Raw genomic sequence first — 71,172 nt, 5'->3', positions numbered from 1 at the left:
GCAACAGCCACCATCAGACCGCCTACAAACAGCATGTTGGTGTCCTTCAGGTACTGCATACACACCTGATACAGATGTAGGATCTTACTTTGAGCTAGTTTGCTACAGCAGGAAAATAATCTCTCAACAGGAAATGTCTATTATTATGTGGATTATAATTAATGGACATTTTTGTAGGGGTTGATACAATATATACACAAGTATGTGGACACCCCTTCAAATTAGTGGATTTGGCTATTTCAGCCACACCCTTTGCTAACAGGTGTATAAAATTGAGCACACAGCCATGCAATCTCCATAGACAAATATTGGCAGTAGAATGGATTTACGGCAGAGCTCAGTGACTTTCAACATGGTGCCGTGATAGGATAACACCTTTCAAACAAGTCAGTTCGTCAAATTTCTGCCCTGCTAGAGCTGCCCCGGTCAACTGTAAGTGCTGTTATTGTGAAGTGGAAATGCCTAGGAGCAACAACGGCTCAGCTGGGTCCGCCGAGTGCTGAAGCGTGTAAAAATCGTCTCTCCTCAGTTGCAACACTCACTACCGAGTTCCAAACTGCCTCTGGAAGCAACATCAGCACAAGAACTGTTCATTGGGAGCTTCATGAAATGGGTTTCCATGGCCAAGCAGCCGCATAGAAGCGTAAGATCACCACGTGCAATGCCAAGCGTCGGCTGGAGTGGTGTAAAGCTCACTGCCATTGGACACTGGAGCAGTGGACACGCGTTCTCTGGAGTGATGAATCCGCCTCACCATCTGGCAGTCTGACGGACAAATCTGGGTTTGGCGGATGCCAGGAAAATGCTACCTGCCCCAATGCATAGAGCCAACTGTAAAATTTGGTGGAGGAATAATAGTCTGGGGCTGTTTTTCATGGTTCGGGCTAGGCCCCTTTGTTCCAGTGAAGAGAAGTCTTAATGCTACAGCATACATTGACATTCTAGAGGATACTGTGCTTCCAAATTCGTGGCAACAGTTTGGGGAAGGCCCTTTCCTGTTTCCACATGACAATGCCCCCGTCCATAATTTTTTTAATCGATTATTTATTTAACTAGGCAAGTCAGTTAAGAACAAATTCTTATTTACAATGACGGCCTACCACGGCCAAACCCTAACCCGGACGACGCTGGGCAAATTGTGCACCACCTTATGGGACTCCCAATCACAGCCGGTTGTGGTACAGCCTTGAATCAAACCAGGGTCTGTAGTGACGCCTCTAGCACTGAGATGCAGTGCCTTAGACCGCTGCGCCACTCGGCGAGATAGGTGTGGAAGAACTTGACTGGCCTGCACAGAGCCCTGACTTCAACCCCATCGAACACCTTGGGATGGATTGGAATGCCGACTGCGAGCCAGGCCAAATCGCTCAACATCAGTGCCCAACCTTACTAATGCTCTTGTGGCTTAATGGAAGTAAGTTCCCGCAGTAATGTTCCAACATCTAGTGGAAAGCCTTCCCAGAAGAGTGGAAGCTGTTATAGCAGCAAATGTAGTGTACATTTTCGGTAAGGGAAAATCAAGTCAAAGTGGAAATTACAAACTTCAAAAGCCTTTTTAAACCTCAAATACGCTACAAGTTTTACATTTCCTTTCCATTGCAGGAAAGTTCTCCTGCAGCAGGGTGCTCAAATTAAGATCCTACATCTTTACGCACGTACGTGAGAGATTGTCTTTGTATGTGTGCACGCTTGTGTGTGTGAGGGAAGTGTACCTGCTTGGACTCCATGATGCCAAACAGAGGGAAAAGGACAGTGGGCAGGAGAGCAGTCACCGCTAGTGGCAATACCTCAGTACACCAGTACACTGCCATCAGAGCTATTACATAGGCACATTTTGCCTCCTGCAACACACACAGTTACAATACTTTTATTTAGAGCCATATAGAGTACAGAGAACCCAAATATTCTTTAGGTCAAAAGGACACAAACACACACAAAATAACTGAAGCACATGAACACATAATGTTCTCTGTGTCTGGTGGTGCCATTGTATAAACATTGATCTGCGATGTGAATTCGTCGAGCTCAAGTAATGTAAACTTGAACTTCAACACCCTATGGTGTGACGAGGAAATGTTTCCTCCCTCTTCTATGCCAGGAGTGGGAGGCCCCGGTGCACAACTGAGCAAGAGGACAAGTACATTAGAGTGTCTAGTTTGAGAAACAGACGCCTCACAAGTCCTCAACTGGCAGCTTCATTAAATAGTACCTGCAAAACGCCAGTCTCAAAGTCAACAGTGAAGAGGCGACTCCGGAATGCTGGCCTTCTAGGCAGAGTTGCAAAGAAAAAGCCATATCTCAGACTGGCCAATAAAAAGAAAAGATTAAGAAGGGAAAAAGAACAGACACTGGACAGAGGAACTCTTACAAGAAGGCCAACATCCCAGAGTTGCCTCTTCATTGTTGACGTTGAGACTGGTGTTTTGTGGGTACTATTTAATGAAGCTGCCAGTTGAGGACTTGTGAGGTGTCTGTTTCTCAAACTAGACACTCTAATGTACTTGTTGTCTTGCTCAGATGTGCACCAGGGTCTCCCACTCCTCTTTCTATTCTGGTTAGAGACAGTTTGCGCTGTTCTGTGAAGGGAGTGGTACACAGCGTTGTTTCTGGCCATTTGGAGCCTGTAATCGAACCCACAAATGCTGATGCTCCAGATACTCAACTAGTCTAAAGAAGGCCAGTTTTATTGCTTCTTTAATCAGCACAACAGTTTTCAGCTGTGCTAACATCATCGCAAAATGGTTTTCTAATGATCAATTAGCCTTTTAAAATGATAAACTTGGATTAGCTAACACAACGTGCCATTGGAACACAGGAGTGATGGTTGCTGATAATGGGCCTCTGCACGCCTATGTAGATATTCCATAAAAAATCTGCCGTTTCCAGCGACAATAGTCATTTACAACATTAACAATGTCTACACTGTATTTCTGATCAATTTGATGTTATTTTAATGGACCAAAAAAATGCTTTTCTTTCAAAGACAAGGAACAATTTTAATGACCCCAAACTTTTTTGGTAGTGTATGTGCTGCGCAAATTCAATCAGTGTTCAGACAAGAGTAATTATACAGTTTTAGAATCCTTATTACTTCAGCACCCCTACTTCCCATGGCTATAACCTTCTGTCTTATGTAACCATACCAAATTTAACATATCACACTAATTTGAGTTGTCACGGATTTCCTTTTACTATATTACGTGTAGTCTTTGAGACCAGGCTGCTTAGCGGGGCAGTTCTATCTTAAGAGGACAACAAAGGGTTAAAGACAACACGAGAGCTCTGCGCCAAGTTCACCCCTGGCGCAAGCTGAAGGAATGTGTCACCCCCTTGTCACACCAGGTCCTGACCCTGTTACCCTCTGAACATTTGTAGGAATTTCCATTTTCTGAATTGGCAGAATAAGTGCTCTCTTCTGAAAAATAAATGAACATAATACATCTGTGTGTGTGTGCATGCGTGTGTGTTTGTGTGTCTGTGCATGCGTGCGTGTGTGGGGGAGGTCTAAAGGAATAAATGTTTAAGTCAAAATCACCATGCGTCAGGTGTACAAATGAATAATTCATGAAATATCTAACAAGACGATAGAATACTAGTAGGTTCTTATTGAAATATTTTAAATCATTATACAGATAGCATACTCTTGGTGCAGAAAGCAGAAAGACTAGGCCTAGATGGTGTGAAGAGGAGATAGGGACCCCTGGAATAAGTCCGTTCCAGAAATTTGGTGCATACCGTGGTTCCGATCAGTAGAGGCAGCGGGAGGAGCAGGAACGGTGTACAGAACAGAATGACCCCATCCTTGAACATCCACATAATCTGGAACGAAGACACCATCTTCGCTCGATCAGAGAATACTGACATAAATTAGAGTTGCACGTGTCCCGTCCCAGGGAAGAAAGCAAAAATTATGAGGGAGAGCGTGAGAGAACTCAGATACCTCCGGCTTTACAGTTGGGACACGACTGCACATGACATCTCTCTGTCTCTCTCTTTACTCTCTCTCTGTGTTTTTTTTACTCTCTCTCTCTGTGTGTATGTGTGTGTGTGTACAAAGGGGTGGCAACACTTTTGAGTGGCATTCTTGTGTGTGTGTGAGTGAGTGTGTGTGAGAGCTAGAGAGAGAACAAATGTTGAGTAGCATTTATACTTAAATATTAACTTAGAAAGAAATCTTAGATAGGAAAATAAAACTAGAATGTACTGTATTCTGAGAGAGACATAAGGGGGAGGAGACAGATAGATAGGGTTTCCTTGGAACAGCAGTGGGTGCTGGGAAACTACAAACTTTCTATGTAAAGTTACACCACACACACACACACACACACACACACACACACACACACACACACACACACACACACACACACACACACACAATTTCCTATAAAAATAACTTATTTCAAATACTATTTCAAATACCTAGATTCAATGCATGGGAGTGTATTTGAGTCAATGCATTTGTGTATTTTCAAATACATGCCAATAGTTTCCAAGTGTATTTCCAAATGCATTCCAATATTCAACTACTTGTCTTTTCAAATAAAGCATATTTGAATACTTACTTTGAAATGTACAGAACCAGTCAAAAAGTTTGGACACACCTACTCATTCAAGGGTTTTTATTTATTTTTTACTATTTTCTACGCTGTAGAATAATAGTGAAGACATCAAAACTATGAAATAACACATATGGAATCATGTAGTAACCAAAAAAGTGTTAAACAAATCAAAATATATTTTATATTTGAGATTCTTCAAAGTAGCCACCCTTGCATTGATGACAGCTTTGCACACCATTGGCATCCTCTCAACCAGCTTCATGAGGTAGTCACCTGGAATGCATTTCAATTAACAGGTGTGCCTTGTTAAAAGTTAATTTGTGGAATTTCTTTCCTTCTTAATGCGTTTGAGCCAATCAGTTGTGTTGTGACAAGGTAGGGGTGGTATACAGAATATAGCCCTATTTGGTAAAAGGCCAAGTCCATATTATGGCAAGAACAGCTCAAATAAGCAAAGAGAAATGACAGTCCATCATTTATTAAAGACATGAAGGTCAGTCAATGTGGAAAATGTCAAGAACTTTGAACGTTTCTTCAAGTGCAGTCGCAAAAACCATCAAGCACTATGATGAAACTGGCTCTCGTGAGGAACACCACAGGAAAGGAAGACCCAGAGTTACCTCTGCAGCAGAGGATAAGTGCATTAGAGTTACCAGCCTCAGAAATTGCAGCCCAAATAAATGCTTCACAGAGTTCAAGTAACAGACACATCAACTGTTCAGAGGAGACTGTGTGAATCAGGCCTTCATGGTCAAATTGCTGCAAAGAAACCACTACTAAAGGACACCAAGAGACATGCTTGGGCCAAGAAACACGAGCAATGGACATTAGACTGGTGGAAATATGAGATTTGTGGTTCCAACCGCTGTGTCTTTGTGAGACGCAGAGCAGGTGAACAGATGATCGACGCATGTGAAGCATGAAGGAGGAGGTGTGATGGTGTGGGGGTGACACTGTCTGTGATTTATTTAGAATTCAAGACACACTTAACCAGCATGTCTACCATAGCATTTTGCAGCGATACGTCATCCCATCTGGTTTGCGCTCAGTGGGACTATCATTTGCTTTTCAACAGGACAATGACCCAACACACCTCCAGGCAGTGTAAGGGCTAATTGACCAAGAAGGAGAGTGATGAAGTGCTGCATCAGATGACCTGGCCTCCACGATGACCCGACCTCAACCCAGTTGAGATGGTTTGGGATGAGTTGGTGTAATGGTATGCGTGAAGGGCTGTAGGAAGTCAGGCGCAGGAGAGCAGATAGTTGGTAGAAAAACAGAGCCTTTTATTTGGCGACCCTAAAGCACACGGCACAAACTAACATGAAATACAAATAAGGGTTTTACATAACCCAGCGTAACCAGCCTAATGTGCGCATTCATGAACAGATAAACAATCACTCACAAACAACAAACATGGGGGAACAGAAGGTTAAATAATGAACAAGTAATTTGGAAATTGAAACCAGGTGTGTAAGACAAGGACAAAACAAATGGAAAATGAAAAGTGGATCGGTGATGGCTAGAAGGCCGGTGACCTCGACTGCCGAAAGCCACCCGAACAAGGAGAGGGACCGACTTCGGCGGAAGTCGAGACAGTACCCCCCCCCCCGACGTGCGGCTCCAGCTGCGTGCCGACACCGACCTCGAGGACAACCCGGAGGACGAGGCGCAGGGCGATCCGGATGGAGATGGTGGAACTCCCGCAGCAACAAGACGTTCTCCACCGGCACCCAGCATCTCTCCTCCGGACCGTACCCCTCCCACTCCACGAGGTACGGAGGGCCCCTCGCCCGACGCCTCGAGTCCAGGATGGCTCGAACCGCATACGCCGGGGCCCCCTTGATATCCAGAGGGGGTGGAGAAACCTCCCGCACCTCAGAATCCTGGAGTGGACCAGCCACCACCAGCCTGAGGAGAGACACATAGAACGAGGGATTAATACGGTAATCTGGGGGAAGCTGTAACCTGTAGCATACCTCGTTCAGTCTCCTCAGGACTTTGAATGTCCCCACAAACCGCGGACACAGCTTCCAGCAGGGCAGGCGGAGGGGCAGGTTTCGGGTCGAGAGCCAGACCCGGTCCCCCGGTGCAAACACCGGGGCCTCACTGCGGTGGCGGTCGGCGCTCGCCTTCAACCGCCTCATGGCCCGTTGCAGGTGCACATGAGCGGTGTCCCAGGTCTCCTCCGAGCGCTTAAACCATTCGTCCACCGCAGGAGCCTCGATCCGGCTCTGATGCCAAGGTGCCAGAACCGGCTGATACCCCAGTACGCACTGGAAGGCGGAGAGGTTAGTGGAGAGTGGCGGAGTGAGTTTTGGGCCATCTATGCCCAGGGGATGAACACCGCCTACTCCCCCGGCCGGTCCTGGCAATATGACTGCAGAAACCTACCCACATCCTGGTTTACTCTCTCCACCTGCCCGTTACTCTCAGGGTGAAAACCTGAGGTGAGGCTGACCGAAACCCCCAGACGTTCCATGAACGCCCTCCATACCCTGGACGTGGTGTTGCCCGTACCGGGACCGGGCAAAGGGCGGAGGCAGCAGGACTTAGAAAACCGATCCACAATGACCAGAATCGTGGTGTTGCCCTGTGAGGGAGGAAGATCCGTCAGGAAGTCCACCGACAGGTGCGACCACAGCCATTGTGGAACGGGTAGGGGTTGTAACTTCCCTCTGGGCAGGTGCCTGGGAGCCTTGCACTGGGTGCACATCCGAGTAGGAGGAAACATAAGCCCTCACGTCCTTGGCCAAGGTGGACCACCAGTACTTCCCACTAAGACAGCGCACCGTCCGACCGATGCCAGGATGACCAGAGGAGGGTGACGTGTGGGCCCAATAGATCAACAGGTCGCGGACAGCAGACGGAATGTACAGACGCCCAGCTGGACACTGGAGACGTACAGGTCATGCTTCAACAGTTGACCAAGCACCCTGCGCACCAGGGACACATGCTCGGTGTGTGTAGTGGAGTATATCAGAATGTCGTTGATATACACCACTACACCCTGCCCGTGCAGGTCCTGGAAAATCTTGTCCACAAAGGCCTGGAAGACTGATGGAGCATTCATCAACCCGTACGGCATCACGAGGTACTCATAGTGCCCTGAGGTGGTACTAAATGCCGTCTTCCACTCGTCCCCCTCCCGGATACGCACCAGGTTGTAAGAGCTCCTGAGATCCAATTTTGTGAAGAAGTGTGCCCCATGCATTGACTCGATCGCACTGGCGATGAGAGGCAGCGGGTAGCTGTACCTCACCGTGATCTGATTGATTCCCCGATAGCCAATACACGGGCGCAGACCTCCATCCTTCTTCTTCACAAAAAATAAACTCGAGGAGGCAGGTGAAGTGCAGGGCCGAATGTATCCCTGCCCCAGGGATTGAGAGACCTACGTTTCCATAGCCGCCGTCTCCTCCTGTGACAGAGGATACATGTGACTCCTGGGAAGTGCTACGTTTACCAGGAGATTTATCGCACAATCCCCCCGTCGATGGGGTGGTAATTGAGTCGCCTTCTTCTTACAGAAGGCGAGAGCCAAATCAGCATATTCTGAGGGGATGCGCACAGTGGAGACCTAGTCTGGACTTTCCACTGTAGTCGCACCGATGGAAACCCCTACACACCTCCCTGAGCACTTTCGTGACCACCCCTTGAGAGCCCTCTATTGCCACGAAATAGTGGGGTCATGACAGGCCAATCAGGGTAGGCCCAGCACCACGGGAAACGCAGGAGAATCAATAAGGAAGAGACTGATTCTCTCCTTGTGACCCTCCTGCGTAACCATGTCTAGTGGAGCGGTGGCCTCCCTAATCAGCCCTGACCCTAATGGTCGACTATCTAGGGCGTGCACATGGAAGGGCATATCCACAGGAACAAGGGGGATCCCTAATCTATGGGCAAATGAACGGTCAATAAATTCCCAGCTGCGCCTGAATCCACGAGCGCCTTATGCTGGGAATGCGGGGAAAACTCAGGAAATTTTATAAACACCTACATGTGAGCAACAGGGAGCTCTGGGTGAGCCTGGTGCCGACTCAACTGGGGTGACACGATAGTGCCCTGCCTGCTGCCTCGACTCCCTGAAGAACCCCCCCAGCACCGACCAGCAGTGTGCCCTCTGCGGCCACAGATGGTGCAGGGAATGGCCCCTCCTCCGGTCGCCCTAAGCGCAGCACCTCCCAGCTCCATGGGCGTCGGAGCGGAGGTGCTGGGGGATGGAACTGACACGCCCCAATCCGGACGTCTGTGGGTAGCCAGCAGGTTGTCCAGCCGGATGGACAGGTCCACCAGCTGGTTCAATGTGAGGGTGGTGTCTCGGCAGGCCAACTTCTGATGGACGACCTCACGCAGACTGCACCGGTAGTGATCGATCAGGGCCCTGTCGTTCCATCCCGTGCTGGCGGTCAGGGTCCAGAAGTAAGTCCAAAGCGAAATCCCGCGTGTTCCTCGTCCCCTGCCTCAGGTGGAACAGACATTCACCCACCGCTCGACCCTCAGGCAGGTGGTCGAAAACTGCCCGAAAGCGGCGGGGGAACACTGCGTAATGGTCCAACGCCACGTCTCCTTCACTCCATACGGCGTTGGCCCACTCCAGGGCTTTGCCTGAGAGGCAGGAGACGAGGGTGGACACGCTCTCACGTCCCGAAGGAGCCGAGTGGACGGTTGCCAGATAGAGCTCCAGCTGGAGTAGGAACCCCTGGCATCCGGCAGCCGTCCCATCATACTCCCTCGGGAGCGAGAGCCAAATCCTGCTGGAACCGGGTGAAGGAGGGATGGACAGTGGGGCCTGCTGTAGTGGGGCTGGTGGAGGCATTGGAAGACCTCATTCTCTCTCCCATCTATCCATCGTCTGCAGCACGCGATCCATGGCGGTGCCCAGACGTTGCAACATGGTCGCGTGCTGCTGGACGCGGTCCTCGACCGCCAAAGGGGGGCCATCTACTCCTGCTGACTCCATTTACGGGTGAGTGATTCTGTAATGGTATGCGTGAAGGGCTGTAGGAAGTCAGGCGCAGGAGAGCAGATAGTTGGTAGCAAAACGGAGCCTTTTATTTGGTGACCCAAAAGCACACGGCACAAACTAACACGAAATACAAATAAGGGTTTAACATAACCCAGCGTAACCAGCCTAACGTGCGCATTCATGAACAGATAAACAATCACTCACAAACAAACATGGGGGAACAGAAGGTTAAATAATGAAGAAGTGATTGGGGAATTGAAACCAGGTGTGTAAGAAGAGGACAAAACAAATGGAAAATGAAAAGTGGATCGGCGATGGCTAGAAGGCCGGTGACGTCGACGGCCGAACGCCACCCGAACAAGGAGAGGGACCGACTTCGGCGGAAGTCGTAACAGTTGGAATGCAGATTGAAGTGTAATGGTATGCGTGAAGGGCTGTAGGAAGTCAGGCGCAGGAGAGCAGATAGTTGGTAGAAAAACAGAGCCTTTTATTTGGCGACCCTAAAGCACACGGCACAAACTAACATGAAATACAAATAAGGGTTTTACATAACCCAGCGTAACCAGCCTAATGTGCGCATTCATGAACAGATAAACAATCCCTCACAAACAAACATGGGGGAACAGAAGGTTAAATAATGAACAAGTAATTTGGAAATTGAAACCAGGTGTGTAAGACAAGGACAAAACAAATGGAAAATGAAAAGTGGATCGGTGATGGCTAGAAGGCCGGTGACCTCGACTGCCGAAAGCCACCCGAACAAGGAGAGGGACCGACTTCGGCGGAAGTCGAGACAGTACCCCCCCCCCCGACGTGCAGCTCCAGCTGCGTGCCGACACCGACCTCGAGGACAACCCGGAGGACGAGGCGCAGGGCGATCCGGATGGAGATGGTGGAACTCCCGCAGCAACAAGACGTTCTCCACCGGCACCCAGCATCTCTCCTCCGGACCGTACCCCTCCCACTCCACGAGGTACGGAGGGCCCCTCGCCCGACGCCTCGAGTCCAGGATGGCTCGAACCGCATACGCCGGGGCCCCCTTGATATCCAGAGGGGGTGGAGAAACCTCCCGCACCTCAGAATCCTGGAGTGGACCAGCCACCACCAGCCTGAGGAGAGACACATAGAACGAGGGATTAATACGGTAATCTGGGGGAAGCTGTAACCTGTAGCATACCTCGTTCAGTCTCCTCAGGACTTTGAATGGCCCCACAAACCGCGGACACAGCTTCCAGCAGGGCAGGCGGAGGGGCAGGTTTCGGGTCGAGAGCCAGACCCGGTCCCCCGGTGCAAACACCGGGGCCTCACTGCGGTGGCGGTCGGCGCTCGCCTTCAACCGCCTCATGGCCCGTTGCAGGTGCACATGAGCGGTGTCCCAGGTCTCCTCCGAGCGCTTAAACCATTCGTCCACCGCAGGAGCCTATATCCGGCTCTGATGCCAAGGTGCCAGAACCGGCTGATACCCCAGTACGCACTGGAAGGCGGAGAGGTTAGTGGAGAGTGGCGGAGTGAGTTTTGGGCCATCTATGCCCAGGGGATGAACACCGCCTACTCCCCCGGCCGGTCCTGGCAATATGACTGCAGAAACCTACCCACATCCTGGTTTACTCTCTCCACCTGCCCGTTACTCTCAGGGTGAAAACCTGAGGTGAGGCTGACCGAAACCCCCAGACGTTCCATGAACGCCCTCCATACCCTGGACGTGGTGTTGCCCGTACCGGGACCGGGCAAAGGCAGCAGGACTTAGAAAACCGATCCACAATGACCAGAATCGTGGTGTTGCCCTGTGAGGGAGGAAGATCCGTCAGGAAGTCCACCGACAGGTGCGACCACGGCCATTGTGGAACGGGTAGGGGTTGTAACTTCCCTCTGGGCAGGTGCCTGGGAGCCTTGCACTGGGTGCACATCCGAGTAGGAGGAAACATAAGCCCTCACGTCCTTGGCCAAGGTGGACCACCAGTACTTCCCACTAAGACAGCGCACCGTCCGACCGATGCCAGGATGACCAGAGGAGGGTGACGTGTGGGCCCAATAGATCAACAGGTCGCGGACAGCAGACGGAATGTACAGACGCCCAGCTGGACACTGGAGACGTACAGGTCATGCTTCAACAGTTGACCAAGCACCCTGCGCACCAGGGACACATGCTCGGTGTGTGTAGTGGAGTATATCAGAATGTCGTTGATATACACCACTACACCCTGCCCGTGCAGGTCCTGGAAAATCTTGTCCACAAAGGCCTGGAAGACTGATGGAGCATTCATCAACCCGTACGGCATCACGAGGTACTCATAGTGCCCTGAGGTGGTACTAAATGCCGTCTTCCACTCGTCCCCCTCCCGGATACGCACCAGGTTGTAAGAGCTCCTGAGATCCAATTTTGTGAAGAAGTGTGCCCCATGCATTGACTCGATCGCACTGGCGATGAGAGGCAGCGGGTAGCTGTACCTCACCGTGATCTGATTGATTCCCCGATAGCCAATACACGGGCGCAGACCTCCATCCTTCTTCTTCACAAAAAATAAACTCGAGGAGGCAGGTGAAGTGCAGGGCCGAATGTATCCCTGCCCCAGGGATTGAGAGACCTACGTTTCCATAGCCGCCGTCTCCTCCTGTGACAGAGGATACATGTGACTCCTGGGAAGTGCTACGTTTACCAGGAGATTTATCGCACAATCCCCCCGTCGATGGGGTGGTAATTGAGTCGCCTTCTTCTTACAGAAGGCGAGAGCCAAATCAGCATATTCTGAGGGGATGCGCACAGTGGAGACCTAGTCTGGACTTTCCACTGTAGTCGCACCGATGGAAACCCCTACACACCTCCCTGAGCACTTTCGTGACCACCCCTTGAGAGCCCTCTATTGCCACGAAATAGTGGGGTCATGACAGGCCAATCAGGGTAGGCCCAGCACCACGGGAAACGCAGGAGAATCAATAAGGAAGAGACTGATTCTCTCCTTGTGACCCTCCTGCGTAACCATGTCTAGTGGAGCGGTGGCCTCCCTAATCAGCCCTGACCCTAATGGTCGACTATCTAGGGCGTGCACATGGAAGGGCATATCCACAGGAACAAGGGGGATCCCTAATCTATGGGCAAATGAACGGTCAATAAATTCCCAGCTGCGCCTGAATCCACGAGCGCCTTATGCTGGGAATGCGGGGAAAACTCAGGAAATTTAATAAACACCTACATGTGAGCAACAGGGAGCTCTGGGTGAGCCTGGTGCCGACTCAACTGGGGTGACACGATAGTGCCCTGCCTGCTGCCTCGACTCCCTGAAGAACCCCCCCAGCACCGACCAGCAGTGTGCCCTCTGCGGCCACAGATGGTGCAGGGAATGGCCCCTCCTCCGGTCGCCCTAAGCGCAGCACCTCCCAGCTCCATGGGCGTCGGAGCGGAGGTGCTGGGGGATGGAACTGACACGCCCCAATCCGGACGTCTGTGGGTAGCCAGCAGGTTGTCCAGCCGGATGGACAGGTCCACCAGCTGGTCCAATGTGAGGGTGGTGTCTCGGCAGGCCAACTTCTGATGGACGACCCCACGCAGACTGCACCGGTAGTGATCGATCAGGGCCCTGTCGTTCCATCCCGTGCTGGCGGTCAGGGTCCAGAAGTAAGTCCAAAGCGAAATCCCGCGTGTTCCTCGTCCCCTGCCTCAGGTGGAACAGACATTCACCCACCGCTCGACCCTCAGGCAGGTGGTCGAAAACTGCCCGAAAGCGGCGGGGGAACACTGCGTAATGGTCCAACGCCACGTCTCCTTCACTCCATACGGCGTTGGCCCACTCCAGGGCTTTGCCTGAGAGGCAGGAGACGAGGGTGGACACGCTCTCACGTCCCGAAGGAGCCGAGTGGACGGTTGCCAGATAGAGCTCCAGCTGGAGTAGGAACCCCTGGCATCCGGCAGCCGTCCCATCATACTCCCTCGGGAGCGAGAGCCAAATCCTGCTGGAACCGGGTGAAGGAGGGATGGACAGTGGGGCCTGCTGTAGTGGGGCTGGTGGAGGCATTGGAAGACCTCATTCTCTCTCCCATCTATCCATCGTCTGCAGCACGCGATCCATGGCGGTGCCCAGACGTTGCAACATGGTCGCGTGCTGCTGGACGCGGTCCTCGACCGCCAAAGGGGGGCCGTCTACTCCTGCTGACTCCATTTACGGGTGAGTGATTCTGTAATGGTATGCGTGAAGGGCTGTAGGAAGTCAGGCGCAGGAGAGCAGATAGTTGGTAGCAAAACGGAGCCTTTTATTTGGTGACCCAAAAGCACACGGCACAAACTAACACGAAATACAAATAAGGGTTTAACATAACCCAGCGTAACCAGCCTAACGTGCGCATTCATGAACAGATAAACAATCACTCACAAACAAACATGGGGGAACAGAAGGTTAAATAATGAAGAAGTGATTGGGGAATTGAAACCAGGTGTGTAAGAAGAGGACAAAACAAATGGAAAATGAAAAGTGGATCGGCGATGGCTAGAAGGCCGGTGACGTCGACGGCCGAACGCCACCCGAACAAGGAGAGGGACCGACTTCGGCGGAAGTCGTGACAGTTGGACTGCAGATTGAAGGAAGAGAGGCCAACAAGTGCTCAGCATTTGTGGGAACTCCTTCAAGACTGTTGGAAAAGCATTCCTTATGAAGCCGGTTGAGAGAATGCCAAGAGTGTGCAAAGCTGTCATCAAGGCAAAGGGTGGCTACTTTGAAGAATCATAATACATTTTGATTTGTTTAACACTTCTTTGGTTACTACGTGATTCCATATGTGTTATTTCATAGTTTTGATGTCTTCACTATTATTCTACAATGTAGAAAATAGTCAAAATAAAGAAAAACCCTTGAATGAGTAGGTTTGTCCAAACTTTTGACTGGTACTATATGTGAAAGTAATTGAGATATTTGAAATAGTATTTGAACCCAGGTTTGACACACACGCATGCACACACACATGCACACACGCACACACCCACACACACACACACACACAGTTAAGTATTGCTATCCTTGTGGGGACCAAATAAAAATAACCCTAACCTTAACCCTTAACCCAACCATAACCATAACCTTAACCCTAACTGCAAAACAATACCTAACCCTAACTCATAACCGTAAACCGTAACCATAACCTTAATTCTAACCCTAACCCTAATTGTAACCCTAACTGTAAACCTAAGCCTAAAATAGCATTTTTCCTCGTGGGGACCGGCACAACTTTTCTTGTTTTACTATCCTTGTGAGGACTTCTTGTACCCACAGGGATAGTTAAACAAACACACACACACACACACACACGATTTGACTTCAGATCCTACACTGCCACCCTATGGCCATTTTTATATATACACTCAGTCCTTATCACGATATGTCACTTGAAATAGCCAAGATGGTCTGAGAAATTAGAGTTGAAACTGAGATAATTTTCTTCAATTTTATTTGAACATGGAGAACCCCTTGCAGGTCATCCTTCATACAATATGGCCAATCTTCTTCTTCATTGTCAGTGTAATCCAATCAGTGAAAATCTAATTTCAGGGCCGGGATTTCCATGTGCAGAAGGCTACTTGTTCTCTGCAGTCAGCTATTTGTTGCAGGTACAGGTCTAAATCAGTTATGCTTACAGATTCCTGCATGTATACATAACACAATCAATTGGCTTGTGAGTTAACATGTGGGGGCTGTGAGTTGGGGTCCTTTATTCTACCCTAATGGAAGGCAGTAAACAGACAGTCACCCCAAACCACCCCAAGGGGGCTGAGCAGGTGATGGCCTGATTCACAGGTGCATTGTGGGGTGGCAACGGTTGTGCCAAGGTCTTGTGTGGGCGTAGGGCTGGAATGGGGCAGTCTGTGCAAGAAAAACAATATCCCCCTCCCCAAACTACACCCTCTGTGTTTACTCTATTTTACCTAAAGGGCTCGCTAGAGACAGAGGATTAGGCCCAAAATGGTGTAATAGCAGCTCTGATTCATATAGAAACATTCTACAGTGCTTATGTTGGGTTTCCTCCACTAGGGCTGATAGAGGGAGACACAGTGCTGTAAATAAAGTACATGCATGTGTTAATAATATTGGAACATATCAACTCTCATGGTCACAAACACTTCAGTAGGCGGACATTTGACATTTGCCACTATCGTAGAGCTATCTGTGAGGGTTTCCAAACTCTTTCTAGGAAAATGTGTTTGTAGGTCAGAGAGAGTAATATCACAATCCAAACTACACCCTGCATCTTTCTCTGAGATAAATAGAGAAACTTAGGCTGTGTTTACACAGGCAGCCCAATTCTGATATTTTCCCCAATAATTGGTCTTTTGACATCAGATCTTTTCACATTTGATCTTATTTGGAGCTGATCTGATTGGTCAAAAAAACTATTACTGACAATAAGATCAGCATTGTGCTGCCTGTGTAAATGCTGCCATAAACGTCCTTACTACACTGGTAGATATTAAGATTCTCATTATAAGGGTCCCCCTTATTTGGACATTTAAAAATGCATCTGTCCTCCTCCCTCAGGGATACCACTGATCTGATGAGAGCAGAAAGGTGAAAATATTGTGCTACTGGGAACTTTTACATGAATTACACCTGCTAAATGTTTTATATCAGTGATATGTCTGTGAAATGAGGAAAGGAAGCAAAGAGAGAAGGAATGAGAGAGGGAAGGAATGATGCTGCTCAGTGCTCTCTGTCCGGGTTGTGGAGCCAAAGCTCTTATAATGGCAGGTTTGACCTGTGGGTCACATATGTTAATATTTTCATTTTCTGGTACAGTAGTCACTCTGCTGAATCAAAGCAGGGTTGAACATTAACTGGCCAATGAGGGGGCTGACAATGTAGAGTACTGTGCACTACAGGATCCAGCTAAGGAAACACTCACCGTGCCTGTCTGTCTGTCTCTCTGTCTGTCTATATCCTAATCCTATTTGCCTATATTACCTATCCCCTGACCAAACATTGGCTGGGTAAGTTTTTACCATCTCAATTCACTTTGATAGAGGCTTGGAAGGGATTGTGGTGTTGGGGAGTCGGTAGGTATTTTGGCACAGTGCATGAAACCATATAATTCTACTATAGCAAGTGCTTTTTATTTAAAGCTATTTGGACCATGATTTAGATGTATGGCTGTAGCTATTAGTTTACTAGTGATATAATAATAGCACAAACTGTTTTTTTGTAAATAAGACTACATTGTAAATGTAAATGTACACTAAAATCACCAATCAATAAATATCCCCATTACCACTATTTCTACTACGTCTATGAATGCTAATGATTCTATGCAGTCATATATATATATATATATATAAACACTAATACTACCATACATCTGTAGAGATACCGTTGCAGTAGTGAGGCCAGTGTTTGCTGTTTGTGGACTTTAGAAGTAAAACAAAAACCTTTGGCCCTCTGACAAACACTTGTGGTCCCAGAGCAAAACACCACCCATCTCTGCACTGTAGTACCAGGCTTATGCTGCGCCACACTGACCACTAGCCAAGCAATCCTGCTTTTGATTGGCTCTCTTTTCCTCTCAGCCAATCAGTGGTCCCATGTCCAGCAGCAATAGGTACTTTGTTATTGCTCTGTAAAATGAGTGGTTCAATAATTGCTATGCATTGATAATCACTGCTATTGAATCTTAAATATCAAAGTTACTGTGACAGGGTAGGAACCATCATTTCGGTCCATGTTTCCCAGGGGACTATAATTGGTGTTGAACATGTAAATGTATAAAAGCACCATAGAGTCCTTTTCATGTTAGAGCTTGGTAGTGGAACAGCCATTGTTTGTATAGGTGGTGTGATGTCAAGTGTTAATTCTGTGAGCAACCATTTTGTGAACATGCTGTATGGGAAGGAATGTTTGGGGTGTGGCCATTGTTCTGAAAAGTTGATTTGTTTTGGGAGAGGCTTTGTTGGTTTTGGGTCCAAGCAGTGTTGATAGCGAAGGGAAGTATTGGTTGTCACTGTTTTTGGTCACTGTGTAGCCTAACTTGATCAATCTAGTCATGTGAAAGCACTGTTGCACTTTAGAAAGGAACTGAGACCCTAGAAACCTTTGGGTATCCATGCTGTGTTTTGTATGCGTACTTATCTATTTCTATACAAGCAAACCTAAACTTTTTATTTATTTATTTAAAAAAATGTTTTTTTTTTTTTTACATCTGCCTTAGACTTTCCCCTAAATGGGCCTTGAACCTGTAATCTTACATTATTGTACAGGTTTTTCTGTTTTGCAGGCTCTCTGTTGGGATATGGTGCTGTATCTGGCTGTGCTCTTGCTGCTCTGCCTCTGTCAGCAGGGACTAACTGTAAGGGGGCCAACCATAACCCTATCCTGAAACACATCAACCTTTCTTAAATATCTAACCATTAGCACCCTACCCTGGTCTTTACAGTCTAACCCCTGGACCCCCTCTCTTGCTCTCTCAGGATGAAACTGGTATGGTAGTTCCTGAGGACCACTCCTGTGGAGAGCAGGTATTCAGACAGGAGGCCTGGCGGTCAGTAGGCGGTGCAATTGAGAGACTGGGCCGGCAGCTACTAGACAGCCTGCAGGCAGGGCTGGAGCAGCCCAACGTCATCATATCACCCTTAAGTGTGGCCCTCGCACTGGCACAGCTCTCACTGGGTGAGGCGTGTGAGAGCTCATGTATAATGTTAATAGTATGTATCTGAGATTGTATATGTGTGTTTGTTAGCTTATCTCCAAGACTTAATGTGCTTAACATGGTCGTTGCCCCTATCAGGAGCTCACAACGAGACCCAGAAGTTGCTGCTCAGTTCTCTACATGCTCACACCGTACCCTGCTACCATCACACCCTGGGCAGCCTGCTCCAACACCTCACCAACACTTCCCTACAGGTGGCCACACGCATATACCTGCGCCCAGGTGTGTGCTTCCAGGATGAGTAGATGTCAGCGCTGCAGCTCTGTGCCAGAAAATGGCAATCTACTAACATAATTATAAAGCACATCCATTGTAACTGCTGTTAAGGTCTTACCACTTTTGACACTTGGTATATGTTGTGTTCACCTCTCTCTCAGAGTTTGAGGTGTACCAGTCCTTTATTGCAGAATCCCTGCGTCGGTACAGATCAGAGCCTGCCCCCCTGATCTCAGTGGAGGAGGTCAACCAATGGGTGGAGGAGGCCACTAAAGGTCACATGACCAATTTCCTGCCCAGTATTCCGCATGATATGGTGCTAATGCTTATCAATGCTGTGCATTTCAAAGGTACGCCCTTTCACTCCATCTTAAAATAAAGGTTTGAAACTGTATACCATACAGAAGCGTCTACCCTTTACAACTGTGGCTTGTTCTCCTGTTGTCTCTGGTAGGTGAGTGGGAGGCTCGCTTCGACCCTCAGCTCACACAGAAGGGGGAATTCTACCTGGACAACAAGAACTTTGTCCATGTGGACATGATGCGCTCAGCCAAGTATCCACTGAGCCTGTTAGAAGATGGGGAGCTTGGAGCTCAGGTGAGTTGGGCTGGCTGTTCTGCACTGTTGCTGTCTTAATCATTTCTATATTTTGACATCCTGCTACTGGAGATTTGTTTTACTCCTGAAACGTTGATAATATATACTGTCCTTGTCTCCACCTTTCTCTTAATATCTACAGTGCAGTTTGTGCATTCTCCCATTATAAAATCTATCTCCCACCCCCCTTCTCCTGTGTTTGCAGGTTGCACGTTTTCCGTTTAAGGGAAACACCAGCTTCCTAGTAGTGATGCCGTTGCCAGGAAGAGGAAATGTGTCATCGCTGGTGGCCAAGCTGAACATCTCGGACCTGTACAGGCGTCTACCTCAGGAGAGCACCATGCAGGTCCAACTGCCAAAGTTCACCCTGCAGTACCGTCAAGAGCTACAGGAGGCGCTGTCCAGCATGGGTGAGCACAGAAGTGGTCTAGGAAATTCCAGACCTAGGACAATCGCACTAGGTCTGGGAATCATGTTGGATTTTCTTGTCCAATTCGGAGAGGGTGCTATTCAGACGGACGAGACTCCCAACAAATCACAAGTTTGGGTAGGCGGGGCAAAAAATGTATTAATAATCCCCTCAAACATGAGGTGTACACACAATGCGGTCACTTTTGCCACAGGCGGTCAGTGGTTGTAAGCTTGTAACGCTAATGTCATGGCGCCTGCAAACTACTCAGTTGATTCTTCGCAAGTTCCTAGCTAACTGCCGGAAATGTTTGCGGCAGGGCTCGGGATGGATTTTCCGGCGCCCAACTCCGCTCTTTCCTCTGCCAAACTGACATTGGTCTTAGTACAGACGTGCAATCTGGAACATTGGTAATTTGTGGGAGGCATCCAGTCTGTCTAGAGACTAGCACAGAAAGGTCAATAGTTTTGGCCAGGAGTTTTTCCTCTCAGGTCTGAAACTGTTCCGTGAGCTAGAAACAGACATGTGTTTTACAGCAGTCAATAACAGTATAGGATGGCTGAATGCTCAATCAAAATCTCTTCTCTCTCAGGTTTGGGATCTCTGTTCTCTGGTCCTGATCTGTCCGGTATCTCTGCGGTTCCTCTGCAGGTGTCCAGTGTGCGTCACGCTTGCAGGGTGGAGCTCAGTGAGGAAGGGGCCGACGCATCTGCAGCCACCTCTGTTACCATAATGCGCTCTGTTCCCATCTTCTTCGTAAACTCCCCCTTTCTGTTCGCCCTGGTAGACCATGCCTCCCTTGCTCCCCTCTTCCTGGGCACTGTCACTAACCCTGCCCCTGACACCAGCCCAATGCACATTGACAGTCTTCTCGGTGATGATCCCCATGGCAACAATACCCAAAGTGACAGCACTAATAGTAACAACGTACAGAGCGCCGGTCCCCATAGCAGCAACAATGTACTTTGACCAGCCATAGTGATAGAATGCAGTGTGGCGCCCCTGCTGGAGTGAGGCAATCAGCACCCCCTGAATGAAGAGGGGAAACTCCAACACCCAAGTGGCAGGGCAAAGATCCTGTGCCAACCACGCATACAGTTTCTTCCTAAACCAACTTTGATGCCCAGCCTGCCCCAACCCATCTCTCACTTTTCTGCCCTGAACAATACAGCCCAGCCAGTCACATATGGATCCCAGCCCTCGTATAGCAGTTCCCAGACCAAGATCAACCCCAGCCCCTATGCCTAAGACACCTGACTTTTCACAGTCCCTTCCCAGTGTATGCCCCCTGATTTAGGAGAGACCATGGACCTGTCCCATACTACTGTGTGGATGAACACTCAAATCTGTTGCTATTTTTACACTTGGTTGTGCACTGTCTTACACTATTTTTGCTTTGTCATACTTTCTCATTCTGATTATTCCCAACTCGGGTATTGATTAAAGAAAAGGGATGAAGTCAATGTCTTAGTAGTGGATGTGATCATGTTACTGGAGTTTTGGATTAAGAACTGATTATTTTATTTTAAATGGGCTTATGCTAGGTCTTATACCTCACAACTTATCATTTAAATAGTCAGGAATCATTTTTTCCTGGTTGCTAAAATTCTAATAGTTCACTTAATTTCAGTTTGACAAAACGAGCAAGTATAGTGCAGATAATCATTGTACCATCTAAACCAGTGTGAAATATATTTTCCAGAACCAAAAATATTGATATTAGCTGTTTGGTGCTGGCTGTTGTGGAAAATTGTCTTCAGAATATAATACTCGTACAAGAACTTATGAATTCAATATAGGCTTCAATACAAAGTAGCAAAAGCTGAGGTGGTCCTGAACATCTAACTTCCCTGAGCATTGGCTCTGCTTTTAGCCACATACAGCATATGGGTACATCCCCTTAGTTAATGCAATTACTCCTCTTAGCCCTTCAGCCACCATTATCTTCCAACCCGAGTTTCTTGCTTGCCTACGCCTGATAACGCACACATCTGTTCCGGTTTTGGATCAAAATGGTTGCAGAACCCCCTAGCGTATACAACAAATAATACATTTATTGCATAAGCGTTTCACATGGTCGTCAATTTGCTACCATCCTTCTCCTGCTTTCTCCTGACATTAGTATGTTAGAAGACGGAAATGTAATTATGTTCTCAGCTAATGCAATCTTTAGCATGACATCCTACATAGAGATGGTAATTGTATTACATGCCCCTACCTCTCTATCCGGTCAATGTACTTATTGTCTACATTAGTGGCTCAGCATATCCGCTGCCCCTAGTTACATTACATTAACTCCCACATAAAAAGCAAAAAGATATCAACCATATACACACAAATAAACTGGACCAAACATCAATAAAACAGTAAAAGATCCAATCTGTACAAATACAAAGTAAAATCAAACTGAAAATACAATGTAAAAGCATTAGCATGTAATACATAGCCTTGCCTGAGGTTCTCAGTTATTTAAAACAAAGAAAATAAGAAAACCCTTGTCATTCTCAATATGACACTTAAACAAGATCCTTCCTTACAGACACCTCTGTAACAACAGTGAAATCACAAATGAAAACACCTGTTTAAGGACATGGTCCATGGACACTTGTAACTGGAATTTCCCCATTTTAACCACAAGTTTAAGTAAACAAAATTCAGAAGTTCTAACTTAATTTATCCCTTGTCAAAGGTAGAAAGGAAATAGACAATACACTCCATAGTAAATTATTACCAGGTTATACATATTGTATCAGTCCAGCTTTCAATCAAGCACATAATCGGGTGCTTTACTAAAACAGGAAACCCTTGAACACCATAATCATTGCAATCATGTCCTCCTCCTGGAGTAACCCCATTTACTTAAAGCTAAATCCAACCAGTCCCAACCATGGGTTCATTGTCCTTAACCTCTTGTCACAATCCCTTCAGTTTAGTCATAGCTAAAGGAAAAGTTCCATCTAGTACATTGTTATTATTAGGTGTTATCCAAATAAATATTGATTTAAACCCTGATTTAACCTCGTCTCTTGCTTTGTATTCATCAGGAACTCCTCTCACCTATCCAATCGCATCTAGATATACTTTGGGATCTGATTCATAGGCTTCCCTTACTCTATGCTTTACAGACTCATCCTGCTGTGATTTAATGATAGACACCTGTTGTGTCGCTCTAACCAAGGCACAGAGACCAGTCCAGCCTTCTGGTAAAACATTCAAGACTTTGTTCTGCCCACACATCCCAAACCTGATTCCTGATTCCTTAATATTGCAAGAGATAGTGTTACTTGAGTTATATTACCACATGTACCTTTGTGATCCATAATCATTCCTTTATCATCAAATGTACTAACTCCTGCAGTTTCGAACACCCAAATAGTTTAACAATTAACTGTAGTGTTTCTCACATCTATCCCATTATCTCCATAGCTGTAGAAACATATCTACTTTTTACAATAGTAAACCTATCATTATGAGGACCATTTAATTCAGTTCTTATATCATATGTTGTACATTCATGTTCTCCCAACATAGTTTCATTTAAGACACTTCTACCCCTGGTACTACCTAAGGCAATTCTACATTCTATGTTGCACAAAGGGATATAGTATTTTCTCTGAATACATTGAACATTTTTCACCTAACACATTCTTCAAAAGATGCAAGTTCAGGTACTATTAAAAGATCAGTCAAATGTGATTTGCTACACAAAATGCAATTGTCCATCCTATGTTTAGTTGCTGCTTACTGAGCCCACTTATACACGCCACTTGTTGCTTTTCTAAATTTTTGAGCAATGTTTGATTCTGGGGTAGTTTCTTCATTGTAGCTACCCCAGTTGGTAACAGATGTCCAGATTTTCTGCATCAACCCACTTTCTTGTGGTTTTGCTATTGTCTTAGTTGGTGTAGTCTCTAGCGGGAGGTGATTTTACAATTTCTTCTAGGTTTGTTGCTGTTGCTGTCAAGGCCATTCTACCGTTCTTCATCTGTCCTGTTTCACTGTCTGTTAAAAAGACCATGTGAGGACAGAGAAGTTGATGATAAGAAAGTCTCCTTTCCATTCTCCTGTCGTTGTTTCTTCGTCCCCTTGGACAGCACCTCTGTCAGGGGTATCTGCCAGAGTAGGTATGTCATCAGGAGCAACAGGCATGTCACTCCTCCCCATCCCTGGACTCTCTGGATATTCAAGAGAGAGGGTCTGTGGGCTGTTGGAAGTTGCTCCTTGATCCACCTCTTCTTCAGCTCCTGCCTGGCTCCTGCCTGGCTCCTGCCTGGCTCCTGCCTGGCTCCTGCCTGGCTCCTGCCTGGCTCCTGCCTGGCTCCTGCCTGGCTCCTGCCTGGCTCCTGCCTGGCTCCTGCCTGGCTCCTGCCTGGCTCCTGCCTGGCTCCTGGCTGGCTCCTGGCTGGCTGGCTCCTGCCTGGCTGGCTCCTGCCTGGCGCTTCGATCTCCTCTGCTCCCGTTCCGTTTGGACACCCACCTGGTATATCAGCATCCTCTTCGTCTTCTTAGCCTGGTGGTTGTCTCCTCCTTTCCGACGGGACTTTGGTACAGTGGTTTAGATGGTACCACGTTTTTCTTCCTTTCACCTGGACAGCAATTAACGTTGTTCGAGCCACCTTGTAGGGACCCTCCCTCCTTGGCTCATTCCATTCTTCCGGAACACTCGGACCTGGTCACCTTGGATTACCAGACATGGAACCTCTGGTCCTGGTTCAGGTTTCTGCCTTCTTTCTGTGAGGCATTCAAACTTAGAGACTTATGGCCTCTGTTTTATGATCACACCATACATCCACTTATTTCCATCACTTATCACACACCAACTAACATTCCAGCTGAAGCTGGCGACCCCTCTCCTTCTGGTTCCTAAGCATAAGACTTGGAAAGTGAAAAACAAAAACACAACAGTATTGACAATGTGATATGTCATGCATAAATATATTCATGAAAACCGAAACCTGAGACCATGACAATTCCCACTCTCTCTCCACCTGACTCTATGCCTCCAGGATATTTTTCTGCTGAACTCCACAAAAATAAAAGCCCTAAAAAGCTTCCTCATGCTTTCACCCAGTCTTCCCCTTTCGGCCCCAGGTTCTGAGAGGTGTTCCCAAATCGTGTCATTTTCACTTTGTTTCCCATCTGCTCCATTTCAACTGATAGGCACGTGCATATCGCTAATCAACATTATATCTTCTTGAAGTAATTCAATACTGTATATGCTTTCACATTAATGCCTTCAACATGTTGTTCAAAGTACAATTACCCTAACATCTATCTTCTTTCACATGATGCATTAACCAATAGAACAAGTAGCTCCCAAACCCAACCCATCTGTATGTCTACAGTGGAATCTTCTCTCTCTCTCTCTCTGTCTGTCTGTCTGTCTGTCTGTCTGTCTGTCTGTCTGTCTGTCTGTCTGTCTGTCTGTCTGTCTGTCTGTCTGTGCGTCCTCTGTCATGGTGTTTTCAAGCTCAGCCATTATTCAGCTGGACCTTACTTCTTGTGAGAATTATGCACCCACCGATGAGAGACATGACAATCTTTACCACTGCAGGTGCTGTAAGAAGTATACCCCCAGCCTGTATCTTGATGTACACTCAATCTCTAGAAGTCAGCCCATGCCCTTGGTTATTTCTGGCTTCTTATGTGCTGCTTTTCTCCTGAGGACATACACACTAACACATGGGTTATTTCCTGACAACAGACTTTCTTCTTACATTTACATTTTAGTCATTTAGCAGATGCTCTTATCCAGAGCGACTTACAGTAGTGAATGCATACATTTCATTTCATGCATTTTTTTTTGTGGTTCTTATGTCAAGATCACTACTTTGTAATATTTAAATAACAGCCCTATTTAAACATTGTCTCAAATACCTCGCCTCCTACCACAGATATACTTATACATAATGATAGCCAAATTATGGTCCCTACAGCAACTGCTGTAAGAATAACATGTAATCAGTCAAGTGTCTTCCAGTTGAAAGAATATCCAACCTCTTTAAAAATCTAAGTCATAAGTTTCTTAAACTTTTACCATAGTGTTAAAAATGTCACCACTATCACTTTTAGTCTTACCATAATCTAGGTATGTGTAATGTTTAATTTACTTAGAATTGTCCCTATATTTTACACAGCCAGCTGTCCTTCCTCTTCTGTGAGGTCTCCTCTAATAATATACATAGTCTATAGAAATAACACCCCTCTACTACCATAACCTTCATTTATGAGCCGCCTCAGATCCCCAATGCAGTCACAGTTCTAACCCATAACACATCATTTCCTACTTCTAACTTCCTTTCATAGTTTGATACATACTAAAACATTCTCAAACCAATTTTAGTCAATTTATAACATTCCCTCCTCAGGAACAATAAACACACTTATGTTCCTTAAAACAAAAAGAAATTGACCAGACAAGAAAAGAGAAAAATAAATTATAATAACTGCATATTTTTAACAAATCACCACTACTCATAATGTAACTAAACCTGGGGAAAACCTCCATCCGTTACATTCTATGCCCATGTTATGTTGGTCTCCTTTCTTCTTCATCTTTGGGTGTTATCGCAAAACAGACTAAACCTTTTATGCAATGAATTATATCAATACAATTTAACATTAAAATTCCAATGACATAATAAAATAAAATAACAAAAACCTTAAATCTAATCATCTGTAGGTTCTGTCAACCTCCCTGTCTCAGGATTTAGTTTCCAGAGCTTCCCTAGGCCTAGTAAATTTAAACAGTTCTATATCCAAATCATAACTAAAACATTTTATAAATTGTCCAACCCAAATTCAGAGTAACATATATTTCCCTTCTATATGCAGACTGAACAAAGCACATTTGTATATCTACCCAAAGACAATAACCCCATGGAACTGATCATTTCCCCTATGAACACATGATTCAGCAACAACATGTTAAATTAAAAAAAATACAATTATTTGAGTAACTAGTCAATTTAAGATTACAACTCTTCATAATTTTCATATGGAAATAATACAATTTCAAAGTAATTGTACACTCTGAATAGAGACTGGTGTTTCTTAGTCATTTTATATTTAAATCCCACCTGTTCCAATAATTTCTAGTGAAGTTGATCAGTCTTCACGGGAAATTGTTAGGATTCAGGGCATTTGACACCATTAAATGTTTCCTCTCCCTTCTCTGTCCCTGTCCTTCAGAAACCATTTGGACACATTTCAAAACATTTCCATCTTCCTGTATACCCAGTTTAAAACTGAATTGAAAAAGGTCCATCCAAATTAAATCCCAGAGGCCCTTTCCAGTAATCTTATCATTTTAACCTGTGTCATTAGTTTAGTATAATACAAAACTATTGGTTAACCACTGTAGAACCTTCAAAAAGTTGATGTTGTCTTATCATCTTGTTAGTCAATACGTAATTCAAACAGATTATAATGTCCAGAATACAGAACTTTCCTGCTCAAATTTACTAGTGTTATCTAACTATTAAACCAAACAATAGTAATGTTTATTCATACCTTTATTTCAAACATCGCACTAGTTGCTTGTTTGCTTCCAACCGCAAATTATTTTATTCTTTTTTATTTTTACAATCTCAAGGCTCAATTTATTCATCATATAACCTTGTATTGAAACCTTAGTTTTTCAATTGACTAAAATATCGCATCATTAGAGTGCTATAAAGACATTAATAATATATTACCATTCACATACTGTCAACACTCATTAAACATCCATTAGTTTAAGATTAACCTGTAAAGCACCAAATGTAGAAAATACATCAGCCAATTCTTATGTCATTTCAATACATTTATTTCGAATACCGAAACAAAGACTATGTTTTTCTTGAGTCACATGGTTCTCAAAACCCCAAATATGTTGTAATGAACAGGGTTGAACCAAACTTTCTGAATCATTACTTCCTACTATTTTTCCCATGTGGCAGTCAAACACCCAAGCTAACGTTTAACTGTGCTGCTTGCAATAATTCTAATTATGTTTCTTCCCTGACGTTTACTGACACCGGCAATATTCAATCAGGCTTCAAGCATTTGTAAACTAATCCGTTATTCTGCACTCTGGTATATCCATACTAGTGCTTTTGACATCCCACCAAAATAGCCTAATCCAGATACTTTTACTCTTAAAACAGCCGACTATCACTAACTGCTTTCCCCAGTATCGCAGTCTCCAAGGACATTTCCGACAAGAGAAAATGAAAACCCCTTCTGGAAAAGAAAGTGTACATTTCGTTAGTATTCACAATGTTACCTTTTAATCAGCAAGCCAATAGTATTACTTATATACTGAACATCACAATTATAATTCCACTATCCTTACTCCAATCATTAAATGTTTGTTTCAATCCATCACTATGTTCATAAACTAACTAAAATATTTTAAAGGTTAATTTTAAATTTGGCAATCCCAATGCTGGCGCTTAACCCAATTACTTATTTAACTCGACAAACATTTCCTCACACTCTTGATTCCATTCTACAAGTGTTTTAGCAGTTTCAGAGAATGCCGGTATAAAATGTCTAACTAAATTGAAAACCCCTTACGTTTTCCTGAGCATGCGCGGAGTGTTTGGCCATGCCACAGAACACATAGTTTATCTTGCCCTCAGAAATTGAAAAACTCAAACATGTTACAATTTGCTTTGCCTGTTCCTCCAATTCATTTACTAAGGTGGTGATCTCTCATATAAGTTTATTTTCCGTCTTTCGACGCCAATAACAAATCATCCTCGTATTTTATCACCACAGAAACGATTGTTTCAATGCAAAATGATACCAAGTGGGACTATTTGTAAATCCCATCGGTGCTCTAATAACAGTTAGGTAGAACGTGATCTAATACGTCTTCCATCACATAGAAACTGTAATCTCTATTAATCACTCATTAATCGAACAGAGACCATACACCGCTTTGTGAAAGTTCCATTCTTACTAAGCTCAAAACGATTAGTTGTTGCTCTATTGAAAAAGATGCAAACTCTTGTATAGCAGCATTTCCTGCTACTGCACTAGGTTCCAGTGTCTCCCTATACACATTCTTCCCACAGTCCCATATCTAAAACAGAGAGCTATCTTCTTACGTTTTGATATTTTATGGCTCTACTCTCCTCTCGCACGTCTGCGAGGCGAGCAGAGTCATATCTGGCCCCCATCGTAATGTATTTTCTGATGATAGAATGCTGATTTCAAAACACTGGCAAGTTGAGCTTCTTATTCTGGTTTTATGTGATTCTTTCAATCCATACCTGCCTCCCTGACTTTTTTATTTGATTTTATTTATCCTGTTTACCGGGTAATGTTGTCCTACATTATCCAGTTTACTCTTTCATAGTCAAACCAAATTGGTAGAATTAACGTGCGCTTCTTTCAGCGACTCCATGGCTTTATTAAATTCCACTATCTCTATTTTCCAGGGAGAAAACAGTCTGTTTGTCATCATGTCACTATTTATTATTCCCTAAACACTCCCGTCTATAATACACACCTTTTATTAACTATTCTCCAAGGTAGGGCTACTCATTCTCTCAGATAATAATTCATTAGTCACAGCACTTAATACATCCTATTAAAGACCACTCTATAATGTCTGCAACTGTATTACTGAACACTACAGATGACTTAATTTCTTATTCTAGTACAGCACCTCAAATATCACTGTGCGTTTTTCCCATTCACAGATATCATTATTATAGTAGAGATCGCCCCTACGATCTCTACTGGTGTCTTATTTATTTGATCAGTTTACATTACTTTAACTTTATTAATCCTATTTAACACATTTTTCTGTCTAAATCAGCTGTTTATAATATCTACACTTTCTTATCTCTTTATATTTATTCACTTATGATATTCTATCCTATTTAATGTCTTATTGTTTATATTCCTAATTTATCCTATCTATTCTCTACACTCCAGACCCACTCTCTCTCTCTCCTAGATGGTGTAACTTCCTAAGGGTCCTGCAGCTACAGTGTTACCTACTGTTTTCCTCCTACCGTCCTTCACGGTGCTGTAATATCTCTAGTATATACTACAGACTATACCATGGTATTGTTCTTTATGTATTTGTTGTTGTTCTAAATAGCCTGAGTTTATTTTAACCATATAGTATAGCTTGTGTTTTATCCGTATGTTTTATCTTCTCACTTCACACACCGTATATATTATGTGTCTTGTTTAATACTTTTTACCACAAGTTCTATGCACTCCAGAATAGTTATTTAACACATTTATTATGTAAATGTTCTACCTTTTCATAGTTCCTTTTAATCAATACCCTTTGATTTACTTTTCTTCCCAGTATGCTCTATACGCATCCTTTTCCTATTACACTCGATCTATTGTCACAGAAAGGCTTGCGCATTCCTCCTCCGGACCAACCGACACACACACAATATTTCTCTTTATTTCTCCCTGCCCTGTTTCACTCCCTTGACACAGAGAAACTTTCACTCACTCAGGCCTTAATTTTCACTCATTCAGATTTCTTTTCCACATTCGTTCATACACACTTTGTTTCCCCTCCAACGATCTATAGTTTATTAGCCTTCCTGATTCACTTCCTCAACACAAGGGACAATATTCTACAGGATTTTACGATATGACGGAAATTCTGCCTAAACGGGTCAGTCTTTCTTCACATCCTATTCACGTTTATACATACTAAGTTTTACCTAAAACGACCCATAATTTTTAGCCTGATCTGATTCGCTTCCGCAACACAGAAGACATTATTCTACAGGATTTTACGATATGACGGAAGTCCTGCCTAATCGGGTCAGTTTCCCTTCCTATCCTTATTCACGTTCATACACAATATGACGGAAATTCTGCCTAAACGGGTCAGTCTTCCTTCATATCTCACTCACCCCCTCCCTGCTATACTCTGTTCCTCAGAGCAGCAACGAGGTGTGGCCTACTGATTTACTGACCCCGTTAGCTAGACGGAGCGTTTAATCTGAAGGATCTGTTTTGCAGTTGAACCTCGCCTAATCGGGTCAACATTTTCCTGCTCCCTAACTATTCACCCAGGCCGACCCCCATCCCGGGGTGGTCTCGTGAATATGCCACCCAAGCAGGCCTTTTTCTCATTTTAAAAGTGGTATCGTGGACTTTCTACCTACTTATTTATTTGTTTTGACCATATGGGCAGGCAGCAGCAGCCCCATACCAGGCCAGGCCTACCGCTCACCACACATTTAGTCCCCATAAATTCATACATATAATTACATTTAACAACCCCCAAAATTCATGCATGCATGCAGTTTCTATTGAATTCAAAAGCTCTTAGCATTACTAGGTTTTTTAGGAATGTAAGGAGAGACCTACGTGACGTCTTTTTCCGCTGAGACAGAATCCCTGAAGCAATCTACACAAACATTTCAACTACGTAAGAACAATCCTACCTGTATATAGTTGGGCGGCCACCCGTTTGTGAGATTGTCCAGAGAAACTGTCACCAGCCAAGAACGACACTGTCCGAGGTCCCTTCGATCTCCTGGCTAGCTCGCCATGTATGTCGTGGAAAATTGTCTTAAGAATATAATACTCATACTAGAACTTATGAATTCAATATAGGCTTTAATACAAAGTAGCAAAAGCTGAGGTGGTCAGCGGAACATCTAACTTCCCTGAGCATTGGCTCTGCTTTTATCCACATACAGCATATGGGTACATCCCCTTAGTTAATGCAATTACTCCTCTTAGCCTTTCAGCCACCATTATCTTCCAACTCGAGTTTCTTGCTTGCCTACGCCTGATAACGCACACATCTGTTCCGGTTTTGGATCAAAATGGTTGCAGAACCCCCTAGCCTATACAACAAATAATACATTTATTGCATAATTATGTTTCACATGGCCTTCAATTTGCTACCATCCTTCTCCTGCTTTCTCCTGACATTAGTATGTTAGAAGACGGAAATGTAATTATGTTCTCAGCTAATGCAATCTTTAGCATGACATCCTACGTAGAGATGGTAATTGTATTACATGCCCCCACCTCTCTACATTTGCAATGTACTTATTGTCTACATTAGTGGCTCAGCATATCCGCTACCCCTAGTTACATTACATTAACTCCCACATGGTGTACAAAGGTAAAAGACACAAGAACTAGAAGCATAGAAATAAAACACATCTACCGCTTCTTAGATTTGCTTTCAATGAGTGACAGATCTATAACTAGTTTCTGTGATTTTGGTTGGGTAGCCCAAAAAGTTACGTATTGCAGCATTAACTCTCTCCAGCACATTCTTGCAATTAAAAAAATAATTAACATTTTAGGTCAATTGATTGCCCGTCAAATTTGACATACCATTATGTTAGGGCGGTGAAGGAGAGAAGGGACCATGAATTTGCCTTGCGCTCAAAACAGACATCCCGCTTCTTGACAAACCCAACCGGCTATATCCTCTGCTACGTCAGAGCAGGGCGGGGGAAAGTTGGCTCCCTGTCTTCTATACACGGCTGTGTGCATCGCCCCGCTATATTCAGCACTCCACCGGAGACAGCTGCTGGAGACTCACGGGCGGGCGACGTGGCCCATAATCGTGCTAAAAGGTTAGTCACTTTTAGGCATCATATGGGATGTTTTATCAAGGTCGATTGCACGGTATGAAAGACTCGGGCACTAAACCTTAACGGTATTTTTCTTTTCTCCAGTCAGAACCTCCTGTGCAACATCCTTTACAGAACGGAGTAGACCTAATAACACCTCTTAGTAAGCAGGATTTTTTTGTAAAGCTTTTTAATCAGGCTTTGTAGTGTTGTGGTGTTTTGAAACCATTTTATGGGATAACTTAATCTCCATAACAGGAGTGAATAATCCATGCTTTTGACTTAAACAAGTGCACAATCTTATGGTGAATTTGCTCCACTGGTCCCTTTTCTTTTCCAGTAGGCTACTTTTCACTGGTTCAGAATTTCCATTTGGATCAACTGCAAACCTGTCTAATAGAGAAAAGACAAAAGACACATGTCTAGACTCCATATGCAAGGTGATGTGTATAGAGCAAGTGAAGAATGCTGTGTCCATAGTGGTCCCTACCTGCAGGATATAGACATTCTCATGGCAGGAGATTCAGTGTTAATGGCCTGAAAGTATGGGAGTCAATAGATGTGTGGGCTTGTAGGAGAGCAGTGGTTTGGTGCCCAAACAAAACTTTTTTGTGCACTGCCCCCCCCCCCCAAGATGACCTATAGTACCATTAGCCAAACAATAAGACCTACAGTACCATTTGCAAAACATTGTGGTAAGTTATCTTGAATTTACCATGCTTGTGATTGTGTATGGTTGTGTGGCAGAGGGCAGCCTCGGTACAGGTCTCTCTGTGGGTTTGGCTGGCATCTTTGGGTTGGAAAGAGATTAAGTGCCTGGGTTAACCATCAGGCCTGCAGAGAGGGGGCGGAGAAGAAGAAAGAAATTGAGAGAAGTGTGCATGGTCTGAGGTTCAGCGATGGATGTTTTTTTTCATCAGGGAAACCAGGAGAAGCTCAATGACAACCAGATGTGCTGAGGAAACAAGAGAGTATGTGTGTGTGGGTAAAAGAGAACGTGAGAGGGAGAAGGAAAGAATGAGAGGGGGTGTTGGGAATGAGAACTGGCAGAGTTATACTATTATGTGTTTGTGTGTGGTCTGAAAAAGCATCCTCCTCAAGCTCTCCATAATCTCTGATCTCCACCTTCTGTGACCTTTCACTTTGTCACTTCTCTGTCTGTGTCAATGAGTCTGCTCACCTCTCTGGACTCTGTATGACCCTATTCACTCTACAAAGCTCATTAACATTACTGTGTTAGTGTGACTAGCTAGTAAACAGGTGTTAACAGTCTGCCTCTGCTTGTGTTGTGTGTTAGTTACACTGTGTGTGTGGAGAGCCAGAAGTTTGGGATATATTACAAGGCTTACACGCTACCCAAACCGGAACCGTCGTGTGCGCGAGCGTTGCAAAATAAATGTACACATGTTATTCAATCATTGCACCCACAATGCTCGCACGCACCAACGAGCGTCTGCGTTGGCAAGCGCTAAACTAGAAGTTGCTTCTATTTGTGACGCCGAACGCGATGCAAGTCCTGCCTCTCCCATTTCCTCATTGTCTTTCAGAAGCATATACCCACATGCCATCTCCTCATTGGGGTGATTTAAAGATGAACTGAGGTCAGAGGGTCAGTTGTGGTAATACACCTTATTATGAAAGTTAGACGCCATATAAAGTCCAAAGAAGAAAAAGCCTGGAAGGAGGAGAGTTGACTAGAAACAATTTGGTTGACCGTTTTATGTGTGGATTAATTGTCGGAGTAGAAGACCTTGTGCATTTCAGGTGAAATAATAACCCGGGACAAATTAGCTAGCAACAGCAAGCTAGCTAAATAGGACAAATTAGCTAGCAACTGCAAGCTAGCTAGCTAAATTGCCATAAATGTTATGTTTAATGCTTTTCGACCTGTCCCCAAATTAATATAATTGGTTCAGAGTTTGTTTTGATATTTCAACCTGCGTGTCATGATCACGTTTGTTGTAGGGGGACAAAATCAATTTGCGCACGATGTCACGCACGGACGGTTTGGGCATGGTTTTAGTCTCTGCTCAGTAAGAGGAAGAAATGGAGCTCAGTTTGAACACACAAACATCTAAACATCACTGCCTAGTGAAAGAGGGAAAAGAAGAGATGCTGACAGGGTTTATCATAAGTTAACACTACGTTCTCCCACAGGAGCCCTGCAGCCAATCACACTCAGTCAAAAAATCTGACTCACACTCTAGTTTCCCTGACACAGATTAAGCCTAGGCCCTGGACTAAAAAGCATTCTCAATGGAGAGAGTGTATGTTTTAATAATAATGTGTGTGTAATTGAATTTGTGTTGCAGGATGCTGCGGACGACCCTGTTGCTGTGTCTGGGGGCCCTCCTCTCGCTCTCTTATGCTCAGTTGGTGAGGCCACTCCACATCTCCGTTTTCACTCAATTCTTTCTTATGCTCTCATGTCTTTTATTCACTCCGTACCTTTGGCTTTCCTATTCTACACCTTATCTCTCTCCTCTTCCTCTAGTAGATTCTCCAGTCTCTCCATCGCTACGTCCCTCCATTTTCATTCTGGCTTGCCAATTCCGAACAGCATCACTCTTTGTCACATCACTTCTCTATCTCCTTATTTTTCTCATTCTGCATGAACAAGCCATGTCAATAACCCTCCTCTCTCTCTCTCTCTCTCTCTCTCTCTCTCTCTCTCTTCCTGTGTCTTTCGATTGACAAATCCCATGCAGTTGGAGACAGAGGCGGCGGGAGGGGAAGAGGAAGCTGTGGAGCTCTTTACCACGCCCAGAGCAAAGATGGCCGCTGCCACCTCTGACTTCGGCTACAACCTGTTCCGGGCCTTGGCGGGTCGCAACCCCAATACTAACGTGTTCCTGGCCCCCATCAGCATCTCTGCGGTGCTCACTCAGCTATCCATGGGTTAGTAAGCCTCAGCACTGTTATACTTTATATCACTGTCTGCTATTTATCTGGTGTTTAATTGGCAAATTTGTAATTACATATTGATCTCTCTCTCTCTCTCTCTCTCTCTCTCTCTCTCTCTCTCTCTCTCTCTCTCTCTCTCTCTCTCAGGAGCGTCTCCGGATCGTTCAGAGAGGTGGTTATACAGAGCTCTGAGGTATCACACCCTGCAGGACCCTCAGCTCCACGACACACTCAGAGACCTACTTGCCTCACTCAGAGCACCTGGAAAAGGCCTCAGCATCGCTGCACGTGTCTACCTGGCCCGCAGTGAGTGAGAGTGTGTGTGTAAGCATGCATGTGTCTCAGATAATTTTGATCAGTCTGTGTGTATTTTGATTGTGTGTATGTTTGTTGACCTGTGTGTGTGTATCTCTCTAGGGCTGCGTCTGAAGCAGGAATACTTTGGCGTGGTGGAGAAGCAGTATGGGGTGCGGCCCAAGGCTCTGATGGGCGGGGCTAAAGATGTGAATGAGATCAATGATTGGGTCAAACAGCAGACGGGCGGCAAGGTCGACCGCTTCATGTCCAAGCCCCTGGGACGGAACTCTGGTGTGGTTCCTCTGGGCGCGGCCTACTTCAAAGGTAAGGACAGTCTGTCTGCAGTCCAATTCTCTGCCCTTCTCCCCAAAGTGTGCAGTCGTTTATGGGGTGCTGTTTGTAACATGCTGTTTGTGTGTGTGTAGTGAAGTGGATGACTCGGTTCAGTCAGAGTGGAGTGATGGAGGACTTCCAGCTTGTTGGAGAGGCTCCCGCCCGCATTTCCATGATGCAGCAGGACAATTACCCGGTGAAGATGGGTGTAGACCCAGACCTGGGCTGTACAGTGAGTACAGATGCAGTATATTCAGCAGATATGCTTTTTCCATTGGTCATTACTTTCTTAACTAGCCAGTTATCAAGTTTACCTCAGGGAAAACATTTATTGATGACCCCCCCACTCCCTCTCCCTTTCTCTCCAGATTGCTCAGATCCAGATGCAGGATGACGTCAGCATGTTTGTGTTCCTTCCTGATGATGTCACTCAGAACATGACCTTGGTGGAGGAGAGCCTGACAGCTGAGTTTGTTCAGGACCTCTCCATGACCCTTCACCCCGTGCAGACGGCCCTCACACTGCCTGTCCTAAAATTCAGCTACTCCACTGACCTGCTGCCACTGCTCACTGACCTGGGTGAGTTTCTTCACCTCCCTCCTTCTCTCTTCCTCTCACTCCCTCTCGGTCTTCATTTTGCTCTTCTTCTGCCTTCACATCTCTCATATCCTCTTTCTCCATCTCTCCAGGTCTCGACGAATTTCTGGCAGACACGGACCTGACCAAGATCACGTCTCAGGCGGCGAAGCTCGGCAGCCTCAATCATAAGGTTGTCATGGAGATGGCCCCAGAGGGCACCCAGTATGCCAGCTCCCTCCCCGCCTCCACACCCCTTTCGTACTGCGTGGACCATCCCTTCCTGTTCCTGGTGAGGGATGAGGCCTCGGGAGCACTGCTCTTTATTGGCAAGGTGGTCAACCCACGCAATCTGAGGATATAAACACAGACACACACTGCCTTCTAAGCAGGTCCTAGGAGGGGATCAGCCATCGTTAAGCTTAAGCTTCTGTGTGTCATAAATGCACAATATGAGAGGGTGGATAAGCAGCTAGATTTACCCATTGATCATATAATACAGTTTCTTAATCATGTATGGAAACCATGCATAACATTCAGACTAAAAGTTCAGACCAAAAGTCTGAACACTCACAACTGATAGTCTCAAGTTGTTTTCAGGGAAAATAATTTGTGATTGAAAAGTACAGCTCTCATAATTTTTAAATAGAGGCACATTCTTTAACCCCAAAAATACTCATCATAATATTGTCAATTGCGATGCAAGAAATAAACATTGAAGTTAAGTCTTTCTGTTTGTCTGTCTGACTCCATAGATGGAATTGTATAACTTTATCCAGTTGACATACAATAGCTGCTTCCAGTAAAGGGTTGGGTTATTTTGGAAAGAAATTGGACTCTTGGATGCTCTTTCCTTAGCTATTGTGCTGTTAAACAAAATTAAAGGACTAACACAAACATATGTGGCCGACCGCCTTGATTCAGTCTTATGTAGCAAAATTTGAAATGGTGTTTTTTACATTGGATTAAAGCAGAGACACAGAGCGACAAAATTGTATATCATGCATTGCATTTGAGGAACAATGGGAAAGTAATTCTGCTTTGAAAGTTGGTTAACTTAACCTCACTTTTGAGAAAATGGCCTTTGAATGTTTTGGTATCTACTGGAGAGCTGCTCATTGTCTACACCCATTCAGCATCGTTCACACACTCTTAAGCTTTAGCCGAGCGTTCTGTCCTAACAACAACAGTCAAGCACCCAAGCTAACATTGGCTAGCTACTTCCAGACACAAATGAGAGAACAGCTCACTGACCATTTTCTGCCCTTGCAGAGCTGGTTAGGCAGTTTTTATGTTATCCAGAGCGTTGGTGACTGCAACTGTGCTGCTGGCAACAATTTACACTTTTTTTGTCAACGTTTACTGACACCGGCTATATTCAACGGGTTTTGAGCATTTGTAAATTTGTCAGTTATTCTGCGCTCTGGCACACTCGGAGTAGATAGCTAGAGCGAATTTACCAGCTACGTCTATCAACGGTTGTCGCAGTGAATTTCTATTGAAATGGATACTTGCATAGTGGAGTCTTTTGTTAAGATGTGTAGCTAGTTAGCTAGCTAAACAATGAACCATAATCTCAACTCATGGTGTTACTACCCAGCATTAATCTGCAGGTAGCTAACCAACCAGGTTCAATGTTAGCTAGCTAACATTATGCTATAGCTAGCAAAGCAAATGGCTCTGAGATACGAATAATAAGATCATACACATAACGTTAGCGAGTGAGCCAGCCAGCTAACTTTAGCTAGTTAGCTAACAGTACACTTTAACTTGAGACTTTGTCAAAATTAGATACGTGTAATATCTGAAAATGTAGCTAGCTAGACTATCTTACCCGTATATATCATGGATGGACGCCTCTCCATATCATGGATGCCATGGTTGCCCTTCTACTACGCCAGTGGTTCCCAAACTTTTTATAGTCCCGTACCTCTTCAAACATTCAACCTCCAGCTGCGTACCTCCTCTAGCACCAGGGTCAGCGAACTCTCAAATGTTTTTTTGCCATCATTGTAAGCCTGCGACAAACAAACACACACACACACACACACACACACACACACACACACACACACACACACACACACACACACACACACACACACACACACACACACACACACACACACTATACGATACATTTATTAAACATGAGTGTGAGTTTTTGTCACAACCCGGCTCGTGGGCCATGACAAAGAGCTCTTATAAGACCAGGGCACTAATAATAATCAATATTTCTGCTCTTTATTTAACCATATTACTTGTTATTTGTTCATCGAAAATTGTGAATAACTCACCACAGGTTAATGAGAAGTGTGTGCTTGAAAGGATGCACATAACTCTGCAATGTTGGGTTGTATTGGAGAGCGTCTCAGTCTAAAATAATTTTCCACACACAGTCTGTGCCTGTATTTAGTTTTCATGCTAGTGAGGCCCGAGAATCCACACTCACATACAGTACCGTTCAAAAGTTTAGGGTCACTTAGAAATGTCCTTGTTTTTGAAAGAAAAGAAAAACAATTGTCCATTAAAATAACATTAAATTGATCAGAAACACAGTGTAGACATTGTTAATGTTGTAAATGACTATTGTAGCTGGAAACGGCAGATTTATTAAGGAATATCTACATAGGCGTACATAGGCCCATTATCAGCAACCATCACTCCTGTGTTCCAATGGCACGTTGTGTTAGCTAATCCAAGTTTATCATTTTAAAAGGCTAATTGATCATTAGCAAACCATTTTGCGATGATGTTAGCACAGCTGAAAATTGTTGTGCTCATTAAAGAAGCAATAAAACTGGCCTTCTTTAGACTTGAGTATCTGGAGCGTTAGCATTTGTGTGTTCGATTACAGGCTCAAAATGGCCAGAAACAAAGACCTTTCTTCTGCAACTCATCAGTCTATTCTTGTTCTGAGAAATGAAGGCTATTCCATGTGAGAAATTGCCAAGAAACGGAAGATCTCGTACAATGCGGTGTACTACTCCCTTCACAGAACAGCGCAAACGGTCTTTAACCAGAATAGAAAGAGGAGTGGGAGGCCCCGGTGCACAAGAGGACTGAGCAAGAGGACAAGTACATTAGTGTCTAGTTTGAGAAACAGATGCCTCACAAGTCCTCAACTGGCAGCTTCATTAAATAGTCCCACAAAACACTCCGGGATGCTGGCCTTCTAGGCAGAGTTGCAAAGAAAAAGACATATCTCAGACTGGACAATAAAAATAAAAGATTATGATGAGCAAAAGAACACTGGACAGAGGAAGATTTGAAAAAAGTGGACAGACGAATCTAAGTTTGAGGTTTTCAGATCACAAAGAAGAACATTCGTGAGACGCAGAAAAATTTAAAGCTGCTGGAGGAGTGCTTGACTCCATCTGTCATGCATGGTGGAGTTAATGTGTTGGTCTGGGGATGCTTTGGTGGTGGTAAAGTGGGAGATTTGTACAAGGTAAAAGGGATCTTGAAGAAGGAAGGCGGTCACTGTATTTTGCAACGCCATGCCATACCCTGTGGACGGAGCTTAATTGGAGCCAATTTCTTCCTACAACAGGACAATGACCCGAAGCACAGCTCCAAAATATGTAAGAACTATTTAGGGAAGAAGCAGTCAGCTGGTATTCTGTCTATAATGGAGTGGCCAGCACAGTCACCGGATCTCAACCCTATTGAGCTGTTGTGGGAGCAGCTTGACCATATGGTACGTAAGAAGAGCCCATCAAGCCAATCCAACATGTGGGAGGTGCTTCAGGAAGCATGGGGTGAAATCTCTTCAGATTACATCAACAAATTGACAACTAGAATGCCAAAGGTCTGCAAGGCTGTAATTGCTGCAAATGGATGATTCTTTGACGAAAGTAAAGTTTGAAGGACACAAATATTATTTCAATTAAAAATCATTATTTATAACCTTGTCAACATCTTGACTATATTTCCTATTCATTTTGCAACTCATTTCATGTATGTTTTCATGGAAAACAAGGACATTTCTAAGTGACCATAAACTTTTGAACGGTAGTATAGGTACGTGGTTGCAAAGGGCATCAGTGTCTTAACAGCGCGATTTGCCAAGGCAGGATACTCTGAGCGCAGCCCAATCCAGAAATCTGGCAGTGGCTTCTGATTAAGTTCAACTTTCACAGAACCGCCTGTTGCAATTTCGATGAGGCTCTCTTGTTCAGATATCGGTAAGTGGACTGGAGGCAGGGCATGAAAGGGATAATGAATCCAGTTGTTTGTGTCATCCGTTTCGGGAAAGTAGTTGCATAATTGCGCAACTCACTCAGGTGCTTCGCTATATCACATTTGACATTGTCCGTAAGCTTGAGTTCTTTTGCACACAAATCATACAATGATGGAAAGACCTGTGTGTTGTCCTTGTTAATGCAGACAGAGAAGAGCTCCAACTTTTTAATCATAGCCTCAATATAGTTGTGGAGAGTCCCTGTAATCCTAGATTCAGATCATTCAGGCAAGAAAAAACAACTGTCAGGCATTCCCTTGGCAGCAAAAGCCTCTCGGTGGATACTGCAGTTTACCCACGTGGCGTTGGGAGCAACTGCTTGCACGCGCGATACCACTCCACTATGTCTCCCTGTCATGGCTTTTGCACCATCAGTACAGATACCAACAATGGAAGCAGCTACGTTTGGCTACATATGGACCGTTAGTGGAATTCCCGCGATAGAGTAACAGTTAATGTGATTGGATGTTAATTATTTCACTAGGCTACCTGAATTTGACATTGTGTTATTTCGCTGAACACCTAGATGGCTTAATTTTATTTTTGGCAGTGAAACGAGGCAACTTAGGCATGGAAAAAAAAATCGCCCAATTGTATAGCCCCGTTTGACAATATAAATGTACTGTTTGAAAATGTGAAGAGAATTTTAATTTTTTTACATTTAAAAGAAATGTGAATCACATTTTTATTTGGCATACACCTGACGGCATTGTGCGTACCCCAGTTTGGGAATACCTGTACTATGTGATACATTAAAAAAAGCCACGTTAGACAGGATTACCTACACATACTGACCAGCTCAAATAGACAGAAGCGAGCTGTATGGCAAACCAATCTGAACGCCTCTCTCGGCATGTCCAGCCCACTCATTATCTCAGCCAATCATGGATAGCGGGAGGTTGCTGTCTTTTTCTGTGGCTAAACCAACTAGGCTCGTAATTTAACAATTGTATTCATATTTACAGATGGCATACAAGTCTGTTATTAAGGCACATGGAAGTTCACATGTTCCAGAAGGCATTTCTCCCAAAAATCGCATTTTGATAAAAGGAAATGTACGTTCAAATGCCTCTCCTGTGAAGTAGTGATGTGGAACATACGCCTAGCTTCCTGGAACGGGTCACATATACTCTTCTCATTCTTTTCTGTACGTCAGAGTATCTTTCAAATTAAACATAGATGAAGAGTATGTGTAGTGTGTGTGTGGTGTGTTTGCATGAAGTCATGTTTCTTGTACGAGCTGATTCGAAATACATTTTCCATGTTTGGGAAGAGATTCCTGTGGCCACGGTAACCCTTCCCAGAACAAACACAACCAAAGCCATGCCTGGAAGACATCAGTCGCTGATTAGAGGGGAACAATTAAAAAATGCAGTGGAACTGTCTTCGAGATCCAGAGTTGAGTTTGAAGGCGTGAATCATGACTCACTCTCTCTCTCCATGCCATCCCTCTCAGGCCCCCCATTGTGGCCACGTGAGGGAGCACTTTATCAGGGACAGCACTGAGGAGGCACTGAGGAGGCAGAGAGAGGACAGGAGGAGAAAACATGCAGAGTCAAGTTGAGACTATTGAGATTGAGACATTCATTTACCAAGAGGAGAGCTGAGGTCATGTAGCACACTTCAATGTGTTTTTCCACATGAAATGCCATGTTTGGCATTCTGCTGCATTGTGAAGATATGGAGGTCAGCAGTTGGTCAGTGTGATTTCTGATTGGTGACAACCTTATTTTATATTGAATGTCACTATGCACTTTAGTTCATATTAATTCACATCCCTGTCAGTGAACAAGGTTAACCTTTGGCTTTAAACCATTCAGCATTTCACAACTTCATGTTTTCATAGCACTATGGGTCAGATTTTCTGTAAGAGGAAGTCGCACACGCACGCACACACAGACAGAGGAAGCAGGGTGCAGACATGGGATGCAGTTTCACAATGGAATAAAATAAGGGGAGATGTGGCTGAGGTAAAGATTAGTCTGTGTACATAGACTAAAGAGGAGAATTCTGACAAATTATTCGAAGACAGTTGACAGATGCGCTCGCCAGCACACCTCCGTGACTAGCTGACTGGTAAGCCGTCATTGTAAATAAGAATTTGTTCTTAACTGACTTGCCTAGTCACTCACTCACTCACTCACTCACTCACTCACTCACTCACTCACTCACTCACTCACTCACTCACTCACTCACTCACTCACTCACTCACTCACTCACTCACTCACTCACTCACTCACTCACTCACTCACTCACTCACTCACTCACTCACTCACTCACTCACTCACTCACACTCCCCTATACCCCAACATAGAGTTCTGGAAGCAGCAGTGTTAGAGCCAGCCAGCAGACACACTCACAATTCAAGAATGATGTGTCTCTCTGGAATGACAACAGGAATTGAACCTCTTTGCCTTTTGACTCTGCGGGACATGGCAGAACTCCCAGATGTTAACTCTGATATTCTGAGATTCAGGTGCATTCAGATATATCAATGTCAGGGAGGTCTTGGCAGGTCCACACACACAATTGTTCATGCACCAGCTTGTGTCACCCCATACCTGTTTATGACAGTAAGTCAGCAAGACACTGTTGCTCTATGAACTAAAAACATGCCATCTCCTGGCATGACTCCTTGACACAACCTTTTCTGCAGTGAAAGGATGAGGACTGAACATGTCTGCTGATAGAGTTTATTAACCTTGTGTATCATCACTCAGGATGGCAGTTATAAATGCTTGGCTCAGGTTTCACAACATCCCCACCCCATCTCCACCTCCCTCCTCTCGCTCCCCTTGGAGAGCAATGCCCTCTTCCATGTCACATGGGTTCACATTAGTTCATTACATGCATGATTTCTTCCCTGTTTGGAAAGGGCCTTTGAACACACAATGCTTGCCTACCATAACTCATTACATGACAAGAGCAATGGAGAAACAGATGCCTTGTGTGGAATTGTCCATCAAATAAAAATTCCACTTTATATAATGTACGTGAAAATATTTACATTTTCTTCTTCACAGGATAAGATTATAAGCATGATAAAGTGGGGGAAAATAGTATTTGATCCCCTGCTGATTTTGTACGTTTGCCCACTGACAAAGAAAGGATCAGTCTATAATTTTAATGGTAGGTTTATTTGAACAGTGAGAGACAGAATAACAACAAAAATATCCAGAAAAACGCATGTCAGAAATTGTATAAATTGATTTGCATTTTAAATTGGGAAATGAGTATTTGACCCCCTCTCAATCAGAAAAATGTCTGGCTCCCAGGTGTCTTTTATACAGGTAACAAGCTGAGATTAGGAGCACACTCTTAAAGGGAGTGCTCCTAACCGCAGCTTGTTACCTGTAAAAAAGACACCTGTAAACAGAAGCAATCAATCAATCAGATTCCAAACTCTCCACCATGGCCAAGACCAAAGAGCTCTCCAAGGATGTCAGGGACAAGATTGTAGACCTACACAAGGCTGGAATGGGCTACAAGACCATCGCCAAGCAGCTTGGTGAGAAGGTGACAACATTTGGTGCGATTATTCGCAACTGGAAGAAACACAAAATAACTGTCAATATCCCTCGGCCTGGGGCTCCATGCAAGATCTCACCTCGTGGAGTTGCAATGATCATGAGAACGGTGAGGAATCAGCACAGAACTACCCGGGAGGATCTTGTCAATGATCTCAAGGCAGCTGGGACCATAGTCACCAAGAAAACAATTGGTAACACACTACGCCGTGAAGGACTGAAATCCTGCAGCACCCGCAAGGTCCCCCTGCTCAAGAATACATATACATGCCCGTCTGAAGTTTGCAAATGAACATCTGAATGACTCAGAGGACAACTGGTGAAAGTGTTGTGGTCAGATGAGACCATAATGGAGCTCTTTGGCATCAACTCAACTCGCTGTGTTTGGAGGATGAGGAATGCTGCCTATGACCCCAAGAACACCATCTCCACTGTCAAACATGGAGGTGGAAACATTATGCTTTGGGGGTGTTTTTCTGCTAAGGGGACAGGACAACTTCACCGCATCAAAGGGACGATGGACGGGGCCATGTACCGTCAAATCTTGGGTGAGAACCTCCTTCCCTCAGCCAGGGCATTGAAAATGGGTCGTGGATGGGTATTCCAGCATGACAATGACCCAAAACACACGGCCAAGGCAACAAAGGAGTGGCTCAAGAAGAAGCACATTAAGGTCCTGGAGTGGCCTAGCCAGTCTCCAGACCTTAATCCCATAGAAAATCTGTGGATGGAGCTGAAGGTTCGAGTTGCCAAACGTCAGCCTCGAAACCTTAATGACTTGGAGAAGATCTGCAAAGAGGAGTGGGACAAAATCCCTCCTGAGATGTGTGCAAACCTGGTGGCCAACTACAAGAAACGTCCGACCTCTGTGATTGCCAACAAAGGTTTTGCCACCAAGTACTAACTCATGTTTTGCAGAGGGGTCAAATACTAATTTCCCTCATTAAAATGCAAATCATTTTATAACATTTTTGACATGCGTTTTTCTGGATTTTTTTGTTGTTATTCTGTCTCTCACTGTTCAGATAAACCTACTATGAAAATTATAGACTGATCATTTCTTTGTAAGTGGGCAAACGTACAAAATCAGCAGGGGATCAAATACTTTTTTCCCCCACTGTATATTATTGGAGTTGTATATATGTAAGTCGCTTCCTCAATCTATAATGATAGTTTTCTTTGAAAGTATACGTTCACCACTTTATATTGTTTACAAAGGACAAAAATATTTATTTTTTTTTAAATCAGAAAAATATATGGTATATAAAAATGGTATAAAAAAACAACATCTGAAGAACATTGGCTTGGTAAGTTTGGTTATCTAATGCTCTCTGGTCTGATAGCACTGATCTACAGTTCATAGATCAGGTGTCTCCTGTAGGTAGAGATGACCCTCTAGAGGTCTAGGATCAGCTTATAGCAGCTTATCCTCCCCAAGTCCTAACCTTAACCATAAGAGGTATAGAAAAAGGTCTGACCTTGTTTCAGTGGATAGGGAACCACTCAGACTGGTCCCAGATATTGACATGCTATAGTAAATGTGCCATGGCTCAGATACAGCACTTGCTGTGCACATTATTACAGTCAGTTTGGGCACAGTAATAGTGTACTTTCTCTAAGCACAGTTTTGGGAGTAGGGAACTATGTAGTTCAAGCAGTAATTGAAATACATTTTGCAGTAGCTTAGTGTTACTTGAACTAAATGAAAATATGGTAGTATTTTTAGTAGGTAACTAGAAAGGTATAGGATAGCCTGAACATGTGACAGTTGTTTTGGTGTCTCTAGTTTGAATGGTCTAAGAGTTACTGTTGGTGAGTTAATTCATGCAAATGTGGGACACATTCATGTAGTTATAGTTAATAAAGCTTTTAAAGAATTTGAAGTAGGTATAGCCTGAATGTTTTAAAGTTGGTCTTGTAGCTTAACTGGCCAAGGAACTGGTCCATTTTGATAAGCTACCCCTGTATTCCTATGGTTCTCATTTAAACTCATGTTCATTTATGGACATTTAAGATCGTTATAGTTAAAAAAGTATACATAGTATAAGAAAATCCTTTGACAATAAATCTAAGTTGGGCCAGTCTGAACATTTCAATGTTGGTTTGGAGTTAATAGCTTAGTAGAGATTGGTCTAGAATCTCCATTTTTTAATTTTTATTACAATTCAAATCTATGACCCTTTTTCCCATTGAAATCCATTGGGAGCTCATTTAAATATTGATATGGTTCAAAAAGTATAAATGTTATAAAAAATATTTTTCTCAAGCAACCCCAGTTGGCTCAGTCTGGGCATTTGGAAGTTGGTTTCGTGTTAAATCGTTTAAGTTCGAACGGGCTAAAGAAATCAAATAATAATAATATGAGTATGTAAGAAATCTGGAGTTGCACACCTAATTACTTTTTGCCATGTAGGAGTGTAGTTAACTACTGGAACTCCACCCTACTTTTTTGCAAAAATAAAATGGGTGATGTAGTCAATAATTTCCTTTTTCTGCATCACACCTGCCTAATTCATTTAGCAGACGCGCTTACTCAGAATGGATTCATTTTCGTACTGGTCCCCCATGGGAATCAGACCCCCAACCCTGGCATTGCAAGCACCATGCTCTGCCAATTGAGCCACACATGACTTAATTCTCACTTGATACATAGTTTTTGTGTTTAATAGGCTTAATTACACATTCTGTTGATACCCCAAAGTGATGCTTTATTGCAATTGGTAGTCTGACATTTGATGTAATTTTTATTTTTATTAATTTTCACTAAGTATTTTTAATGTAGTGAACTCCTTTTTCAAAGTAACTTTAGTTTAATAAAACTATATATATTTTTTTTAAAGGGTAGCTTTTGTGTAGCTTAACTTCTTCCAGTGTGAAGTAATTGCTAGCTTGGTAACCTATATTTTCAGAGTAGCTTCCCCAACACTTTCGAAGCACTGCTCATTGGCCAACAGGGAAAAGGAAGAGAAAGTAACAAGTCCTCCCATGGACAAAATGGAGGACACACACAGTAAGGGATGGACTCTCAATGAGAGAGAATTCTAAGGAGCAGCTCTCATTTCTGTAGTCTTCATCATGACCCTCTGGGGGATAGAAATAGACTTTCTATTCAGCTCGCAATTCAGTTCTTTCTTTCTTTCTTTCTTTCTTTCTTTCTTTCTTTCTTTCTTTCTTTCTTTCTTTCTTTCTTTCTTTCTTTCTTTCTTTCTTTCTTTCTTTCTTTCTTTCTTTTTCTCCTTCTCTATTAGGCCTCTCTCATGCTGCCATACTCTGTAATTCTTTGGAGGCAGTGTTCTTGTCTGGACTCTGCTCTCTGTCAATCATAGTGTATCCCTGTCCTGCCTGCTGGCCTTGTTTTCCTGCCCTATGTTTCAGGACCAGGAGGGAGAGCAGGAAGCAGACAAACGCTCCAGTGACAAAGAATGCCTGCAGACCCAGGAACCTGCACACAGAAGAGAGGTGGGAATATCAGACATACTGTATACTCTATAACAGGCCTGGGTCTAATAAATACAGTATTGGAAATACTTTTAAATACTTGAACTGTGTTTGATTTAGTTTGCCTGGTAAAATGGTCTGTAACTGCTCTATGCTAAATCAAGCACATCTCAAATACTTTCTAGTATGGCTGACATGGCTGACATATCTGTTGGCACTTGCCTCTGTCTGAAGAGGTCCATGTTGTAGTAGTGACAGGATGTGTTCCTCCCACACTTCTTCCCCCAGATGATACAGGTGGTGTCTATGGCAGTGCCATACAGGACTGGGGCTGGCAGGAACGCTGGAGACACACATACACAGAATTATAAACACACATCCATGCACGCACGCACACAGACATGCATGCACACACTGTGTAAACAGACATTTGGATGAGTGCCTGTGAGGTTATTATTCTTGAGTGGCAGTGTTTATGTTAATTATCCCTGTAGAGTCTTACTTCCATAGTGTACATGGTCCTGCTTAAAGGTAGAGTCAGCTAAATGACATTGCATGAGCAGCAACGCAGATATTGTGATGAGTGAGATGCAAGACAGTATCTGTGCATGCTCACAAGTTCGCTTCACACTTTTACAACGTGGTAGCCACGGGACCAAAACAGCAGAGAAGTTTGGCATCGCGCTCCAATGCTCTTAGTTGTTGTGGAAATTGACCCACTATGCTGTTTGCTTTGTGCATCTACGCCATATTGCTGACTCTACTGTACCTTTAATGTCACCTAACAGGACGAACAGAGTCAAATTCAGGGTTAAATATTTAAAAGGCAGTTTCCCAGATGTTTGCTGTTAAAATTATGGATGTCTACTCGAGCAGAAAAGTCGATCACTGTAGGTCATTTATCTACATTTCTTGGAATCAAGGGGAAAGAGGTGAGTGTGGCTGTCTGTGGAATGCTGATATACAGTGTCTTCAGATAGTATTCACACCCTTTGACTTTTCCACATTTTATTGTGTTAAAGGTGGGATTAAAATGGATTTAATTGTAATATATCTACACAAAATACTCTGTGATGTCAAAGTAGAAGAAAAATATGAACATATGTAAAAAAAATAATTAAAAAAAGTATGAAAATAAACACTAAAATGTCTTGATTACATAAGTATTCATACCCCTGAGTCAATATGTACATGTCAGAATCACATTTTGCAGTGATTACAGCTGTGACTCTTTCTGGGTAAGTGTAAGAGCTTTGCACACTTGGATTGTACAATATTTTCTCATTATAAATGTCTTAATTCTTCAAGCTCTGTCAAGTTGGTTGTTGATTATTGCTAGACAGCCATTTTCAAGTCTTGCCATAGATTTTAAAGCCAAAACTGTAACTAGGCCACTCATTCAATGTTGTGTTGGTAAGCAACTCCAGTGCAGTATTTACTGTATTTGGCCTTGTGTTTTAGGTTGTTGTCCTGCTGAAAGGTGAATTTGTCTCCCAGTGCCTGTTGGAAAGCAGGCTGAACCAGTGATGTGTTGTGTTGGATTTGCCCAAAACATAACGCTTTGCATTCAGGACATGAAGTTCATTTTTGGCAGTTTTACTTTAGTGCCTTATTGCAAACAGGATTCATGTTTTGGAATATTTTTCATAATGTACAGGCTTACTTCTTTTCACTCTGTCATTTAAGTTAGTATTGTGAAGTAACTACAATGTTGTTGATCCATCCTCAGTTGTTTCCTGTCACAGCCATTAAACTCTTAACTGTTTTAAAGTAAACATTGGCCTCATGGCGAAATCCCTGAACGGTTTCTTTCCTCTCCGGCAACTATATCTTTGTTGTGACTTGGTGTATTGATACACCATCCATAGTGTAACATCACCATGCTCAAAGGGATATTCATTGTGTCAGCTTTTTAAAAACATTTTTACCGATACCAATAGGTGCCCTTCTTTGTGGGCATTGGAAAACCTCCCTGGTCTTTGTGGTTGAATCGGTGTTTGAAATTCACTTCTCAACTGAGGAACCTTACAGATAATTGTATGTGTGGAGTACAGAGATTAGGTAGTCATTCAAAAATAATTTTAAACACGATTAATGCACACAGTGTGAGCCCATGCAATTTATTTTGTGACTACTTGTTAAGCATTATGTGACTTGTTACTCCTGAACTTATTTAGGCTTGCCATAACAAATTGATTGAATACTTATTGATTCAAAACATTTTCAGCTTTTCATTTTTTATTGATGTGTAACAATTTCTAAAAACATAATTCCACTTTGACATTATGGGGTATTGTGTGTAGGCCAGTGACACAAAATCTAAATTGAATCAATTTGAAATTCAGGCTGTAACACTGTAACTCACCCAGCACTCTGAAGAGCATGTACTGAACCCCCACAGCAAAAGACTTATCCTCTGGTCTCACTGTCCTGTAGAGGAGAGTGGGAGAGAGAAGGAAAAATTGATGGAGAGGGTAGAGGGGACGGAGAGTGAAAGGATGGGTGAGGGGTAACAGAATCAGTGCTGGTGTGAAGAAGCTACTGACCAGCTGGATGGAACAGCGTTTAAATCGGAGTGTATCACAACAGCTGAACGGATGCAGTAAACCATCTCTCTCTCACACACACACACACACACACACACACACACACACACACACACACACACACACACACACACACACACACACACACACACACACACACACACACACACACACACCAACGTGCTTTACTTTATCTTGAAATCATTGTTGCATGCACCTTAGAGACTGCAGCCCTATGTACATATAATCATTGAACACTGGTCACTTTAATAATGTTTACATAGTGTTTTACCGACTTTATATGTATATACTGTATTTTAGTCATTGCTCAACCTATATAACTACTGCTGTACACACCATTTCTACTCATATACTGTCCCTTCTGTCTATACACACCATTATATATATTTATCTTCCTGCTCTGACATTGCTCGTTCTGATATTTCTTCATTTCTTTTCACTTTTGGATTATGTGCGTATTGTTTTCTAGGCACGGGAGCTTGAAACAAACATTTCGCTGCACCTGCAATAACATCTGCAAATCTGTGTACGTGACTTTGATTTACAGATGCTCTCTCTCTCTCCCTCTCTCTCTTTCATTGGTGTGTGTGTTCAGTATGTTAATATCATGTTAGGCCTGTGTGTGAAAGGTGTGTGAATGTTCTACCTCAGTATCATCATGTAGGATGGGGTCTGTGAGAATGATGCAATGAAGCAGGTGAGAGCAGAGAGAACCATGAAGGGCAGGAGGAGGTGTTTACAGTCGCTACCGCATGTCCCTGGCAACGCATAACCATAGGATCCGCTGACCCCTATGCAGCCACAGTCGGTGTATTTCTGTCAGAGAGACAGAGAGAGTCACATGACGTTAACCACAGGCCAAGCAGACCCACACCATTGCATCTGGTAGTAACTGTTGGCATTAGTAGGTATGAATGAGAATCTCACAAAGACATTGAAAAGACATTGTCAAGAAACAGTCTCTCTGGCTTCAAGCAAAACTAATATTCTTCTCCCAGGCTTTGTGTGGTGGTGGTGGTGGTGGTGGTGTGTGTGTGCCTGCATGTGTGTAAGTGTGTGTGTGTGTGTGTTGGTTCAAGAATGCTGAGTCTGGCTTTAAACTCAGTTTTCCATGCAGTAGGCATCGGGCTGTGACAGTAAAGCAGAAGTGAGGCCCCTTTAGAGTCTGTCTGACATGTCTACTACCTTGAAACCCATCATCTAGGGTTTCTTCAGTCATTCTGCATCTTATATGATTTCATTTTCTCTCTGCTTTCTTTTTTAAGCTCATGTGCAAATATAATATATGGAAGATTCATTGAATGGGAATGGTTGGCCAGGAGAAGTTAGGATTTGTTGAATGGGAATGGTTGGCCAGGAGAAGTTAGGATTCGTTGAATGGGAATGGTTGGCCAGGAGAAGTTAGGATTCATTGAATGGGAATGGTTGGCCAGGAGAAGTTAGGATTCGTTGAATGGGAATGGTTGGCCAGGAGAAGTTAGGATTCATTGAATGGGAATGGTTGGCCAGGAGAAGTTAGGATTCATTGAATGGGAATGGTTGTCCAGGAGAAGTTAGGAGTCGTTGAATGGGAATGGTTGGCCAGGAGAAGTTAGGATTTGGCCCATTTATGGATAGGCAGGTGTAGTGGTTTACCAGGATTTTGCTGGTGTTATCGTCCAGCACTTTGGTCAAGCAGCCTGCATGACAGGGCGATCTGAACTCCACCCCGTCTGAGCCACACACTGGGTTAAAGGCCTCAGTTGGACAGGAGCACCTAGAGCTACACTCCAAAGACCTGTTCTGTCTGAGAACAGAAGAAGATGTAAGAGAAATGGTGCCTGGTACAATATGGCAGCTTATGGCTTAAGTGTTGTTTTAAGGAGGGTGGCGAGGTGAGGGTAACCTTTTGAGACGGCAACCTACTTGGTGGGGTAGACGCCAGTGACCCTCTGTGTAGAGCAGCCGAGGAGGAGGAGAGGCAGAGCGGTGAGTATACACATCAAGATGGCTGACGTGCACATGAGGGCGGAGCCTCTAGTAGAGATACTCAGCCTCCTCATCAGAGCCCCGCCCAGCACGATGCCCAGCACCGCCAGAGGGATGTTCACCCCACCTACAGGCACACAAAGATCAAAGAGTAAGGGTCACTCAGAATAAAGCAGTAGGCACGTTCCAGATAATGTTAATTGCAGTCTCAAAAGATAGCTATGTAAATATGGTTCCGGAGACATAAAACACTGAGATGTGCGCATCCCGACTTTGAGAAAGGCAACCTGGAACACAACCAGTGTTTCCCCTTACTTAGGCAGGGTGGTTCCCCCCGGACTAGCTCTGTTAACCCCCTCCTAAAAATGGTTAGCCTTATTTGGTTGTCATGGAAAATGTTGATATATTGGCAGCTTCAGGTGCTAACACTGGAGATTCTGCACCCCGCCAAAGAACTGGCTACAACACTAGGGTAAAGGGCAAGTAAACCCCATCCAGATTTGACCCTGTTCATCAAAGAGAACACACTGTATTCCAAGGCTATAAACATGGGTGGCAGGGGTTTGATTGGCTGTGCTCTGCACATACAATGGAGTCTTTATCGTCTGGACAGCATCTGTGAATGATTACCTCCAGTTGATCATTAATCTGACAGATTTTTATGGGGATTTTTTTACTATGCTAATTAGATTTCCACGGGGCACGGACATCGACCTTAGGGGGTTAAAAGTGTTTATGTGGTAGTTTTCTATGCGCTCTGTGCTTTCCATAGACCATTGGAGAGTTGAAGCATAATTATTCTAGCTAGTACTGTGTATATGTCAAACACAGGTGTCAAATACTTGAGGTGTGCAGATTTGACTGAAGCAATCACTCTCCATGGAGTGGAATTTTCATTTGGTCCATTGGTTCTATTTCTATTAAATTTTTTTAGACAAACCCTAACCTTAACCTAAACCAGGATGTTCCACAGAGATAATGAATGGTGTCTCTCACCGATCATCATGTTGGAGAAGGAGGCGGTCTGGGTGAACTGGCGCTCTATGAACTTGGCCATGAAGGTGGCAAGGCCCGCTATCATAGCTGCCAGGTGGACCTGTGCCAGCACCACCAACAGGTAGATGGGGTTCTGCAGGGTCCGCAGGGCAATACGGGGGAAACCTGGGAGAGAGAAGGGGAGGGGAAAGAGAGGGAGACGAGGGGGAGAAGGAAGAGGCGAGCGAAGTCGATGACCTAACTGCTTCAGACCATATTTACCAAGGGATGAGAAGCAATAGAGGAAGAGAGAGACCACCACAACTACTTTTCATATACTATCAGTATCATGACATCAGTGACCGTCACCCTCAACGCCATGTAGTCACCCACAGACACAATGAAGGGAAATGGAAAGGAAACAGACGGATGTGGTCTTATAAAAGAGTCTAACTTTTGAGGAACTGTGTGAGGGTGAGTTCCTGGATGGGGTCTGGCAGTGGTTTCTTTTCCTCCTCGCCTCTGGGTTCTTTGGCATCGCCTGCAGCTTCCTAACCAGGGGAGAGGAAGAACCACAATGATGCTCTTTACTCGTGTTAAAGCAGATTTGAGTGTGAATACGGTACAGTAAACATGTAATCCTGCCTGTATTGCATTAACTCTCTCTAATAGACTTTGAAGAGACCTGGGTCACACGATGTGGCAAAGAGATAGTTTGTCTGATTGCAAAATTATCAAATGTAAAGTGTATTTTTTATTTTTTATTTCACCTTTATTTAACGAGGTAGGCTAGTTGAGAAAAAGTTTTAATTTACAACTGCGACCTGGCCAAGATAAAGCAAGCAGTGCAACACAAACAACACAGAGTTACACATGGAATAAACAAACATACAGTCAATAATACAATAGAAAAAGTCTATACACCAGTGTGTGCAAATGAGGTAGGATAATGGAGGTAAGGCAATAAATAGGCCATAGTGGAGAAATAATTACAATTTAGCAATTAAACACTGGAGTGATAGATGTGCAGAAGATGAGTGTGCAAGTAGAGATACTGGGGTGCAAAGGAGCAAAATAATAATAATAATAAAAGTATGGGGAAGCGGTAGTTGGATGGGCTATTTACAGATGGGCTACGTACAGGTGCAGTGATCTGTGAGCTGCTCTGACAGCTGATGCTTAAAGCTAGTGGGGGAGATATGAGTCTCCAGCTTCAGTGATTTTTGCTGTTCGTTCCAGTCATTGGCAGCAGAGAACTGGAAGGAAAGGCGGCTGAAGGAGGAATTGGCTTTGGGGGTGACCAGTGAAATATACTTGCTGGAGCGTGTGCTACAGGTGGGTGCTGCTATGGTGACCAGTGAGCTGAGATAAGGCAGGGCTTTACCTAGCAAAGACTTATAGATGACCTGGAGCCAGTGGGTTTGGCGATGAATATGAAGCGAGGGCCAGCAAACGAGAGCATACAGGTCGCAGTGGTGGGTAGTATATGGGGCTTTGGTGACAAAACAGATGGCACTCTGATAGACTGCATCCAATTTGCTGAGTAGAGTGTTGGAGGCTATTTTGTAAATGACATCCCCGAAGTCAAGGATCGGTAGGATAGTCAGTTTTACGAGGGTATGTTTGGCAGCATGAGTGAAGGATGCTTTGTTTTACGAAATAGGAAGCCGATTCTAGATTTAATTGTGCATTGGAGACACCTAGGTATTTGTAGTTGTCCACATATTCTAAGTATGGTGCAATGCAGTGCACTCAAGTTACACGCCAAGCTTTAGAGCTTTTAAAGCTCCAGCATTCAAGAGACAGAGAGAGAGAGAGACTGTGTGTCTGTGTTTGTGTTTGTGTGTGTGTGTGCACGCCCAGTTATGCTCTGGCATGTTAATGTGATATACAGCCTCTTTCACTATTGAGCAAGACCTGGCACGAATATTCTTCTTTGTGCTGGATGACTGATTAGAGAAACATGAACCAAAATCTGATAAAACAACATTTCAGAATGATGGATATGAGCCAAGACCTTATTCAACAAGGTCAAAACACACCACTCTCACTTGCTCTGAACCACATATTTTCTATGAGAGAAGATTGTGCAACTTTCGTTAGAGTCAATAAATCATAAATATATGTCATGACTGTGACTCAGCTGGTATACAATCACCTCTTTTGGCATCTGTTGGGGGAAGAAGAGGTAGGGCAGGGAGGTGAGAAAGAGGAAGGAGGCTGCCACGACAAAGCCCAACCACCAGGCTCCCACCCAGCGAGGGTCCCCTCTCTCCAGACCTATCTCATCTGCAGACAGGAGAGAGACATGTTACTGTACTAGTGGTAAAGTACAATATCAATAATAAAATAAAAATATTCGATGATACTATTAAATTAAATAATAAATTGAATCAAATGCACTGTATGTATAGAAATGTACCCTGAGCACAGTTCCTGGTTTCAACATGTTATAACATTTTGAGCAATTTTTGACAGTGTTAAGAGAAAGTTTTTTTTCCCCTTGGTATCATGCAACAGAACATTGAATCTCCGTCAAACTGATAGCCGTTTACAGGAAGAAATCACAGTCTTTCACTTTCAGTCATTGAAAATGAATGTGGAGCTTCTCCCAGTGAAAGAGAGTGATTTTTTCCTGTAAACTGCTATCAGTTAAGTGTTCTGTTGAATGAGGTCTCACTGGCTATAGGAACCCAAATTCCAGTTAAGAACCTATTTTACTCCAGAAAGGGAGTAAAGTGGATTTCTCTCATAGAAATTAATCTCATATCATGCACTGTTGTACAGAAGTAAATAAGTTAAGTTATTCATTATATGCAGTGCCTTCGGAAAGTATTCAGATCCCTTGATTTTTTCCACATTTTGTTGCATTACAGCCTTATTCTAAAAAGGATTAAATAGTTTTTTTTCTTCAATCTACATACAATAGCCCATAATGACAAAGGAAAAACAAATGTATTTAAAAAAAAACAAGTCTTCTTGGGTATGATGCTACAAGCTTGGCACACCTGTATTTGGGGAGTTTCTTCCATTCTTCTGGGGAGCGTCGCTGCAGAGCTATTTTCACGTCTCTCCAGAGATGTTCAATTGTTCAAGTCTGGCCTCTGGCTGGGCCACTCAAGGACATTCAGAGACTTGTCCCAAAGCCACTCCTGCGTTGTCTTGGCTGTGTGCTTAGGGTTGTTGTCCTGTTGGAAGGTGAACCTTCCTACCAGTCAGAGGTTCTGAGTGCTCTGGAGCAGGTTTTCATCAAGGATCTCTCTGTACTTTTCTGTGTTCGATCCTCGATCCTGACTAGTCTCCCAGTCCCTGTCGCTGAAAAATATCCCCACAGCATGATGCTACCACCATGCTTCACCATAGGGATGGTGTCAGGTTTCCTCCAGACGTGACGCTTGGCATTCAGGCCAAAGAGTTCAATCTTGGTTTCATCAGACCAAATAATCTTGTTTCTCATGGTCTGTGAGTCTTTAGGTGCCTTTTGGCAAACTCCAAGCGGGCTGTCATGTGCCTTTTACTGAGGAGTGGCTTCAGTCTGGCCACTCTACCATAAAGGCCTTCTGGGAGGTCCCAACTCCACAGAGGAACTCTAGAGCTCTGTCAGCGTGACCATCAGGTTCTTGGTCATCTCCCTGACCAAGGCCCTTCTCCCCTGATTGCTCAGTTTGGCCGGGCGGCCAGCTCTAAGAAGAGTCTTGCTGGTTCCAAACTTATTCCATTTAAGAATGATGGAGGCCACTGTGTTCTTGGGCATCTTCAATGCTTCATAGATTTTTTGGTACCCTTCCCCAGATCTATGTCTCAACACAATCCTGTCTCTGAGCTCTACGGACAATTCCTTCAACCTCATGTCAACTGTGGGACCTTATATAGACAGGTGTGTGCCAGGTGTGTGCCTTCCAAATCATGTCCAATCAATTTAATTTACCACAGGTGAACTCCAATCAAGTTGTAGAAACATCTCAAGGATGATCAATGGAAACAGGATGCACATGAGCTCAATTTTGAGTCTCATTGCAAAGGGTCTGAATACTTATGTAAATAAGGTATTTCTGTTTTTTATTTTTAATACATTTGCAAAAATGTTTAAAAAACGGTTTTCACTTTATCATTATGGGCTACTGTGTGTAGATTGATGAGGATTTTTTTACATCCATTTTAGAATGAGGCTGTAACGTAACAAATGTGGAAAAAGTCAAGGGGTCTGCATACTTTCCGAAGGCACCGTATATAACTTCCATATTAGTTCTATGTGTGTGTGTGTGTGTGTGTGTGTGTGTGTGTGTGTGTGTGTGTGTGTGTGTGTGTGTGTGTGTGTGTGTGTGTGCGTGCGTGCGTGCGTGCGTGCGTGCGTGCGTGCGTGCGTGCGTGCGTGAGTGAGCGAGTGCGTGTGCTAACCTTTGGACATCTTGTCGATGTCGACATAAAAACTCAGCATGAAGGAGCCCATCATGAAACCAAATGCAGGACCGATAGACGTGACAGCCAGGAGAATACCTACAGGGGGGAACCACAGTCAGACATAACACTCCTGTTGTGGGGCAATACAGTTAAACAGAAAATAAAGTTTAAACAGAAAATAAAGTGTGATTGCTCATGATTTGCTTCTCCCCAGATCATACTTAAGTTGATGAAAAGAAAATGAAAGTCTGCTCATTGTTTTTAGACTAAACACGACACAGCCTTGAGAGCTGCAAACAATGAGTGGATACAATACATTCACTTTTGTTTCATTGCTATTTTTTTCACCTTCTACACCAGGGTTATGTGTGAAATGTCTCATCTCACACTCCCTCTAATGTCCCTGCAAGTATTCCCAGTAATGGAGGTTATAGAGTGCAGGCAAAAGTTGCAGGAACGTTACAGAAGTATGGTGGAACGCTCCCTCTTAAAAAACAACAATAATCTATTGATTTGTAGTTTTAAAAAAAACGCCATTTTGGCCCAAAAGACCTGCATCAGAATGTGTATTCCCAGTATTCCAATAATTTTCTGTGTTTCCCAATCATTCCCAGTGATCGTACCGAGGTAGAAGGGAGAGTTTCTCTTGCTGGCATAGTCATCAATGTAGGAGATTCCGAAGGGTTGGATGGGAACGCCGCCGATTCCCAGGAGTAGCTGTCCTAGGAGCAGGAGCGGGAATACGCCCTGCTGAGCATGACTCTCCTGCTGTGTGCAGCTGTGATTGGACAAGGGTGTTTGGAAGGAGCTCTCTAATTGGCAGAGGCCAGAGTTGTCATCCTTGGATTCTATGGAACAAAGGTAGAGGTAGGAAGGAGTTAGAAGTTAGGTGATAACTATTTTTGTTTTGAGATTCAAACAAATGTGTGTTCGTGTGTGCGTGTATTTGAATGTGTGTACGTGTCTGCATTTGTGTGTGTGTGACTTACGGCTGATGTGGACTGTGTACTCGTAGGGGCCACTGATGAAATGAGGCAGGGCCATCATCAAAGCAGCCAGACTGGCCACCAGTGCCCCTCCACCGATGAACCGCGGTCGGTGAACACGGCTACCAAAGAAACTGACAAACACTATCAGGACCGTGTTCCCCACCTACACACACGCACACACACACACACACACACACAGTCTTGTACAGCTAACCTTGTGGGGACACAAAATTCAGTCCCATTCAAAATCCTATTTTCCATAACCCTAAACCGTACTCTTAACCTAACCTTAATCTTAACCCTAACCTTAACCGAAAAAACCTAACTTTTTTAAAAATGTTATTATTTCACCTTTATTTAACCAGGTAGGCCAGTTGTGAACAAGTTCAGATTTACAACTGCAACCTGGCCAAGATAAAGCAAAGCAATGTGACAAACAACAACACAGATTTACACATGGAATAAACAAACATACAGTCAATAACACAATAGAAAATTCCATATACAGTGTGTGCAAATGAGGTAAGATAAGGCAGGTAAGGCAATAAATAGGCCATAGAGGCGAAATAATTTCAATTTAGCAATTAAACACTGGAGGGATGTGCAGAAGATGAATGTGCAAGCAGAGATACTGGGCTGCAAAGGAGCAAACAATAAAAATAACAGTATGGGGATGAGGTAGTTGGATGGGCTATTTACAGATGGGCTATGTACAGGTGCAGTGATCTATGAGCTGCTCTGACAGCTGGTGCTTAAAGTTAGAGAGGGAGATATGAGTCTCCACCTTCAGTGATTTTTGCAATTTGTTCCAGTCATTGGCAGTAGAGAACTGGAAGGAACGGCAGCCAAATGAGGAATTGGCTTTGGGGGTGAGCAGTTGAATATACCTGCTGGAGCGTGTGCTACGGTTGGGTGCTGCTATGGTGACCAGTGAGCTGAGATAAGGCGGGGCTTTACCTAGCAAAGACTTATAGATGACCTGGAGCCAGTGGGTTTGGCGACAAATATGAGAGCATACTGGTCGCAGTGGTGGGCAGTATATGGGGCTTTGGTGACAAAATGGATGGCACTGGGATAGACTGCATCCAATTTGCTGAGTAGAGTGCTGGAGTCTATTTGTAAATGACATCGCCGAAGTCAAGGATTGGTAGGATAGTCAGTTTTACGAGGGCATGTTTGGCAGCATGAGTGAAGGATGCTTTGTTGCGAAATAGGAAGCCGATTCTAGATTTAATTTTGGATTGGAGATGCTTAATGTGTCTGGAAGGAGAGTTTACAGTCTAACCAGACACCTAGGTATTTGTAGTTGTCCACATATTCTAAGTCAGAACCGTCCAGAGTAGTGATGCTGGCTGGACGTGTGGGCAGTAATCGGTTGAAAAGCATGCATTTAGTTTTACTTGCATTTAAGAGCAGTTGGAGGCCATGGAAGGAGAGTTGTATGGCATTGAAGCTCGTCTGGAGGTTAGTTAACATGGTGTCCAAAGAAGGGCCAGAAGTATACAGAATGGTGTTGTCTGCGTAGAGGTGGATCAGAGAATCACCAGCAGCAAGAGCGACATCATTGATGTATACAGAGAAAAGAGTCTGCCCGAGAATTGAACCCTGTGGCACCCCCATAGAGACTGCCAGAGGTCCAGACAACAGGCCCTCCGATTTGATGCACTGAACTCTGTCTGAGAAGTAGTTGGTGAACCAGGTGAGGCAGTCATTTGAGAAACCAAGGCTGTTGAGTCTGCCGATAAGAATATGGTGATTGACAGAGTTGAAAGCCTTGGCCAGGGCGATGAATACAGCTGCACAGTATTGTCTCTTATCATGGCCAGCTCGGAAGTGAAAATAACCTTAACCCTAAACCCCTAGAAAAAGCAATTGACCTCGTGGGGACTAACAAAATGTCCCCAGTTGGTCCAAAAATGTTTTATTTACTATTCTTGGGGCGACTTCTGGTCCCCACAAGAATAGTTAAACACGTCCACACACACACACACATACCTTATCACACTCACGTGCACCCTCTCACATGTGAACATTTAAAGTACATCTTCTGAAAATAATAATCTTAACCCAATGAATTTGGAACAAATCTGAACCAGCTCAGTAGAGTGGTGGGTTGCATGGCAGGCTCACCTCATTGAATGAGGCCAGGATGCCAGACTTCTGGCTGGAGAAGCCGTAGCGTCTCTCTATAGTGGAGATGGAGCTCTTCAGATACCCAGACACCAACAGTTGGGCCAGCTGGAGCATACCATGGCATAGCACGAAGAACTAGTGGGGAGAGAGGCTGACAGACTATAGATACGTGTAGTATAAATCATTCATAATTAATATAACAGATCTGATCAATGGTCTATAGAAAGCTCAAAAGTCTGATTCAAATATTCAGGAGAACTTTATGTGGAACCACGTCATGTTTCACGTATGACACCTTTATGTAAAGAGATTATGTAATGTAACAAAACATAATGCTACTGTAGTTACCTGGAGGGCTAAAGAGGGTCTGGTTTTCTCTCTTTAGAATGGCCACTCTGTAGGCCTATGAGTAACTTAATGAGGATTTTCACTCCCAGAACATAATGTGTTACATGTAATACAAACTGCCTAACCCTAATCTTTTTAAAGTAATTCTTTATTTGCCAAGTTTCTTATCTTAATTCTCCTGAAGATACAGTTTTACAAGTGAATTCACAAGGAAGTAGACTCATGTAGTTAAAAGACACATACAGAACCAAGTTTATGTGTTTCTAACTCATGGGAACACTACAAGGATGTGCTGAAAACAACAGGAAACACAACCCCTCCTGGGGCTGGAGAGGAACATCACAGTAGGCTACAGGACACACATCAAAGTTTTCACTACATTAAGAAATAAACTACATTTCAGATTGCAAAACAAGGAAGATTTGCTCCCTTTCCTCTCTGACGATGGACCTTAGATTTTTGGGCTCCAGTCCACAACATGAGGATATCCTGTCAATTAATGTAGGTTAAACTCCTTAATGTTAGCACGCTAGCTGTCTCTGTGACCCTAACATCACAGAATCCAAGTCTAAATCTTCTGGACTCCTGAACAGCAGTCTCTAGACATAGATTTGCCCTTTGACCTCACTTCCCGGTATTTGTCTCAGTTCTGCGACAACACAACACAACACACAAAGCAGACCAATACATCAATTGGGCTTTTTCGACATTGCAGATGATCTACAAATCAGCTTGAATCATAAATAACTACTAATTATTATTTGTAGATCAGTCAATTTACTCACAACACATCACAGATTTGATGCTCTCGAACACTGACACTCACTGAGAGTTGGGAGTAATGATGTGAGAGGTGAGAGACAGGAGTAACCAGTTGTGGAAAAAATACTAAATTGTCATACTTGAGCAAAAGTAAAGATACCTTAATAGAAAATGACTCAAGTAAAAGTGAAAGTCACCCAGTAAAATATTACTTGAGGAAAAGTCTAAAAGTATCTGGTTTAAAATGTACTTAAGTACAGGGGTAGAAAAGGTACTCAGTTGTCATACCTGAGTAAAAGTAAAAAGTAAACGCTATGCATCAAATTCCTTATATTCAGCAAACCAGACGCCACAATTTTCTTGTTTTTTTAATTTACAGACAGACAGGGGCACACTCCCACACATCAATAATTTACAAATTAAATATCTGTGTTTAGTGAGTCCGCCAGATCAGAGGCAGTAAGGATTACAATGTGTTATTTTGATTCATGCATCAATGGGACCATATTGCTGTCCTGCCTGAGCAATCGAAATATAATGAGTACTTTTGGGTGTCAGGGAAAATGTATGGAGTAAAAAGTACATTATCTTCTTTAGGAATGAGTAAAAGTAAAAGTAGTCAAAAATATGAATAGCAAAGTACAAATACTCCAAAAAATGACTTAAGTATTACTTCGAAGTATTTTTACTTAACCTTTCTAAAGGAAAGTGTGGGTCCCACGCCGGACGGTTGAGCTAACATAGGCTAATGCGATTAGCATGAGGTTATAAGTAACAAGAACATTTCACAGGACATGGACATATCTGATATTCGTAGAAAGCCTAAATTATTGTTAATCTAACTGCACTGTCCAATTTACAGTAGCTATAACAGTGAAAGAATACAATGCTATTGTTTGAGGAGAGTGCATAGTTATGAACTTGAAAATGTATTAATAAACCAATTAGGTACATTTGGGCAGTCTTGGTACAACATTTGAACATAAATGCAATGGTTCATTGGATCAGTCTGAAACTTTGCACATACACTGCTGCCATCTAGTGGCCGAAATCTAAATTGAGCCTGGGCTGGAATAATACGTATGTTTTTTTCTTTGTATTATCTTTTACCAGATCGAATGTGTTATACATTAATTTCACATTTCCACAAACTGCAAAATTTTTCCTTTCAAATGGTTTCAAGAATATCCATATCCTTGCTTTAGGTCCTGAGCTAAAGGCAGTTAGATTTGGGTATGTCATTTTAGGCGAAAATTGAAAAAAAGGGTCGGATCCTTAAGAGGTACTTTACACCACTGGGAGTAAAATGTAATAAGCGAGAACCAATAATTTTGGAAATTGTACACACAACAGCAACAGCCGGACGGTAAAATGCTATTATGCTAATCAGCAGTATTGCGTGGCGTTCTAAAAAGTATGCCACTCTCATAGATTTCTATTCCTTTGCTACTACTGGTATGTAATTGACATTTGGCGCTAGTTGCAAGTGGAAATGTTATATGTAGTTTTGAGGTGACGCAGCCTACCTTGATGCTGTTGAAGGGGCTCCTGCATCTGGCGGGAGGCTTCGACCTCAATTGTTCAGAGTTCATCTGGAGGTCGCTGGCCATCATACCTGTCTGACTCAGTGATCCAACCCAGGAAGTAGAAAATCTATAAATGTCACAAGATTTCCAGTCAAGTTCTTTTCCTTGTACTCTGTTTACTTTGTATCTTCAATCTTTATATTCACTTTGTCTCTATATAATTTGGACTCCAATAACACTTATACTTACTTCTATCTCTGCTGGTGTTCTGTATCTACTGCCATTGTTAAAATCAGGTAGAGGAGATGTGCTATTCATTTAAATCATATTGAGATGCAGTGCTCTGAGTTTATATTCAGTTTGAAGAGAAACGATCTTCATTCACATCATAATGTTGAGAGAGAGAGAAAGAGAGAGATTAAGAGAGAAAGAGACAGAGAATGGGGACAGACAGATCGACAAATTGAGACCAACAGAGACAGATGTAGGGAGGAAAATTTAGGGGGATATGCCTGGGTTCAAGTTGTCCACCATTTCTTATTACAAAGTGAATGTGAAAGTCAGTGAGCATTGCTCCATTACATCCCATAAAGAATCCCAAGTTGTGGTGACATGCTGGAGAGATCATGACTTTAAGATTAACTTTACCTCTGCGTTTTACAACAGTTTAGTGAATTACTGTGCACATTATGCACCAGATCTCACTAAACAATGCACTAATAGCAGATATAAATCTGATCTGAAGACCACACAGAAGAGAGGTTGCATGGCACTGGCCACTAGAACACACCTTAGAGAAGCATTTCCACATGCAGTATATACTTACTGTGTGTTCTTACTGTAAAGCAGTAAGATGCTGCAATAGACAGTGTCTTCAGAAAGTATTCACACCCCTTGACTTTTTCCACATTTTGTTGTGTTACAGCCTGAATTTAAAATGTATAAAAAACATTTTTGTCACTGGCCTACACACAATCCCTATGATGACAAAGGTGCTTCGACAAAGTATTGACTTTGAAGTGTGAATACGTATGTAAATTAGATATTTCTCCATTTCATTTTCAATACATTTGCAAAAAAACAAAAAAAACATGTTTTCACTTTGTCATTATGGGGTATGTGTAGATGGGTGAGAGAAAAAAAATCAATTTTGAATTGAGGCTGTAACATAACAGAATGTGGAGTCAAATGGTATGAATACTTTCTGAAGGCATTAGTTTTTGTGTGGTGTTTTTCCACGTTTTTCCCCCCAAGCATGTTTGTGTAACATGGGAGTTGGTGTGGCTGCAGTCAACAGAGATAAGATGGGCAGGAGACAACCACCAATCAGTTGTGGAATGTCAACAAAAACAAACACTGTACCAAATACATTTAAACTCAGTTTTTCACAATTCCTGACATTTAATCCTAGTACAAATTCCCTGTCTTAGGTCAGTTAGGATCACCACTTTATTTTAAGAATGTGAAATGTCAGAATAATAGCAGAGAGAATTATTTATTTCAGCTTTTATTTCTTTCATCACATTCCCAGTGGGTCAGAAGTTTACATACACTCAATTAGTATTTGGTAGCATTGCCTTTAAATTGTTTAACTTGGGTCAAACGTTTCGGGTAGCCTTCCACAAGCTTCCCACAATAAGTTGGGTGTATTTTGGCCCATTCCTCCTGACTGAGCTGGTGTAACTTACTCACACACGCTTTTTCAGTTCTGCCCACAAATGTTCTGTAGGATTGAGGTCAGGGCTTTGGGATAGCCACTCCAATACCTTGACTTTGTTGTCCTTAAGCCATTTTGCCACAACTGGAAGTGTGCTTGGGGTCATTGTCCATTTGGAAGACCCATTTTCCACCAAGCTTTAACTTCTTGACTGATGTCTTGAGATGTTGCTTCATTATATCCACATAATGCCATCTATTTTGTGAAGTGCACCAGTCCCTCCTGCAGCAAAGCACCCCCACAACATGATGCTGCCACCCCCGTGCTTCACGGTTGGGATGGTGTTCTTCGGCTTGCAAGCCTCCCCCATTTCCCTCCAAACATAACGATAGTCATTATGGCCAAACAGTTCTATTTTTGTTTCATCAGACCAAAGGACGTTTCTCCAAAAAGTACAGTCTTTGTCCCCATGTGCAGTTGCAAACCATAGTCTGGCTTTTTTAATTGCGGTTTTGGAGCAGTGGCTTCTTCCTTGCTGAGCGGTCTTTCAGGTTATGTCGATATAGGACTAATTTTTCTGTGGATATAGATACTTTTGTACCCGTTTCCTCCAGCAACTTCACAAGGTCCTTTGCTGTTGTTCTGGGATTGAATTGCACTTTTCGCACCAAAGTACGTTTATCTCTAGGAGACAGAACGCGTCTCCTTCCTGAGCGGTATGACGGCTGAGTGATCCCATGGTGTATATACTTGCGTACTATTGTTTGTACAGATGAACGTGGTACTTTCAGGCATTTGGAAATTGCTCCCAAGGATGAACCAGACTTGTGGAGGTCTACAATTTTTTTTCTGCGGTCTTGGCTGATTTCTTTTGATTTTTCCATGATGTCAAGCAAAGAGGCACTGAGTTTGAAGGTAGCCCTTGAAATACATCCACAGGTACACCTCCAATTGACTCAATTGATATCAATTAGCCTATCAGAAGCTTCTAAAGTCATGACATAATTTTCTGGAATTTTCCAAGCTGTTAAAAGGCACAGTCAAGTTAGTGTATGTAAGCTTCTGGAATTGTGATACAGTGAATTATAAGTTAAATAATCTCTCTGTAAACAATTGCTGGAAAAAATGACTTGTCATGCACAAAGTAGATGTCCTAACCTACATGCCAAAACTATAGTTTGTTAACAAGACATTTGTGGAGTGGTTGAAAAACAAGTTCTAATGACTCCAACCTAAGTGTACGTAAACTTCCGACTTCAACTCTATGCTGCACACAGCAACCTGTTCTCTCACACAATCTCTACACACTGCACAGTACATTAGATTACAGTGTCTGAATTACAGCTAGTAGAGTTAGTGGATCACAGTTAAAAGCAGTATTACAGAACAGTACAGTTGGTCACTTACTCTGTAGATGAAGCTGAGGTTTAGTGGTGTGTTCTGTATCCACTCCTCAGATATCGACTCACACAGAAAGTGAGCTTAGTTGGAACCCCAGGAGGTAGCTTTCACTCGATGAAGTAAGGCGTGCTCAACTTTGAGGAATTCCTTGAATGTAACTGAACAGTGACTGAACAGATAGGGGGAGGAGAGTGGGGCTGGGGTTGTGGGTGTGGGTGGGAATGAGGAAAAGGGAGGTAAGTTAACATTATAAGAGAATACAGGATAAGATAAAGGAGATAAACTCTACTATCATGTGGGTAGAATGTCTGAACAACATACTGTACTGGTTGTTAGACAGCTATGCACGTTGTTTATATGGCTTACAGTAAAGACTGAGCGCAATAGATCTGAATGGGATGGTTAATTTGGTGTGATATACAGTTGAAGTCGGAAGTTTACAAACACTTAGGTTGGAGTCATGAAAACTCATTTTTCAACCTCTCCACAAATGTCTTGTTAACAAACTATAGTTATGGCAAGTCGGTTAGGACATCTACTTTGTGCGTGACACAAGTCATTTTTCCAACAATTGTTTACAGACAGATTATTTCATTTATAATTCACTGTATCACAATTCCAGTGGGTCAGATGTTTACATACACTAACTTGACTGTGCCTTTAAGCAGCTTGGAAATTTCCAGAAAATGATGTCATGGCTTTAGAATCTGCTGATAGGCTAATTGACATAATTTGAGTCTATTGGAGGTGTACCTGTGATTGTATTTCAAGACCTACCTTCACACCCAGTGCCTCTTTGCTTGACATCATGGAAAATCAAAAGAAATCAGCCAAGACCTCAGAATGAAATTGTAGACCTCCACAAGTCTGGTTCATCCTTGGGAGCAATTTCCAAACGCCTGAAGGTACCATGTTCATCTGTGCAAACAATAGTACGCAAGTATAAACACCATGGGACCACGCAGCCATCATACCGCTCAGGAAGGAGACGCGTTCTGTCTCCTAGAGATGAACGTACTTTGGTGCGAAAAGTGCAAGTCAAGGTGTTGGAGTGGCTATCACAAAGCCCTGACCTCAATCCTATAGAACATTTGTGGGCAGAACTGAAAATGCGTGTGTGAGTAAGGAGGCCTACAAACCTGACTCAGTTACACCAGCTCTGTCAGGAGGAATGGGCCAAAATGCACCCAACTTATTGTGGGAAGCTTATGGAAGGCTATCTGAAACGTTTGACCCAAGTTAAACAATTTAAAAGCAATGCTACGAAATTCCAATTGAGTGAATGTAAACGTCTGACCCACTGGGAATGTGATGAAAGAAATAAAATCTGAAATAAATAATTCTCTCTACTTTCTTCTGACATTTCACTTTCTTAAAATAAAGTGGTGATCCTAACTGACCTAAGACAGGGAATTTTTACTAGGATCAAATGTCAGGAGTTGTAAAAAACTGAGTTTAAATGTATTTGACTGAGGTGTATGTAAACTTCCGACTTCAACTGTATGTTACCTTGATTAGCGTTAATAATCCTTTTAATTATACTGAACAAAAATAAAGCAGCATGCAACAATTTCAAAGATTTTACTGAGTTACAGTTCATATAAGGCAATCAATCGATTGAAATAAATTAATTCGGCCCTAATCTATGGATTTCACATGACTGGGAATACAGATATGCATCTGTTGGTCACAGATACTTAAAAAAAAGGTAGGGAAATGGATCATTAAACCAGTCAGTATCTGGTGTGACCACCATTTGCCTCACGCAGTGCGACCTCTCCTTCGCATAGAGTTGATCAGGCTGTTGATTGTGGCCTGTGGAATGTTGTCCCACTCCTCTCCAAAGGCTATGCGAAGTTGTTAGATATTGGTGGGAACTGGAATTCACTGTTGTACTTGTCGATCCAGAGCATCCCAAACATGCTCAATTGGTGACATGTCTGGTGAGTATGCAGGCCATGGAAGAACTGGGACATTTTCAGCTTCCTGTAATTGTGTGCAGATCCTTGCTACATGGCGCAGTGCATTATCATGCTGAAACATGAGGTGATGGCGGCGGATGAATGGCACGACAATGGGCCTCCGGATTTTGTCAAGGTATCTCTGTGCGTTCAAATTGTCATCGATAAACTGCAATTGTGTTCGTTACCATAACCCCACCACCACCATGGGGCAATCTGTTTACAGCGTTGACATCAGCAAACCGCTCGCCCACACAATGCCATAAACGTGGTTTGCGCTAGTGAGGCCGGTTGGACGTACTGCAAAATTCTCTAAAATGACGTTGGAGGCAGCTATTGGAAGAGAAATGACCATTAAATTCTCTGGCAACAGCTCTGGTGGACATTCCTGCAGTCAGCATGCCAATTGCATGCCCCCTCAAAACTTGAGACATCTGTTGCATTGTGTTCTGTGACAAACCTCAAATTTTATAGTGGCATCTTATTGTCCCCAGCACAAGGTGCCCCTGTGTAATGATCATGCTGTGTAATGATCATCTTCTTGATATTGCACGCCAGTCAGGTGGATGGATTATCTTGGCAAATGAGAAATGCTTACTAACAGGGATGTAAACAAATTTGTGCACACATTTTGAGAAGAATGTATTTTTTGTGAGTATGGAACATTTCTGGGATGTTTACTTTCAGCTCATGAAACATTTGACCAACACTTTACATGTTGCCTTTATATTTTTGTTCAGTGTAAATAACACTATTCTGATATTGGCCTTTGGTGGTTTTATTGGATATCCTCAGGACTCTGATCAGGCTGCAATGGCATCATATCACCAGGAGGTGGTAATACAGTGCTTTGTATGGGATATTTCCGTAAAGAGCACGCTACAGAAAATCACAGAGAACCTGTACTATACAACCAACTGCAAGACAAAACTCATTTTGCAGCAGTCTTCAAACGTGTAATTGGAAATTTTGAAAAGCAATGATATCTTGGTCTGAATCACAGGCCTACTGCTCTAATTACACCCTCGCCAGGCTGCATTGCCATCTATTTAGTACTTGAGTTACTCTACATCCCCTTAGCGTACTTATCTCCTGGCCACACTTTATTTGGATATTCCAGATTGTCCATCGGCAGATGCTCTACAGATGGTCATACTATCAACAAACTATATGTTGATAAGCAACTGTTTCCTAGGGTTACAGTTAGGGTTCGGTTTAAAATGAGGGTTAGTGTAAGGGTTAAGGTTAGTGTTAAATTTAGGTTTAGGTTAAGGGTTAGGGTTAGGGTTAGTAGATAGTTAGTTGAAATGTTACTGATAGTCTGTAGAGCATCTACAGATGGACTATCCAAGTTAACTCCTTAATAAATCTCCTTACTGCAAAATCCAAACTTGTCAAAATGGTTTCATTTTTCGTTCAGCCCACTCCTGATTTTGGCTCCTGGTTGAAGGCACTGCATTTCAGTGTAAGAGGCATCACTACAGTCAATGGTTCGGATCCAGGCTGTATCACATGCTGCTGTGATTGGGAGTCCCATAAGGCGATGCACAATTGGCCCAGTATCGTCCGGGTTTGGCTAGGGTAGGCCATCATTGTAAATAAGAATTTGTTCTTAACTGACTTACCTGGACAACACGTCCGATGTAGCGGGCCAGTAAAACATATTTTGTTGTTTAATTCAGAAACTGACAAGTTATGGCATTTCTTTGTGTAAACAACTGTTTTCCCATTTTCAATTGACTTGGCCAATGGGAAAGTGCTTTTCAGACCTTAAAGTTAGTCTCTGTGTAAGGTATGACATAATGATTAAAAGGTTGCAAAACGGTTTTATGATGACAGAGTTTTTCTAATCAGGTCACATAGTTTTAAACTAGAAAAACTCCTGCCCTATAGGGAGGATGAATACCCTGTCAAACTGTAGCAACCTTGTACTTGTTCAAGGAATTATATTTTAAAAGTAGACTAATGGGGTTTTTGTTACATTTGCATTAACACAGTCTAGCCTATGTAATCACTATTTGTTGATTTAATACATTTTTTTTAAAAAAGGCCCAGGTAGCCTAGCCAACTAAAGTTTTAATATTAACAACATTTTAAACAAAATATAAACAACATTTCACATTTTAACACAAATAAATTTGCTTAGGCTATAAATACTGTAGTGATCCTGGTTTATAAGCGCGGATATGGAGAATGTTGAGGGTTTGAGCAGCGCTCCCTGTTTTCTGCTTCGTTTCCCATGGGCAGATGGGACAGGGCGCATAGAGGCCAGGCATACAGTTGATCAGCCTGATACAGCATGTCAGATTGTTAATGTGTAGGTGTAGGCTGCTACAACATTTCTGTAAAGAGTTTTTGCTTTTGTCTGATGGGAGTGAGCTTTCTATAGATGCTTGACACGCGCGACCTGTGATTTCAGTGAATCTGATTGGTCAAGACACACACACACACACACACACACACACACACACACACACACACACACACACACACACACACACACACACACACACACACACACACACACACACACACACACACACACACACACACACACACACACACACACACAAACCAGCAGCACTCTGATGAGAAGGACATAGAGTGTGAGTTGACGGATTATGAGGCAAGGCAAGTCAGTCTGAAAAACAGTAGGCCTAATTTGTCCCTGTATTCCATGCTTTTGCTTAAATTTAGTAAACCAAATCAAAAGTGGTGGGGGGCTACCCCACCTAATTGAAAAGTGCTGAGGCAAATGCCTGCTCGCCACACGTTTGCTGTCGTCCCTGCAGTGGACACAACACTACAGGGTCCATATCTATTATATTACTTTTCATTGAATGTTGCTTAGACTGATTTTTTTATTGTGCAAGAATAATAAGACCTGAGTGGCGCAGCAGTCTAAGGTACTGCTTCTCAGTGCTAGAGGTGTCACTACAGACCCTGGTTCAATTCCAGGCTGTATCACAACCAGCCGTGATTTAACGGGGCGGCAAGTAGCCTAGTGGTTAGAGCGTTGGGCCAGTAACCGAAAGGTTGCTAGATCGAATCCCTGAGCTGACAAAGTAAAAGTCTGTCGTTGTTCAGCTCCTGAACAAGGCAGTTAACCCACTCTTCCTAGGCTGTCATTGTAAATAAGAATTTGTTCTGAACTGACTTGCTGAG

At 43.5% G+C, this 71,172-nt stretch overlaps 4 protein-coding genes across 10 annotated transcripts in view; 2 read left to right on the top strand and 2 right to left on the bottom strand.

Annotated features, from left to right (window-relative positions):
- LOC106567901 (solute carrier family 13 member 5) overlaps positions 1-4,279 on the bottom strand; it is a 24,744-nt gene extending 20,465 nt beyond the window's left edge. Inside the window, exons 1-3 of the mRNA XM_014137773.2 lie at positions 3,736-4,279; positions 1,713-1,841; positions 1-65 (exon numbers count right to left, since the gene is read on the bottom strand). The exon at positions 1-65 is cut by the window's left edge and continues 72 nt beyond it. Coding sequence (XP_013993248.1) covers positions 1-65; positions 1,713-1,841; positions 3,736-3,864 — 323 coding nt within the window. The 5' untranslated portion in view covers positions 3,865-4,279. The remainder of the gene's footprint in view (positions 66-1,712; positions 1,842-3,735) is intronic.
- Positions 4,280-16,280: 12,001 nt separating this feature from the next.
- Positions 16,281-22,441, top strand: LOC106567902 (alpha-2-antiplasmin). 5 transcript variants are annotated; one of them, XM_014137778.2, is made up of 8 exons: positions 16,281-16,498; positions 17,776-17,847; positions 17,969-18,167; positions 18,286-18,429; positions 18,585-18,773; positions 18,878-19,020; positions 19,226-19,430; positions 20,022-22,441. In XM_014137778.2, exons 2-8 carry the CDS (start codon positions 17,791-17,793, stop codon positions 20,396-20,398), a joined length of 1,314 nt encoding a protein of 437 aa, XP_013993253.2. In that variant the 5' UTR covers positions 16,281-16,498; positions 17,776-17,790; the 3' UTR covers positions 20,399-22,441. The 5 variants fall into 5 exon arrangements, with proteins under 5 accessions (XP_013993253.2, XP_045548215.1, XP_045548214.1 ...); XM_045692259.1 differs by lacking the exon at positions 16,281-16,498 and adding an exon at positions 16,559-17,357 and having other exon boundaries at positions 20,081-20,407; XM_045692258.1 differs by lacking the exon at positions 16,281-16,498 and adding an exon at positions 16,569-17,357 and having other exon boundaries at positions 18,615-18,773.
- Positions 22,442-31,908: 9,467 nt separating this feature from the next.
- On the top strand, positions 31,909-37,012 carry pedf (Pigment epithelium-derived factor). Of its 2 annotated transcripts, XM_014137434.2 has the most exons (9): positions 31,909-32,004; positions 32,107-32,164; positions 34,314-34,377; positions 34,710-34,899; positions 35,053-35,211; positions 35,323-35,526; positions 35,628-35,767; positions 35,904-36,114; positions 36,225-37,012. In XM_014137434.2, the coding sequence occupies exons 3-9, from the start codon at positions 34,315-34,317 to the stop codon at positions 36,473-36,475; spliced, it is 1,218 nt and encodes a 405-aa protein (XP_013992909.1). In that variant the 5' UTR covers positions 31,909-32,004; positions 32,107-32,164; position 34,314; the 3' UTR covers positions 36,476-37,012. The 2 variants fall into 2 exon arrangements, with proteins under 2 accessions (XP_013992909.1, NP_001133806.1); NM_001140334.1 differs by lacking the exon at positions 32,107-32,164 and having other exon boundaries at positions 31,968-32,004; positions 36,225-37,008.
- An 8,073-nt stretch (positions 37,013-45,085) lies between these two features.
- On the bottom strand, positions 45,086-66,277 carry LOC106567903 (solute carrier organic anion transporter family member 2B1). 2 transcript variants are annotated; one of them, XM_014137781.2, is made up of 15 exons: positions 66,053-66,277; positions 62,989-63,115; positions 60,350-60,487; positions 58,220-58,382; positions 57,854-58,078; positions 57,228-57,326; positions 54,988-55,118; positions 53,284-53,380; positions 52,851-53,015; positions 51,792-51,981; positions 51,522-51,672; positions 50,533-50,702; positions 49,685-49,749; positions 47,542-47,662; positions 45,086-47,323 (listed from the first exon to the last, which is right to left on the bottom strand). In XM_014137781.2, exons 2-15 carry the CDS (start codon positions 63,073-63,075, stop codon positions 47,137-47,139), a joined length of 1,989 nt encoding a protein of 662 aa, XP_013993256.1. In that variant the 5' UTR covers positions 63,076-63,115; positions 66,053-66,277; the 3' UTR covers positions 45,086-47,136. The 2 variants fall into 2 exon arrangements, with proteins under 2 accessions (XP_013993256.1, XP_045548212.1); XM_045692256.1 differs by lacking the exon at positions 60,350-60,487.
- Positions 66,278-71,172: the final 4,895 nt, after the last annotated feature.

This window comes from Salmo salar, chromosome ssa13 (genome assembly GCF_905237065.1).
Source record: "Salmo salar chromosome ssa13, Ssal_v3.1, whole genome shotgun sequence".
Lineage (NCBI taxonomy): Eukaryota > Metazoa > Chordata > Actinopteri > Salmoniformes > Salmonidae > Salmo > Salmo salar.
The sequence above is the reverse complement of the archived record's forward strand: the minus strand, read 5'-3'. Positions and strand labels throughout refer to the sequence as shown.

Excerpts from the sequence above, each read along its gene's own strand:
- LOC106567902 (XM_014137776.2), top strand. The coding sequence starts at position 17,292 with ATGTTAGAGCTTGGTAGTGGAACAGCCATTGTTTGTATAGGTGGTGTG. Across the intron at positions 18,430-18,584 it reads ACGCATATACCTGCGCCCAG|AGTTTGAGGTGTACCAGTCC; the intron begins GTGTGTGCTTCC and ends CCTCTCTCTCAG. Across the intron at positions 18,774-18,877 it reads CAATGCTGTGCATTTCAAAG|GTGAGTGGGAGGCTCGCTTC; the intron begins GTACGCCCTTTC and ends TGTCTCTGGTAG.
- pedf (XM_014137434.2), top strand. The coding sequence starts at position 34,315 with ATGCTGCGGACGACCCTGTTGCTGTGTCTGGGGGCCCTCCTCTCGCTC. Across the intron at positions 34,900-35,052 it reads GCTCACTCAGCTATCCATGG|GAGCGTCTCCGGATCGTTCA; the intron begins GTTAGTAAGCCT and ends TCTCTCTCTCAG. Across the intron at positions 36,115-36,224 it reads GCCACTGCTCACTGACCTGG|GTCTCGACGAATTTCTGGCA; the intron begins GTGAGTTTCTTC and ends CCATCTCTCCAG.
- LOC106567903 (XM_014137781.2), bottom strand. The coding sequence starts at position 63,075 with ATGATGGCCAGCGACCTCCAGATGAACTCTGAACAATTGAGGTCGAAG. Across the intron at positions 51,673-51,791 it reads ACTGGCGTCTACCCCACCAA|ACAGAACAGGTCTTTGGAGT; the intron begins GTAGGTTGCCGT and ends TTCTGTTCTCAG. Across the intron at positions 47,663-49,684 it reads CATGCTCTTCAGAGTGCTGG|CGTTCCTGCCAGCCCCAGTC; the intron begins GTGAGTTACAGT and ends GTGTGTCTCCAG.